This window comes from Centruroides sculpturatus, unplaced genomic scaffold, assembly GCF_000671375.1.
Source record: "Centruroides sculpturatus isolate CEXI.00-Female unplaced genomic scaffold, Cexi_2.0 scaffold200, whole genome shotgun sequence".
NCBI classification, from domain to species: Eukaryota; Metazoa; Arthropoda; class Arachnida; order Scorpiones; family Buthidae; genus Centruroides; species Centruroides sculpturatus.
In genome coordinates this window covers 99,894-171,982 of record NW_019384495.1, presented here as the reverse complement: position 1 = coordinate 171,982, position 72,089 = coordinate 99,894, and the positions used below count along the sequence as shown (strand labels likewise).

The 72,089-nt window shown below is 32.1% G+C and overlaps 2 protein-coding genes and 1 long non-coding RNA gene across 8 annotated transcripts in view; 1 reads left to right on the top strand and 2 right to left on the bottom strand.

The window, feature by feature from the left end:
* Nucleotides 1-389, top strand: part of LOC111621890 — a 1,432-nt gene extending 1,043 nt beyond the window's left edge. The window contains exon 2 of the long non-coding RNA XR_002756150.1: nucleotides 1-389. This exon is cut by the window's left edge and continues 164 nt beyond it. This is a non-coding gene — a long non-coding RNA (uncharacterized LOC111621890).
* Nucleotides 390-11,511: 11,122 nt separating this feature from the next.
* LOC111621889 (gastrula zinc finger protein XlCGF8.2DB-like) lies at nucleotides 11,512-17,287 on the bottom strand. Of its 6 annotated transcripts, XR_002756148.1 has the most exons (4): nucleotides 17,031-17,095; nucleotides 16,890-16,966; nucleotides 16,732-16,828; nucleotides 11,512-12,462 (listed from the first exon to the last, which is right to left on the bottom strand). XR_002756148.1 is itself a non-coding variant. In XM_023364144.1 (3 exons), exons 2-3 carry the CDS (start codon nucleotides 17,113-17,115, stop codon nucleotides 11,555-11,557), a joined length of 456 nt encoding a protein of 151 aa, XP_023219912.1. In that variant the 5' UTR covers nucleotides 17,235-17,287; the 3' UTR covers nucleotides 11,512-11,554. The 6 variants fall into 6 exon arrangements, 1 of the variants encoding a protein (XP_023219912.1); XR_002756145.1 differs by having other exon boundaries at nucleotides 11,512-11,925; nucleotides 12,133-12,462; nucleotides 16,732-17,105; XR_002756147.1 differs by having other exon boundaries at nucleotides 16,890-17,105.
* Nucleotides 17,288-21,710: 4,423 nt separating this feature from the next.
* LOC111621883 (nose resistant to fluoxetine protein 6-like) lies at nucleotides 21,711-45,048 on the bottom strand. The gene is made up of 13 exons (XM_023364139.1): nucleotides 45,013-45,048; nucleotides 44,828-44,885; nucleotides 43,284-43,534; nucleotides 41,102-41,159; nucleotides 39,557-39,807; nucleotides 39,331-39,454; nucleotides 37,828-37,915; nucleotides 28,178-28,272; nucleotides 27,792-27,965; nucleotides 23,894-23,987; nucleotides 23,665-23,751; nucleotides 23,443-23,605; nucleotides 21,711-21,945 (listed from the first exon to the last, which is right to left on the bottom strand). Exons 1-13 carry the CDS (start codon nucleotides 45,046-45,048, stop codon nucleotides 21,859-21,861), a joined length of 1,566 nt encoding a protein of 521 aa, XP_023219907.1. The 3' UTR covers nucleotides 21,711-21,858.
* Nucleotides 45,049-72,089: the final 27,041 nt, after the last annotated feature.

Sequence of the window (72,089 nt, the reverse complement as noted above, 5' to 3'; positions counted from 1 at the left end):
AATGAAGAGAAACAGAAATGAAATGAAGAAGATATTTTAAATAATTTTCAAATATGTTATTTTTTAAAATACTCTTCATATAAGTTGTTTTGAGATAAATGTATAAAGTACATTAATTTGTGATAGTATGTGTATACTGCTTGGAAATATTTGCAAATACTGGTGTAAGCAGTTTACGTATGATTTATTGTTTGATGTGGGGTGGTCCAGTTAGTTGTAAGGTATCAATTTTCGTTTAAAGAATGTTGCTAGAAAGAAAATTCTTTTTCTATCTGCACACACACTCTAACAATACTTTAAAATCAGCGATTAATTTTAGATATTTACATATTCGATTAGCAATGAAGTGAAGAGAGTTTCGGTTTTAATGCTCTTATGATATTTTACAGGTTTAAACAATCAGAAGTTAAGAAATGGGAAGTATCGGTGTGGCAGTTGCGAGAAAGAATACGTTTCGAAAAATGGGTTAAAATATCATCGAAGGATTTACACTGGAGAGAAACTCTTTGCCTGTGATCATTGCAAACAACGTTTTGCACGTAAAGGAGATCTGATTCGACATCTTCGAATTCACACGGGGGAGAAGCCATTTTCTTGCGACCATTGCAAACGAAGTTTTACGCAAAAACATCATCTGATAGGACATCTTCGTCTTCACACCGGAGAGAAACCATTCTCGTGTAATCATTGCTCAGAAAAATTTCGTTTTAAATGTTCTTTAAAGGATCATATTATTAAACATCATAATAGTAATGAATAATGACTATTATCGGAATGATTTTAGTACATTTCTTCGAAAAATATGTAATACTCGTATTTTAGATTTTATTGAACATGAAACAAGAAATTTTTAAAGTTTGATTTTCTTGGTTTTGTAACTTTCATTTTGTACATAAAACAGTTGATTTTATGTACCGAAAAAAAGATGGTTTGTAAAATTAATTTAAATTTTATTGATTAAAAAGTAATATGGTTATTTTTACTTGTTTAAGTACGAGTCATTTATTTAGGGCGATAACATTCAATTCTATTATTTACGGAGAGTTGGTTTATTGTTAGAATAAGTGTATTCAGAAACATGACAAGTAATCTTGTTCACACAAAGGTCAATTATTGTCACTCGCTTTATTGGCAGATTTGAAAGAGATTAGAATAAGTGAATTTTACCGTAAACTTCGTTTTTTTTAAATTAATAAACAGTAAACATGTTTAATAACGAAAACTTTTCATTTGAAAAATAGATATATCACACAAACAACCAACTTTTAAACGTTGTATACACATTAAAGTGAAATAGTTACGAGTTAAACATTGCGGGACATAACTTATTACGTGTCATTTTTGTTTGAGGTAAATTTTACATTATATTGCATTAAAGTGATTTTTCCTTACGAACAGTTTCAATTTCAGTGAAAATAAAAACTGATGGAAAGGAGTATACTTTCTAACAGTTTTAATAGTTATGTGAGATAAGCAGTGGGTCAGGGGTTAATATGATACTGACCACTTAATCTGCACAGGCTGGTAAAGCCCGATCTCGGAGTCGTTCGGATGGCTAGGAGGGCAATCGAGTGGGGAGTGCGTCGGTAAGTCGACAGGTTTTCTCGGATAGACAGGAGACAGGTTTAACAAATAACAAAATAAATGTTTATTCTATAACTAAAGTAATTTACAGGAGTATACAAGTTACTGATTATTGCCTAGATGCGGAAATACAAATATATCTATAATCGCTCTAACTATTCACTATGCCTCGTGAGAGAGTTTAAAAAGGCTCTAGAGTGAGAGAGTTATATTGGCGGTCAATTATACCTTAGGTTGGAGGACGATATGCGATAATCCTGGACTATGGAAGCTGGCTGTCTGTCACGGGCTTATATCTTCTACCGGCTTCTGCTTGGACAGGATCGGGACGGAAGACACTGTATTCAAACCTTCCAGATGATCGCTCGGAGAGAAGGTCGCACTGAAGGGACGATCGCCCCGAACTTCCCGCGATGATTTTTTTTATACGATCGTCGTTGACAGGCACTGAGCCAACAGGTCGTTCACTCGTTATGTTGACTAATTAACAAACGGACGATGTGTAAGATTCGCCATTCGATCTATTTCCGCTATAACGTGTGATATATTTTTTCCATTCTCTAATGTTAAACTCAAAAATTTACGCCCTGTAAATTCCCGGGCTCACACTTATGAAATGCGTCAATGTGATAATTCCTCGAAAATAACTGTCTAAACCGGGTTCATATTAAAAAATTGAGTTTGATCTTTTAATTTTTGTTTTTTGTTTTTTGTTTTTTTTTTCGTTTCTCTCTCAGGTCGTACGTACTTTTTAACAGCCAGGAATTTGGATCTAAAGGCTGTTTTCTTTCTGGATATCGCCAAATACTTTTAATGGCAGCTTCAGGAATTCGTCGAGTCATCGTTGAATTACCTTCTGCATCTGCTCCCGTATCGGTCGAATTCACTACTTTAATTTCTGCAGGACTATCGTTTCCAACTAATTCTTTCGAACTAATAGCGTTTTCTATGGAAACGGTCTGATTCGGAACTTTTTCTGTTAGAAAATTATTGAAATTTTGATCCGAACATTTTGCGCCCTGTGATTTTAACGAAATTCCTTTTTTTTTCGTGGCAAAATTATATTACTTTTCGCGTAACAGTTTTTTGCATGAATCTTTAATTTTACTTATTACCACAATTCGTTCTTCCTTCTTTTGTTTCGTTCCTGGAGTTTGGTTTCTCTAAGCCATTTGCACTTTTGAATTTGCATTTTCTGTGGGTGCTTCGATGATTTCCTAATCCGGCTTTTGTATCGTTTTTTCTCCATTTAAACACATTGCTAAAAGAGATAGTTCAGATGATTTTGAAACCACAGTATTTCTTGTCTGTACTTTATCGAAACGGTGTTCAGTGTCTTCAGAATGAATCCTCACTACTGCAATTGCTCCATGAATTTTTCTGATTGGATCCACAGTTTCCATTTTTACTGTTTTTTCCGAATAAATTCTAGTATTGTTTACGGGTTTGGTTGTAGTTTTGTCGGAAATAACAAAAAGAGATTTTATGTGTTTTAAATATGTTTGTATATCCATAATTGACTTGGATATCCCAAAGAATGAAAAAATTTCCGACGATTTTCATCCGAGAGAGTTATTTATATTTATTTTCATGAACTAAACCTCGGATTTCAGGTCATTCAGCTCTTCTTGAAATCTCCTCTGATTTTGTGTCAAGAAGCGAAATGTCGAAAATAGGTAGTACCAATAATTATTTCTGTTACCCATCTAAATGCAAGATAACTTGCAGATGTGTAAAAATATTCAAGCCTATCATATCCCCATGATAGACTTGAATATTTTTCTTTGTGGCTTCGGAAATTCTATAATAATTATTTTTATAAAATTTTCTTAAAGCTTATTCTACATTTGTTTAATCTACACGTTTATTTTCTTACGTAAACAAAAGTGTATTCGTATAAGCAGTATTTTATTTTTAATACGATGTAATATATTAATTTCGATTTGTAATTTTTAAAAATGATCTGTTTAGCAATCTTCCTCCTGTCTTTTTCAAACATTACAAATAATTAAAATTCTGAAAATTTTAATCAGGAATATTCTAAACGTAAGGTTGTAGCTAGGGATTGCAATTGCTGGATCCCTCATCCAGCAATACAGCTGGATCCAGCACATTTTTCGGCCTGTTGGATCCAGCACCAGGTGCTGGATCCAGCGCTGCGGATCCGCAAATACTCAATTAACTTTCTAAATAATGGCGCAAAAGTCTACGTTGTCGGCCTTGCCACTTTGCTACGTGTGCTATCACTCGGCGGCGAGAGCGACGTTGCCGATCAGTGCGGCATGTGCTACACCCCCTCTCTACACCGCACCGCCCGCCCTTTCACCTCTGCTGATCTAATTGCCAGTTGAATTACCGCTCTCGCTAAATAAAGTGTCTTTGCGCTAAATATAATAAGTAACTCCTATCCTAGCCCTGGTGCATAATTCTAATTTTCGGTCGGTTGTAACGTCAATGAAACACGTGACGGAACAATCGCAGTTTAAACTGGCCGAAGAATCTCTCTGCAGAAGAATCGAGTTTGATAACTGCTGACACAACCCTGAAATTTGTCTTAGACAAACTAAAAAGCCAGGACACAATCTTGAGTGCCAACCTTTCCGAGGCACTCCACAAAAGAATCAGAGAACGGCGTCTTACTGAGGTCAAGGGATGTTGATTTACATACAGAACCCAAAGAAGTATGACCAAAAAGTTAGAAAGCTTTATCTTTCACGTGCCGAAAAAAATGTAATGCGCCAGGAGATGAAAAATATGCTGAATCATGTAAATACATATGTAGTGGAACCAGCAGCAATGGCAGAGGATATTACGGAGGTGGAAAACAATGATCCAGATAACTCAGATTTCCTGAATTTCACATTGGAACAAAAATTAGAGATCCAACTAAAGCGTGAGAAAGAAAACTTCATGAAACGGAAAAAAAACTAGTACTGAGAAGGATTATAAGTTATTAAAAAAGGAAATGGCTGTTTATGAAAGTGAGGGAGTCAAAGGTGAAAACTTATCTTTGATATATCATTATTTGATGACACTGAAACCAACTAGCGTAGAGGCAGAAAAAGCCTTCTTCGCAGCGGGATATATATGCAGTTCATTAAGAAGTAGGTTGAGAGACAACACCATCAATATCATTTGTTTCTTGAAATCCTACTTTTAGAAAAGTCAAAAAAATAACAGAAGTGATTGATTTAATTTTTTTTAATCCTTTAAAATACTTTATTCAAGACAAGACTAATATTTTATAACTTCTACTCTAATTCTATTAAGTAAGACTTTTTAACTTTTATTCTAAAAGTGAAATTATTATTACAATTATAATCTAACTAAACATTTAAAGTTAATTATTTCTCTCAAGTGTTTAACCGAACCAAAGTTACTACCTAACTGTGTAAGAAGTTTTACTGATTTTTAGTGACTAGTCTAAATAATAAAAGTTTCTTAAGTATTTAAAAAAATGTTTTATTTCTTTAAAAAAAAAACCCATAAATTTCTGGATAGATAGATAGATAGACAGCACTTTATTGCACCAAAAAACATCCGCTCATCATTCCAGCTGGATCCAGCGCGGATCCAGCTGGAATGGTGTTGGTCCAGCAAAAATCCAGCTGGATTAAAAACACTGCTGGATTGCAATCCCAAGTTGTAGCCCATAATCATTGTTAGTATTTTAGTTTTTACATTAATTAATTAGCAAAATTATATTACAAGTACATTCGGAAGATGCCGATCTTGCCTTAGGAAATACCGATCTATTCGGTGGCGATATTATTGAAGATCTCGATGATGTAAGTAATTATAGAAATTGATAGAAAATTTTAAATTTAAAATAATTATTGTTGCTCGAAATTAAACATTTTCAGACGAGGAATGCAGTTCGACTTAATATTCATTTGTGGCCCGGAGGAATCATACCATACGTAATTGACGAAGAACTTCGCAATAAATTATTTTATGCATTTGAAAAATTTATAAATAATTTATTTTTTAATATTTAGTTTGAAAACTTTTAGGAAATTCTGAAAAATCTAGACGGCTAATAATGGCAGCCATGAAAACTTTCCGTTAGGTAACTTGTATTCGATTTAGAAAGAGAACCAATGAAGAAAATTACGTAGATATTTCACTTCAAAATATTCATTATATCCGCTGTAGTTGAGGCGGGAGCCCATGACTAAATACCAATGTTCAGTGATTGTGTTCACTCAGCGATTAAGAAAATCTCATCGACATATGCAATCAGCATCTCAAATACCTTTTCAACCTGTCTTTATTTTTGATATGTCACAGTTTCTAGTTCTGAACAGAGTACGCAATATTTAACACCTCTTTATATGTTTTAAAACCAAGATGCAGGATTGAAAGCTGCTGCTGAACGTAGACCATCATCGTTCGTTAATTTGTCAACAACTGTCCATCAGGATTGTCGTAGTCCACCAATTCATCTAATTTGCCATATCAAATCTTACAGGATTATACGAGAGCCAGAGTAGAGCCAGGATTCATATACGCAGGATGAATAAATTCTACTGGAAGTAATAGTACTCGTAGTTATCTACGAGTACCATCAGAAACAGTACAATTATTGTCATATGGATGTAAGCTAGAGAATCGTCGTATTGATCAAACATTTTGTTTGATTTTCAAAGTTTTAACAGTTTTATCTTCCGGACACGAGTTTCGTGCACGCTATGTAGTTAAATGGCTAAATATAAATCTCACGTATCCAATATGTAGGGGAGATGTTTCTGATACAGGATATCAAGAACATTAGCTATAAGATTTGAAAAAATGGAAAAAAATCAATGAAACTAGTTATTCGGCCATTGGAAAATTGGAATAGCAATAAAAGCTAGTATTATTTTATTTCAAGATTTACGAAAATAAATATACGGTAAAATAAAAGGTACATTTTTCATTAATAAAACTTTAATTATATATATATATATATGTTACCGCTAAAGCTCGAAATCCGTTAATGTGCGCATTACCTAGCTAATCTAGGTAATGCGCAGATTAACTAGGGTGATCCGTTAAAGCTGCGAAAATTATTCCATTTCTCAAATTACCTAGGTAATGTTCAGAGTATCTAGGTAATCTGCAAATTACCTACTAGGCACTCGGTAAAGTGAAAATAAGATTTTTGCTGGAACAACAGCAACGTTTCTGTACGCTTAAATTAACATAATGTTATTTATTTAATTTTCAATATCTAAAGAATCAAGTTAATACAATCAACAAATTAGTTGATTGAATCAATCATCAATCAATTAAAAAAACTTTAATACAAAAATCAAACGGTTTAAAATATTACTACAATTAGGGAAATGAATTTGCAAAACATATGATAAAATTGTACTTACTTATTAGTGCAATCTAAAGATTGGTGACACTTTGAATTACGTAGCAATTGGTTTTTGCGACAAGCACGCCTATTTGTGGTACATTTAGATTTGCAGTCACATTTTCTGAAACCCTGCCCAGTACCAAGGGATTGTTTTATTGCTGTTTGACGTAAAGATATTTCTACAGCAGGGACATCCATCTTCTTTCGTTAAAAATCTCTCTTTGCAAACACTGAATTCAGATTTTGCATACAATTGTTTTAAAATACCTGTTTTAGTATCAAGTTTATAAAAGCCATCCTCTGTTTTACTAAGAACCACAGCTAAAATTGAACGTGCATCAGTTTTTGCTCTGTCTTCTTCGGGTACTTTAATTCTCACAGCGAAACCTTCATCGACGTTTGGGTGCTTTGCATTAGAAACTGCTAACATTTTCTTTGCTTGCTTTTCTAAACATTTCTTGGCTTCATCACGCTGTATTTTCTGATCCATATTCTTTTTACAGATGATGCACAATACATTCTTACCATACCCTTCCTCTTTAGGATCTACTTCACCACAAACTGCGTGAACAAACATATTACACGATTTACACTTGTGAGCACTTGATGCTGCTTTTGAGCAAACAATACAGACTATGTCTTGTATAGTGCTCTTTACAGGCTCCGTACGAAACTGTGATGGCGATTCTGCTGAAGTTGAGAGTAACTCAGTGATGACTTCTTCAACTTGCAGAGGCGATTCCTTGGAGGTGCAGGGTAACTGAATATTCTTCGTGACTGCATCATCAATCAACGGTATAGAAGGCAGTTTAAGATTACTATCGGTAAATTCTTGTATTTCTATAGGTGATTCTGTAGAAGCGGGGGATAACGGAATGTCCTCTTGAGTAAGATTTGACTGTGATCTCATAATCACAGTCTCTTGTGAATCTTCTAATTTTTCAAGGTCTTCTTCAGTTTTTATCGAATGTCAAACAATTCTCCGGCATGGACAAACTTTTTCAAACCTTTCTCGCGCATCTGACAACGGCTCAATGAGTTTTTCACAGCCTCGTACAGTCAACACATCACACCTTTGAATTATTTGATAATCTCGAGATGATTCTTTCTTCTTGGAAACTTTTATTTGCTTTACATCTTCAATTATGGAATCATACTTTGGTTTGTTATTAAAACACTACGTATTATATTTTAAATCTTCGCTAAAGAGGTTTGCGAAGAATCTTTTCTTGATTTTACTCACCAATTCGGTGCTTGCTTGCATTCTAGGATTTAAATTTATCTACGTAAAAAGAAGGAGTGGGGAAAGGAAGTGAAAGAAACAAACTTTTGAACTTTAACGATACGGAAGCCGTTAATGTGCAGATTACCTAGATACTCTGCAAATTACCTAGGTAATTTGAGAAATTGAACAATTTTCGCAGCTTTAACGGATCACCCTAGTTAATCTGCAAATTAGCTAGGTAATGTACACATTAACGGATTTCGAGCTTTAGCGGTAACATATATATATATATATGAATATAATCTGAAAAAATAATTCATAGCATTTTCAATTATTGTCGTTAGATGTAAATAAATTTATTTTTTTCTAAAATTTAAAATTTTAACGACTTTGTTTTACTTTTTAAAATTTATTTTCACAATTCCACGAGTGCACAATTTTAATTAGCAATTTTGTCATAAAAATTGTATTGTAAAATATATATAACTACAGTATATATTTATTGATTAGCTAAAATCAATTTTGTACTTTATGACTTTTGTAGTAATGTAGCCCTGAAACTGATAATCGTGCATTCAGTACGAATCACTGAAAACCCGTTGTGTAAACCGTGTTTTTTACACGTTCTGTGTCTCTTGTAAAATTATAAATGAAGATCGATGACAATACGAAGCAATCGTATATAAGAGCCTTAAGCCTATAAAACTATAATTTCCATAATTTATCTCCACGTACATAAACCAAGCAGTGTTAAAGGATTCAAGAGAATCTTTTTTCTATTCCTCTATATGTTTTCAATACTTAATTAAATTACCATCGGCTATGTCATAATTGAAATCGAATACAACACTATTACATCGTCACGGTTATTAAATATCGGTCTACACTTAAAATACAATGCGTTTCATGTAGTAAACATAATTTTTCTATATTCATCAATCAACTATTAAAATGATAATAATCTATGTGCAGTAATTATAATTCTCTATACAACCAGGTATAGACAACTGAAAGGTAATTCGTTCTATTAATATTTATTTTATGCTGCAAATCTCTAGCCGTAAAAATGCAGTAAATTATGCTTAACTTGATATTAACAAGTTATTTGTTGCCATAAATCCATAATCGTACTTTAAGTATACACATAAAAACGTTGTCGCAATAAATAACCGCTTGTTACTTTTGCGATTCCTACGTGTATTGACTTCTTTTCATTCTTTCTTATAATAATAAATTCAACAGATATACGCAACTCTTCGCTTGCCCTTCGTTATTTCCAAACGAATGCAACCCAGAACTCACCACGAGGAGGTGGCTGCGTCAGATTTCCACCAAGAGTTGGAAAGAATGTAAGTGCATACGTAATTAACATCATTTATGGAGTTTCATTCGTTCTAACTCACATTTGAATAACATCTGTTTCAAACTAATTGAATAGTTTAATAATAATTAAACTCTGTACATTTATTAATCACAATCATTTGTACAGTACAATAAACTTACCATATAATTTCTATATAAACTAAGGCGTGCAAGATTATAACTATTGACAATGAAAGTCAGTAAAGATACATTATTATAGTAAAACATACGAACGAATATCGCATGAAATATAAAGCATTTCGAATGCTTCTCGGATCACATTCGAAATATAAATTAGAAATAGAAAACGATAATACTGAATAATTGTAACGATCGTTAACTCGATACAATTGCCCAAAAACTAGGAAAAGTCTGAGCAGTCTCCGACTCCCATGGTGTCTTCTCTCTAGAACTTATGTGAAATTTGAAGGGAAAGATAAAAGACTTCCACTCCGTTTTCGACTTCTTACCTGAAGGAGGAAAAAAACAAAGGTTTTTTTCTCTTCGGCCAACAATTGAGACATTTAACAATGCGTTTTAAGAATTAGTTACTTTCAACAAATACTTGACAGGCGTTACGTCATCACATTAATCGATTTCATTTATTTGGGTTTAAAAATCAAAATGATTTTTTTTTCTAATAAATAGAATTATTAGAATGAAATTTACAGATCTAAAGTCAATACATCCCTAGTAAAACTTTTCTCGTCAGTAAATATAACATTGGTGCAACATTGGAGTCAATGTTGATATTGGTAGGCAAATCCTATAAAATTCATTGAATCACTTTCGGTCAAAAACTCATCAGCGGCTTTTCCTCCGCGCAGATTCGATTCTGTTAATCTAACAAACATAGAAGTAATATAAATTTTTATAAACTATAGATTATAAGTAATTCAGTGGTACCTCGGGATACGAACGCCCCAGCATACGAAATTTTCAAGATACGACATGAAATTCGAACATATTTTTGCTCCATGATACGAACAAAAATTCACCATACGACGTTACATTAGTTCGCAGCGCTACTTTTTATTTACTTCTGTTCATTGGTCTCAGTCCGCGTGTTTGCTTCGTCGTGGAAGAATCTCGCTCAATAAAAGAAATCTTGAGGTATTATCAGAAAGTGACTGATTTTATTGAAAAGAAACATCCCGAAAAGGTTCACAGTGGCCATATTGCTGCTCGGAGTAATGACATTTGTCTAAGTCATTTTAGAAACATTTTAAAAAGTAGGCAAAGCCAAACCTCTTTAAATAGATATTTTACCAAGTGACCTCTATTCAGTGAAAGTGCTGATGGAAGTGAAGGAAAAAAAACAAAAAGCAGTCAATAAAAAATTTAATAAAATATATAAAACAGAAAAGTTAAAAAATTAGTGTTAATTTATTTTAAAGTTGTTAAATTATGTTATGTAATTTAAGTTTTAGTATCATTTCCCTTCTCCCGCCACCAGTTTACACCTCCATCGTCGTCTATCCTCAAAGGTAAAGCGCAAATATAACTACATTTTTTTTTTCTTCTATCAATTATTATTCTATTATGGTTATTTATACATTCACAACTACAAAACGCATTTTGCAGTGTTTTCCTTACTATAGTTATTTTTTTAATGTACTACTTAGCTTTAATTTGAGTGTGTTTTTTTTCTGTTGGAACGAATTATTTGGTTTTACATGTAATCGTATGGGAAAAAATGATTCACCTTACGACATTTTCATGATACGATCTCAGTTTCGGAACGGATTAATTTCGTATCCTGAGGTACCACTGTATTTATTTAAATTTCCATTTATTAAAGATAATTTTACAAAACATTTTGTAAAATTATTTTTACAAAAATATTAAATATTCACATCCACAAAAAGAAACGTTTTAAATACAATTCAAAAATTACAATGAAAATTCAACTTCAAAATTTATTGTTTTTATGTTTAATATGCGGGTTTACATTTTATTGAATATATTTTCAAAGAAATCTAACAACGCGATCATTTTCATACATTTTTATTTTTCAATTTCCTTCATAGAAAGTATCATTTATAATTCTTATGACGTTTAATAATATGATATTTTAAACTAGCTTGAACACGAAACTTTTTTGAGCAATAATTACACGAGAATGGCTTTTCTCCGGTGTGAAGACGAAGATGTCCAATCAGAGTTTCTTTTCGCGTAAAACTCCGTTTACAATAATCACAGGTAAAGGGTTTCTCTCCGGTATGAATCTTGACGTGTTTACTCAAATTGCTGGAATAGTTGAACTGACGATTACAGAATTGGCAAGACAGGAGCCCTTCACCAGTGTGAAACATTCGATGATATCTTAATCCTTTCTTCGAAACGAATTCTTTCTGGCAAATGCCACATCGATACTTCCAATTTATTGTTTCATTACCAGAGAAATCTGTAAAATATAAATAAAAATATCGAAACTCACGATGTATTATTTCAATCAAATATATAAAAATGTAAACTCGAGTGCACTATTTTATAAAGTATTGTTAAAACTTGTGTTTGCAGATAGAAAATAATTTGCATTTTTCTCACAAGTTTTCCTTAAACTAAACTTAACGGGATACAACCTATCGCGATTGCGTCACTACACACATACCAACTACTTTCCGGCGCTTACAATTATTACCAACGATCACAAATTATATAATTTATACATAGAAATATATTTTTCTGGAAACAATTTATACGAAGAATATTATTCAAAAATTATTGGAAAAAAATCTTAAAGTATCTTCATTCGATTTCCACTTTTCCTTTATTTGCAAAAAATGTTTTTTTCTGTATCGTTTTCTCGTATCATTTCTAGCCATTACTCTAATCTTCCGTGAACAGAAGCCGTACGAAATAATTCTTCGAATTGTCTTGCATTTTACAGGAAACAATTCGTCAGTTATTACACGGGTGTTTCTATTGGTCGGCTGTCGATCTGAAATAAAAAGGTTCTCTATGTCATAACATATGAGAAAAACGTAAATTATTTGTTTCTAAATAAAATTAGATAATTTAAAATTACAGCTTCAGCCTGCAATTCTGTAAGTAGGAACGAATTCCAGTCAATTTTAACAAAGAATACCATAAATTTGAAATAAATCGATAAAGTGACATTAAATACAACCTTCAAAGTAATTTATCGGCGACGTTTAGAAACAAGTAGATCGAGTGTTAATGTGTTTTAAAAAGAAGCTACTTCCCTTTCAGTTAAACGTTTTACCTCTTTCATTTCGGAATTAAAAGTTATATAAGCAAATGTTTCTTGTAAAATATGTATTTAAATATACCTTATGAGAAGAAGTAAAAATCTACTTACGTTTTCTTTAGACGAAGATAGAATTTTACTTACGGAGTCCCTATGGAGGCACTTTTGGACAGCACGAGTCTTACAGTAGTTATAGTGGAGATAGAAATCGTCTAAAATTATATCATCACGTATTATGGTTTCTATATTAGGTTTAAGCCACTATATATTTTAGGTAGCGTGTTATAGCCCCCAGAATTAAGTCGCGCCGTTAACACTATGGCGTTTAATTATTTAGTCGACGTGGCTATTCCAGCTTCGAGTAGCCCACTTCACTGTTCATGGAGTAGTTGATGTTATATAATTTTAAAATGTGTGGGGGCAAGCCCAAGCGCGCGACTGGATGCGGAACTCGCTATCGCTAACCTGGATGCCGTAGAATATGAAGAATAGGCAGTGTACTGACACACGTTAAAAACTGACCTTTGGAAGCGAATATCTCGCGAAGGGTCACACGTAGATGTATGGTTGCTTTGACTTTTTTGCTCGCACAAGGGGGTCTACAGTTCGGAAAATCGAAAAACTGACATTTGAGTGCCTTCGGCCCCAAGAAGTCTGAACATTGTAAGAGGAAGCTTGTCGACAAGAGTGTTACAAAACGAAAAAATACCTACAAAGTAAGTTGAATTTACGAAAAAATCGGCCAAACTATGTTCCTTACTGAAGAAGACGAAGAAAAGAAATTAGAAATATGTCAACGGCGAGTGAAATTTGTCTTACTTTGTGAGATTACAACGGTACAGGGTCAATACCCTACCTGCCTCCGACACGTCCAGTTGATAAAACTCGCAAACTTTGTCTTTTGGATGGCTTTTTATCGAGGGGCGAGATGAGAAAGTAGGCAGGTGTCCGTGGTTCGAAATGACAAGAGACAGGTTTAAGAAACACTAAAATGAAGGTTTACTATACGGCTAACACTAAAATACAGGAGGCAACACAGACTTAAATGCATATATCTCTCACATTTTTTCCCCTCTTCAACAGGAGCGAGAAGCAAAAACGAAAACCCGCTATGACTCATCTGATATAGAAAATCCCGTCAGTCTTCAAAGTGATCTTTCGACAGAAATTTTAAAATGCATCGAGAATGTAAAATTCCAATCAACATTTCAATCGGATCACGTTCCGAACAGTCAACTCTGGAATTCATCGAGGGGAAGGGATAGGACTTGAGATCAGCGAACATACCTAAAAGCCAGGGGCGGACTGGCCATGTGGAAAATTCCACATGGGCCGTATAGAATTTGGGCCGTTTTTTCTAAATATGTACAGTACTGTACATAACGTACCGTTTGGTTAAGTTTAATTTTAAAAAATTCATTTATTTTTTTGTTAAGTAAGGTAAATTTCAATTTTTAGGTATAATATAAGTATATGTGTAGGCCTGTATCATTTTACCCGGCCCTACCCGTATCCGAAGTTAAATTAGTTCGGCCGATCTAAGTCAAACACTACATTAGCTCGTTTCGGCCCAAACAGAAAGCATCCTAGGAGAAAAATAATCAAAACTACCTTATAAACAGAGAAAATTGGTCATTTGTTTACATTGCTAGAAACTGTTCACCACTCCTATTAATCTTAATTAATGCTAAAGTATAGAAATGCACGTTATTAGTTTTGTACCTAGCCACCAAAGCGATGATTGTAGTCATAACAAATTTAATGGCCACTTATATTATTTCCTTTATTTTAGGCAAGTAAAATATGTTATTCAATAATAATTTCTCTGTATTCCAAACGATTTAATTAAAAATAATCTATTTTGTAATGTGAGGCCGGGACCCCACCCCCTCCAATGGAAAACTGGTTGTCGAGCTAAAGCTAATAAATCGACGATTTATTTCGTAAACAGGAACGAGTGTAAGACGATTTAATTGTCGCATTTCCGGACCAAATTCACACGTCCTCGATCTACATCAGGGAAGGTGGGAGAGAAAGCAACCGGGGAGAGTTCGACTGTCATCTTACAGCGAGTTCAAAGCACATTAGACCAAAATTTAAGGGACCATCACTAAATATTCCTGAAAACTCATTTCAAAAATTAAGCAGTATTTTAATACAGTTTAATCCAGAATTTTTTTTTATCAATTAAAAGATTAGTTATCTTTTCCCGTGTTTGCGTTACAAACTGATTATATTTTCTACTTAGAAGAAGACTAAATCAAGTATAAATGATGTAAGAGACTTCTAAGAGATTTTGAAATCAGAAAATTGACAGAAAAATTTCAAATTAGCAATTTCAATTTTATTTTCAGAAAACTAGAGCTATGAAAATTCGATAGGTCAAAAATTACGACTATTTTTCAATCACTACGGTTTAAGCTACTCATTTTATTATTTCAGAATTGCAACATTTTAAATCGTCAAGGAATATTTTAAAGAAAAATGTCAATGAAACTTTCATGAAATTAAACGTAAATGAACATTCTACTGATAAAAAACTAGAAACTAATAAAGATGCGATTTTATCCTCTTACTGCATTGCTTGCAAAAATTGCTCTATTTGTTGCTATAATTTATTATTCAGATATAACATTTTAAGTGGCGCTTATTCTATACTTGGTCAAGCATACAAATAGCTGCTATCCATGTCTGTAACACAAGTGTCCGGTGAACAAAGCTTTTCTATGTTAAAATTAATTAAAAGCAGGCTAAGATACTTATAAGTATCTCGCAAGAAAATCTAGAAGCCTTCGTGTTAATGTCAGTAGAGAAGGATTTTTTAAACGAAATACATTCTGATGATGTCATTAATATTATTGCTCAACAAAGCAAACTTTTAAATAAAAAATTAATATTGTAGAATATAGACTTGTGCTTATTGTAATTTTTGTCAATGTTGTATTTTGAATATATTTAAATATAAATAGAAAAAAATACATTTTTTTTATTTGTGGGCTGGGCTGGTAATAAATTTTCCACACAAAAATTTTAGGGCCAGTCCGCCCCTGCTAAAAGCCCTGTAAAAATCCGCCGGCTCACAATTTGAATCCGGTGTATTTAGTTTCTGCGCCATCTTGTTTGTGAACCGAACACAAGATGGCAACCGAAAGTACACCATAAAAGCTCCGTAAGTAAAATTCTATCTTATATTCTATTTGTAAAATGATATGAGAAATTTCGTCTTTTGCTTGAGAAGTTATCCTCCTTCTTCCTCTCGTTCTCCAATATGATCCCGGACAAGATTTTCTTTCGTGTGAGGGCGAAACATTGCAGCCCTGCACACGAAAAAAAAAACCGAAAAGATGTTCTGCAAACTAAAATTCATCGATTAAAACAAGTAAAACTGTTAGAAGAGAGATCACTCCAGTGGCGTAGCGTAGTGTGGGCGGCAGGGGCGGCACTTTTTAGGGTACGGCAAAATTTTACAATAAGTAATAATAACAATATCTTGTAAAAATTTGAACCACTCTAATCTATATTTGCGTCGCGCCTACGATAGTGCTATCGTACGAACAGTCCGGGAATCGACTCACCGTCCGGGTGAACTCGAATTTCATCAAAGGATATCCTGCGCAACTGTTGGCCTTGTGTTTTTTTTTGCTTGTACGATTCATTCGTATTCATGTACATCTCCAATATCGAATACAGCTATTTTACACAGGTCGCTGCACTAGCACGGAATTCTTCATTGCTTCTTCTGTGACAAAACTGAATTTTAGTCTTTTAGATTGAGATACCTAAATAAGGGGTGACGAAATTTTCCTCTATCCCGGGCGGCTGACACCCACGGTACGAAACTGGTTCACTCTTTTGTCTCCAGTTCAATGCTCTTTACATTTTGTCAGAACGAAAAAAAAAAAAAAAACATGTCTTCTCTTTTCTATTATAATGTATAAATATGTCAAAATAATATCTATTAGGATAAGATTAAATTAAAATTTCTAGATGATACATTACCATTCACGGACGTTAATTACTCCATTGCGCTGATCATCGGCGATAGATTGTGGTCTCCAACAGACAGAAAAGTACAACCTTCCATATCGACTTTTCTCTGTAACCAAAGGAGAACGGAAGTACGTCACTAGTAATGAGCTAAGAGTTAAGTACTATACTTATTCATCGTCCATTTTCTCTTCCTTTTTTCCATTCGATCGAAGTAAGGATCAACACGTTTCCTCTCGTTCCTTCCCTGAAAAATTTTGCTTTCGAGAAAACAACTTTAAATCTATTGAATAGTTGCGATGAAAACATACTTTGCCCTTTGTGTACTTCTACGCTGCACTCGTTAAACTTCGATGCAACAACCGTGAATTTAAAAATTAGAATAAGTGTTGCCATCTAATATTTAAATTTCGAAAAGATATAAATTTTTATTTGACGAAATTTATAAAAGTAAAAATAATGAAAAGATCTGTCATCGCAATATTATTAATTGATTAAATAAATATTATAAATACTTTTAAAAGTGTTATAAATAAATGATTTTGAACTCAAAATCCGTAAACGATCAAACGAATGGCCGAAGATGAAATATGAATTGACCGAGAAGAACAATCTACATTTGAATCTGTTCTGCATTTATATAATTTATTAATTACGAATTATTCCATCCATCCGTCTGCAATTCTAAAGCGGGCAGGTCGATATGATTGGACCTGCTCAGGATGTTACGCAGCCCGCGCTTTGCTACGTTCAGTTTTATTTAAGGATACACTGGTAAACATTTATTATTCTACTCTTATATGGTTTTAACTTCCCAGCATTTTGCCTCGGCTTCAATTAAGTGGCATTCTCGAATGGGATCTCGAGATGGAGGGTGTTGTCCAAACACTCGCCTTTTTTTTCGGGAATGGGACACGAAGCGTCGTCGTACGGGACGTTGGCGGAATTTTTGTGTGGCTACCGATCTAGCAGGTTTATAAGTTTCTGTAATTCTTCTTTCAATTCATTACTGAAGAAATCCAAATCACGAGATTGCAAATTTTTCCATGCTCTGCAATATTGAAATTCTGCGTATTGAGACGAGTCCGATGGGGATATCACTTCCGTTTTACACCGTTTAATGAAAGGTTTTTCTGTACCCGACTTGATAAATTCGTTGTGTTACGTCTGCACGGTAAGTTCTTTCATTTAAAAAACGATAAAATTATTATAAACACCGATCATATTACCACACATTCGGGTATTAAATAATCTTAAACCGAATGCAATTTCTCGAATGTCAAAGATATCGGACCTCCCGTTTCAGAAATCGAACAATTCATAATTAATAAATTACAAAAATGGAAAAAGGATTTAAACGTGGATTTTCCGGTCACTTAGTTTACATTTTACCACTGTTTGTGACTATTGGGTTCAAAATAATTATTTATTATGGTTTCGACAGAACTCATTTTTAACATTATTTCAATGAAAGATTATTTTTGAATTTCAGACCCATAAATTTTGAAAAAAGAAAAAGAAATTAAAAATTTTTNATAATATATTTAAAATGTATATGACCAAAATAAAGAAAAGAACAAGCGAAATAGAAATACAAAAACAAGAAGAAGCAATTAAAATGTTTATTTTAAATAATTACCCAAAATGTATAATAAAAAATTGGTTAGAAAAATTAGAAATGACAAACAACCAATTAAAGTGAATAAAGACAATGAATTTATTAAAGTAAGATATGTTTCAAACTTATTTGAAAGAATTATAAAAGTAATTAAAAATAGAATCATCTTAATACCGGAAAAAATAAATTTAACTAAAAACCAATTATGTTAGAGAAAAGAAAAAAAATATGATATAACAGAGGAAAAAGGAATAGTATATTCATTTGATTGTAATTGTAACCCTAAGANAAAACAAGAAGAAGAAGAAGTAATTAAAATGTTTATTTTAAATAATTACCCAAAATGTGTAATAAAAAATGGTTAGAAAAATTAGATAATGACAAACAACCAAAATCAATAGATAAAGAGAAAAATTTTATTAAATTAACATATGTTCCAAAATTATTTGAAAGAATTAAAAAAGTAATTAAAAATAGAATCAACTTAATACCGGAAAAAATAAATTCAACTAAAAAACAATTATGTTACAGAAAAGAAGAAAAATATTATATAACAGAGGAAAAAGGAATAGTATATTCATTTGATTGTAATTGTAATCCAAGGAAAACATATATAGGAGAAACTAAAAGAAAATTAAAAATTAGATTAAGTGAACATATCAGAGCAATCAAAGGAAAATATGCAAATTCGGCAGTATCGGAACATTGTAATTCGAAAGGTTGTACAATAGATATAAATACGGTAAAAATTAGAAAAAAAAATAATTATAAAAGACAACTGTACGGGCATTTAAATATAATTAGGCAAACTAATAAAATGAATAATAACAGCGGTAGAGAGATTCACCAATCATGGTTAAGTATTACAAAAAGGAGGGAGGAGGAAGTGTAAAAGATGAAACAGGAAGGTATTGAAAACAAAATTAAGTAGATACGAACGAATTAAAAAAAGTAAGTGAATTGAAATAATAATTCAGATAATAATTACATTTATTGTTTTAAACTGATTTTAAAGTTAAAAATTAGGATATGTAAAATCGTATGGTTGTTGTTGATCGTAAGTGTAAGTGGAAATATAACGAAGATCGAAAAAACGAAAGTTGTAAGAGTTTTAAATATTTATTGTCGAGAAATGTCTGTGTTTTTAGTTGATTGTACTGTAAAATATTTTTATTATTGTTAATTATAGAAAGTGTCGTTTAATGGCCTGCTCAGGAGGGAGGAACAAGTCCGAAACACATGTTTGAGGTGTATGTGTTCAGGTGAACTAAAAAAAAAAAACATTATTTTTGAACTGTAAGACTAAGTATCTGCATCCATAATTCCGGTATAATAAGTCCTGTTAATATATAGAATGTAGTAGTATACAAAATATATTATAAATAGTGACGCTTATAATCCTTATAAAATAAGAAACTAATCGCACGGCTTCCTTTAGAATATTGTTGTAAATTGCGAAAGATCCTAACTGGTTTTTTTTTTAAATTTGGCACGATAGGAATATCCCACTCCGGATCAGCTATATGGACCAGAAAAATTTGAGCGGTTTATCTCTGTAACTCGTCACGAAGCTTCTTGCGAATAAGAGAGGAACGTGTTTGGGTACGAATAATGCTAGTAAATAATTCAAAGTATACTTAACACTATTCAAGTGCACTTAACACTATTTTTTCAATACATATGGTATTATTTCATAATGGTGTCAAATGGATTTTATTTGATGTGGTAGATTTCAGAGAGTGGAATCTTTAAAGTCGCTTGTAGTTTTGGGTTTTCAATTCTTAATTCGTGTAATTTTATATTTTGTTAATACTCGAAAAGTGAAATTTATCGAATTCGACTTGCAAGATTTGGCAGTTTACAAACACTACTAAACTGTCGGTCATAAATCGCAGATACATTAGGCTCGGCCATTAAACACGTCATTCATTTTCTATAAGTTTTACGTCTTCAGAATGGAGACATATTGAGCAGTATCTTTTGCAGCGTTATCGCCTTTGTATTTGCATGAATGTCGGGCTCAAATAGAATGTTTGTTGCTTTCAGCGCCAAGAGCTCAATAGTGGTAATATTTGATACTACTTTTTAAAGAATTGTTTTTAGCTCTACTAAATCTCGCATTAAAGTAAACATGGTTGCATTTAAAACCCTAAAGATTTGTCAAGATGGCGTTGGATAATAATACTTTATTCCTTTAGTATTAATGTAAGTTTAAGATATTATTATCGATATTTCGAATTTCTTTACAATATATTGAATATCGTTTTGCAGATGGCCTACATTTGGAAGACTCGCCATAATTGCATCAATGTTAACAGGGATTATCATGTATATAGCTGATGTAGTTTCGAACAGATATTACATNAATTTAATATCTAACATTAACACGCCAATAGAGTCTGGACACGAATATGAGTGTTGCAATTAATGACGTCATTTTAATAATTCAAAAAATTCTCCATGAAATTTACTTACAGAATCAAAACTTCATACGGAGACTATAATATTGCCGAGGCTCGCTCTTCTCACCGTGCCATTCATGGGTTAGAGGTTAGCGGCTTCGCCTATCGAGCGAAGTTTTCCGGTTTAAATCTCATCGATGCAGGTTCTATTTTTTTTTTTTTTTTGTGGGTACGTTCTTTCAGTCTGAGACCATATGTAAATACTAACAAATTACCATGTTTCTACCATGCCTCTGTAGGATATAACAGCCAGCTCTCAAGCTTCGAGGGGGGTCTTGTCTTGTACTGCAAGCTCCAGGAGTTGTACATTGCTTTAGTTAATAAATACCTTTGTGTTCCTAACGACTGATTGTGACAATCCATATAGTCAAATGGCTCCTACCAGTGGCTAATTCGTTGAAAGAGTTGTACGATATTTTTGTGTAATATTTCTCCAGAGATTGGTCTTCCGTAAAGCGCATGGGCCAATGTCTATAATCTGACTGCTTTACACCATTCAAATATTATCGCCGTGGAAACTGTTCCGTATTCGAAAATACGGCATTTTCATTGAGAATACGCTACACGAATTGATATTTAAATATACAAGAGCAATCTACTTTTTCATGCCTTCATATATTTTCAATAAAATACATAATGCGGTCATAATAAAATATTAATTTTAAGCAATTGAAAGTACTATAAGTTAAGATATGAAAATAAATTTTGTAGTATATTCAGGATTAATGTATGTGTTTCATCGCCTTACATTTCTGACGCTGTTATTTTTTTCACTTGAGTAATTTCGGGTTTGTCTCGTTTGTAATTGGTAAATAAGTACATTTTATATATGTGTACAGATGCATTCCACGTACCTAGGAGCGACCTGTTATATCACGGCTATATATAATGTTTAATTACGGACCAATAGAGATCACTGTATGTGAAAGAAACAATCTCAAAAAAAATTGAAACACTTCACTAAAGCTGATCTTATCGATTTAGCATTATATCAGGGAATCAAATTACACAAATATAAATACATTTTTATCTGTTTTATGAAAATAAATTGTGGAATTCTTACCTGTCAACAATATATAATAACAGTGACATTAAGATGGAAAGTTGCACCAACACACTCATGAACCATATTATGTCGATAAACACCTGAAATTTTTTTTATAAAATAGACGAATTAAAAACTGATAATATTTTATTCGATTTATCTACGAATGTATCATACACACAAATACAAGTAATATGTATAAATGCATTCACAGTCTTGCAGAAATAATAAAAGTTTACATTGATGTATTTTTATACTGTAAACCGCATTTATTAAAGCCATTTCTTTCAATTACTCTGCACTATTTTCACTATTTTTAAATTAAAATTTATTTAAATAAAATTTCCTTTTTAAACGTCCTTCATTACACTTTTTTACCTTTATAGAAAAATAATAATAATCTATGGAATAAGATAAAATGAATTTCAGATGTCATTTATTTTTCTGCACATTACAATTTAATATAATTAATAATAACTCGTAAATTCCACTATTAAACCAAGACTTTTTCTAAACGAATCTTTATGTAACCATTAAACTGACCAAAAATCTTGGTGGTTCAATAATACTGCTTTCTTTTTACATAATATCGTGATATCCTGATTTAATATCTTTTATGAGACGTCTAAACAGTGCTTATTTCATTAACGTGCAAAAAAACACGAACTGCAGAAGCAACAGAAACTTTTAATAGAGATAAGCTGGCTTTGACGGCCGGATTGCCGAGTGAACAAGGTGGCAGCCTACCGCTCTGGGGCCTACTTTAAGAGCGCTGTTAGTGCTCACAGAAAATCAAAAAAATACGCTGGTGTTGATCTGCACTGCAATTGATTATCGAAAAATTAATTTGTTAAAATGATTTCGTAAAGGACGTATTTATTTATAAAGNGTCTAAATAGTGCTTATTTCATTAACGTACAACAAAAACACAGGAATTGCAGAAGCAACAGCAACCTTTACTAGAGATAAGCTGGCTTTGATGGCCGGATGGCCGAGCGAACAAGGTGGCGGCCTAACGCTCTGGGTTCTACTTTAAGAGCCCCCTTAGTGCTCACAGGGCGGAAAGAGTTAAGAAGAAAAACAAAAAAGATACGCTGGTGTTGATCTGCACTGCAATTGATTATCGAAAAATTAATTTGTTAAAATGATTTCGTAAAGGACGTATTTATTTATAAAAACTTTTAAAAATGAAATATAAAAGTTAACTTTAAATGAAACAAATTAAAACGGAATTTTAGACATGTTTTGTGTAACCGAAAACCACATTTATAGGTCTACTGAAATTTTCCACTGATAAGAGTTGCAAAATTGATAGCGAGTTGTTTCTTTTAACAAACAATTGACATTACGAATAGTCAAATGGAAAACGTACTAAACAAAACGTAGTTATATAACAGTTTAAAGTGAAGAAAAGTTCACAGATCTTTCAAATTACCTTATATGTTAAACATTAAAAACATTTGTGTATGAACGATAAAGAGCAATAACGATATCAAATGCGTTGGTTCGTTCAAAACAGTTTGAGCGAATGCAAATTTTTACGTAATCAATGTCTAAAACTTAAATCAGAAACCAAACTTTAACTTATATATATTTACCGTCGATCCACCGATTAAGTAGATATGAATATGAGTGATATATTTCCACCATTCGTTTTCCATGTGTTTTGCCTGACTAATAATAATATCCCAATGAGGACCTTCTCCAAGAAGAGGCAGAAGAATTGCGAAGCCCAGAACGAAAAATATCGGAAGTGTATATCTGCAACACGAACAGAATATAATACAAGAAGCAGTGACAGTAAGAGTTAAATATTTTACCTGATAACTCGCTTGACTAAAAACATGATATAGTATTTCGCTGAGTTTCGTCCACTCTTTTGTCTCAGATACATTACCATAAACCCGCTGGTAAAAACATTATTCATTATTAATTTTAAAGCAAAAGTATTTTTGTAAAAAATCTATAAATGTTACTATTATTATTATGATAGAACTGTATCTTCGATAATCGTATTTATATGTAACATTTAAATTAAAATGATCTTACTTGCAGAAGAAGAATGATTCCATTATAGTGAAACCTTGGAGAATAATTTCATATAAAAGAAGATCCACATGCTTGAAGATATTTGTATATTTATCTTAATTGACGATCTACTGTAATAATAAATAATATAAAATTAGTATACCTTTCCAAATGTGACCTGCTTCTTCTTCCTTAATATATCTCCAATTAAAGCACCGAAACAATAAGTACCAAGATGAGAATAATATGGTTTAATGTAATTATAAGCAAGATATTTATAGGTTTCCCTAAAATAACGAATAAAAATATAAATATGCTTATAAAAATATAAATATGTTTATTTTACTAACAACCATCTATTATCAAATAAGAAATAAGTTAAAAGTTTATACTCAAAAGCTGCAGGTATTCCAATCATCATGTAATATCTGTTCGAAACAACATCAACTATATACATGATAATCCCTGTTAACATTGATGCAATTATGGCGAGTCTTCCAAATGTNAAACAATAGATAAATATAAAAAATATTTTGTATGAAATATGAGTTTTATTAATTGAATAAATAAAATATGTATTAACTAGCTGTACCTGCAGTTTCGCTTGCGCGGTTTTTGTAATTTGATAGAAATTTTATACAAAAACTAAGGAAATTGAACAGGATTAGGTAAACACCAGTGGATTTTTAGTCGATTGCTTCGTTACATTTCGGAGTTTCTCAAAATCGAATTAAAAAAGCATAAGTGTATAAAGGCATCATTCGATACTCGAATATATTCGTTTATCCTTTATAACGCTGAATAAATAATATTTTAGAAGTAACTTTAGTTAATTAAATAATCCACATATTTTCAAATAAAGCAATTTCAATTATTTTACTGAATCATCCTCCTCTCAGCAATCCAAAATGCTTATTCTGTAATGTAATCGAGTAAAATTTGCAAGATAAAATCATGAGTGATTTTATCTTGCAAATTTTTTAACACAAGATAGAATTCGTATGAAAAAGAATAATTTGTTTCTTCTTAAAAATACTTTTTTCTTTGTTATCAGAATTTTTTTCATTTAATTTTTAAACGTTCTTCTTCACTTTTTAACGTTTCGAGTCCATCTTGATTTACTTCTGATCAAACTTTCACCGAAAACGTCCTTAAATTTCATATTCTTTTGTTTATCGCAAATAGTGATTTCCATCCATGTCATACACAAAAAAAGATAACAGTAATTTGCTATTCATTGCTCTTATTTTTCCAAATTTTATCTGTTTCTTTTACATTTATCGTAGCTTTGGCCAATCTAATTATTAGTTTTCTGCATCAAGGATACGATCGATTATCTGCCAGAAATAATCAGTGTAAATTTTTATTTTCAATTATCATTAACTAAGTGGAGAACTTTCTCGGTAAGAAAATTTTCTCCTTTTATTCAGCTAGAAAAAGTGTTTTGGAAAGAGTAGCGAACACCTAGAAAAATAACTTACATTGTATATTTTCAAACGATTAATTTAAATTTATAACGTAATTCGTTATTAAATTTATATAAAAGATTGTAATTTTTTCGGGACATACCGTTACCAGTATTTGGTACGGTAGTTTTTCATGTGCTTCTGCTGCAACATACACGTCTTGTTTTTCAATATTAAATTTTAGTTTGTATCTTAGTTTCAGATGTGCAGTAAACAAATTAAAAAAAAAAAAGTTTCCACGTGGTTTTGCTTTCTTCGCTTGAACAAAGTTTTTATCCATGTTTTTACATTCTGTCGCTGAATTTAGCAAAGCGATTTCAGAAATGAACATAAGCGTATCACCAATACGGAAGCGTAACTTTACAGAAGATTTGGAGGTAGAAAATAGACAATTTGAACGAATAAAAAAAATCGTCAGAAAAATTATCCTTCTTGTCACACATACAATGTGTTATTGTACATATGATAAGAAGGTTTTCATGCTTTGCCGTTCGTCAACGAATGGCATGGCATTGTGCAGTATTACAGAATACGATTTCCCAAATTTCATAGAATAATTTCGCCTAATTATGGAGAAATTACTATATCGCTCCAGCGGACAGTTATTCTATTTTTTATTGCGAAATGTGTAAAGTTTCCTGTGACAGAAGATCGAGATGTTCTGTAAATATTTTTCGTTATATCGTACTGTAGTTGCCAAGTCAAATAAAATGAGATACAACCCGAAGGACCAATAATGAATACAGTGAGACTATAATATAGCGCTTTATGCCTTTATCATCTCAAGATTCGGATCAAACTATAGTAATTATACAAGAAGTTTTAATAAGATTAAAACGCTGTTTTTAATTAGTGAATAAAAATAAAGATCTGATTATATTTATCAGCATCTGTTAGAGATAAGTAAAAGTTCTTTTTATAAATATTTCCGACAATTGGAAAAGTCTAAACTAAAAGCATATGATATACAAAACATAAAAATTTGAACCTCAGATGCATGAATATTGCAAACGACACCTGGAACAGCCTGAAAAAGTTCATCCAAGAATAATATATAAGAGAGTGTGTGTGACAAAAGGGTAATTGCCCATATTGTAAATTCAGCAGTTTTCTACATTACTGTATACTTTAGATAACGCAGGAATAAATGTGCACACCCACCGACATCATGAGTATTACGAAGGTAGAAATCCGACCATCGCATTTGTACCTCAAATCGAATACTTTCTATTCCTACGAACGTATTACCAAAATTATCTTTAAAAACGGATAACCTAAAATTTCATCACTCTGACATCGTTACGTAAAACTTGACCAAGCAGTTTATAAATTACAAATTCTTAATACCGTACTCATCGCAGATTGATCCTTTAAAGGAAAACTTCACTGTTTTTAAAAGCACATCTTACAATCTCATACTAAAACTACAACTAATGAGTTGCCGCGTATTATCTATGCAACGAAGTCGATCACTGAACTCTATTGTTTTTACTGTCGATACTCTCGACGCATACCAATTTGACCCACTAGAGGGACCTACCCAATAACCAAAACAAAAGGTTTTATGACCCTTTGTCTTAACCTGTTCCTTTGTTAGAACTACTGTCTGTCGACACGTGCGGACGTTCGTCCTACTGCTATGTAAAGACTCTTGTACTATAATTCATAGATTAAAGGAAGATACCTTAACCAGTTTAATATGTTTTCATCTGAGTGTCTCTCCACTGATTCTGAATTAACCACATTTACCTGTTTGTCAAGGTAATTAATATAATGCGTTAGCGTTAGTATAACATTATCGAACACTAATTGGAAATATCTTATTTCCGACAAAGTAAACAAAAATCAGTTTATGTAATGTACGACTGCTTTTATGTAAGCGAAACACTAAATTTTCAAATTGGGACTAATAAAAAATAAAACACAGTTTGATGTAGCAGCTAGTAATATGATAATTTACCTCTTAACTTATTTTTACAAATTGAATAACGCCGCATCTATTCTGGTGAAAAAAATAACTATCATCGCGCACACACACACACAATAATTATTGTGTTCGTAACACAATAAAAAACAGGTTTAAGCTAGAAATATATTATTTCATAATACGATACACTGTCTGGTAAAAAACGTAATTGAAAGTGATAATATAATTACATTTTGCATATTAACTATGATAATGAACTAATTGAACAATATTTATTTATTTACTTAAACCAAACGATTCTATGGCCATTGATCTTTTTCAAAAGTCCAAAAAAACAAAAGATACATATACAATATAGATTATGAAATTAATAAAAAAAAACAGAAAAAATATTAAAAACAAAACTACACACAACTATAGAACAATAAAACAATTAAAATTGTGTACGGTGGCAAGCCTTTAGTAAACACTGGAATAAATATTTATAATTATTAAATATTTAATCTTACATTAAAAGAAACAATACCTCCAAATGTGGGGTAAAATAATCCTATTATGCATACATGTCCCAACACCACAATATTTACTAGAAGAAATTTTACACCGCACATCCACTTTGTACTTTCGTCAAGATTCGTCGAATATAATTTATGTAGAGATTTATAAGGAGAAGCTCCGAGAATATACTCAAAAAATCTACCTAAAAATAACAAACATTAATAAATTATTATTTAGGTGCAATTAACTGATAAAAAATATATTTATTTTAAAATTATTATAATGAACTATTCATACTATATTCGAAAATAAGAGCATTCGAGATCATTTTCCTTAATGTTAAGATAATAATAAAAGAAAAATTCTTATCCTTCAGTATGTTAAAAGTATGTTTTGATAATCTTAAAGACTTACCTTTACTCGCCTTCAAAGGAATAATGTGAAGTCTCATTAATATTTCTATTAACGTTGCCAATGCTACCCATGCAATAAATATGCCGAGAACAATTCTAAATTAAGGCAATTAATATTTTTACGTCAATTTACTTAAATATAATTTATATCATTTAACAATCACTTAAGAGCTATATTAAAATTGTATTATTTATAAATACTGTACCCTAAATACTTGCTTAAAGAGAACTTTTTACTTGTGAAGCTTCGGACTTTAGTTGAGGTTAGTTTATAGGAAGAGAGCTGTTGTGAGACGTAGCCCATGTAGGAAAATAAGGAAAGAAGAAAAGGAGGGAGTAAAAATTGAAAGTTGAAAGATTTGAAAAATGAGAAAAGGTAAGATAATTGACCCACATCGCAATGATTAAAATAATCTGACTCAAATATACAGTACAAAGTGCCATTTTGACTGATGGACAGTTATATATACAGAGATCGCATTGTTGATGCATATAGAACAATATATCACAGTAAAATTTAATAGCAGGGGGCATTGCGGCTTGGTGGCTTGTGACGACGTTGTTGACCTAGTAGTTCGTCGTTACGGGTTGTTGCTTGGGGAGAGTAGGCCACACTTCTCGGAAAATGTGCAGAGTGGTTTCAAGCTCCGAATCGCTATCAAAATTTGTTTCACAGAAGTTCTACATCTAAATCACCAAAAATCATTAAACAATTCCTACGGTATTTAAAGATAAAAAATGATGGGAACAGACAAACATTTAAGTCTTATCGGTATTGAAATTTAATGTCAAATCGAACGTTGACGTCTACCTTTTCGAAGTTATGAGCTGATACCGAATTTTCCTTGAAAACAACAACGAGTTAATTAATTTACATCTAATTTTGTACTTTATAAATATATATAGTGATTTAAAATTGATATTTATATATTTCAATAAAGTTGAATATTTTAATAATATTTATTTACTCTTTGTTTTAAATATGTTGTGTATATGTAAAAATCGTGTAAACATTTATAACCAAATCGGAGATTCTGTGTTGCGCCGAATTTGACAATAAGATCGATTATTTCAGGGAATCAACGACAGTCAAATATGTAGTAACGATTAATAATCTTAGGAAATCCATTACAGCAATATTAGAACAGTTGTAATGCGATCAAAACTGTATTGTAACACTTATCTTAGAATTTTGTTTTATCATCAATGATAATCTGTGTTGCACCCGTGTCGATAACAAATTGGTAAGAGGTGTACGATTTTCGACTTTCACGCATTTTGGCATAATTTAGCCGAGAGATTTTACAAACAAACATATTCGAATCTCTATTTCAGAAACAATTTGTTCGAAAACGAACATATTCGAATCTCTATTTCAGAAACAATATTAGTATGCTGCTCTTGTGAGGACCCGAACAGGGGTCGACTGAGAGGTCCGAATTATGGGTTCGATCGAAAATAAAGAGCTCCTTTTCAGACGATAAGGAAACGGATTAGGTGTCTCGATTGAACAATGCAATTGGATTTTTTCGGAAAATTAGTTAATCAATGGAAACGGAGAAATTCGAGGAAAACGCGACGGAAGAGAGGATCATATTCAGTCGCTATGTTAACCTCTCCCGCGCCCTCCATTAGGTTTCGAATTGTCACCAGGTGACAATGGGAGACCAATGGAGAGGCGACTGCTGTAAAAAAATCTATAAATTTGTGCGACTCAAGAGACGAAGGTTCTTGGTTCGTTGTTTTTGGTTCTTGGTGGTTGGATACGTAGTGTGTCGTCTCCTGGACGGACGTGCTCCTGATCTTAGAAAAAAGGACATTTTGGAACATCGTGGAAGCATCGTTCTCTGGGTGCTCCTAGCAATCGACAGATTCGTCGGATCATCCGCGAGAAGCCGCCGAAAGCCGTAATCAACGCCCCGGGGCCCACCGAGTGTTTCACCAACAGCGTCCATCCACTAGTGACGAAAACCGACTTTTACGAACTTTATTTCGAACTTTATCCGTGCGCTTTGGGGTGCTACCTCGTCTAACAAGTAATTTGTAAGGAAAATTTCTACGTTTAATAAACGGTTATATGGTAAACCTGTCTCAGGAAGTCAGTCAGCGCCCACACGACAGAAAGAACCGCTCGGCTGTCGAACACCTCACCCCTAATCGACTAACCTCACACTCTCACAAAATTACTCATATTTATTAATAGTGTTAAGTATAAAGTGTAATGTGACAAATGTTTCGTGAGGTTTTGTAAATATATTTTACGGTATCATACTGTGAGCCCGCGGGTTTACAGGGCGTAAATTTTTGAGTTTAACATATTTTTACCTTAGAGGATGAAAAATTTTTATCACACGTTATAACGGAAATAGATCGGATGTCGAATCTTACACATCGTCTGTTTGTTAATTAGTCAACGGGCGCGTGATAATTAGTCAGAGTAACGAGTGATCGACCTGTTGGCTCAGTGCCAACGACGATCGTATAAAAACGATCGTCACGGGAAGTTCCGGGCGATCGTGCCTTCAGTGCGACCGTCCTCCGAGCGATCATCTGGAAGGTCTGAATACAGTGTCTCCCGTCCCGACCCTGTCCAAGGAGAAGCCGGTAAAAGATATAAGCCTGCGACAGACAGCCAGCTTCCATAGTCCAGGAAGATCGTCGCATACCGTCTCTCAACATAAGATATAATTGACCGCCAATATAACTCTCTTAATCTAAAGCCTGTGTAAACTCTCTCTCGAAACATAGTGAATAGTTAGAGCGATTATAGATATATTTGTATTTCCGCATCTAGGCAATAATCAGAAACTTGTATACTGCTGTAAATTACTTTAGTTATAGAATAAACATTTATTTTCTTATTTGATAAATCTGTCTCCTGTCAATCCGAGGAAACCTGTCAACTTACCGACGCACTCCCCACTCGATTTGTTTTCCTAGCCATCCGAACGACTCCGAGATCGGGCTTTACCAGCCTGTGCAGATTAAGTGGTCAGTACCAGATTAACCCCTGACCCACGTCTTATCTTACAATACCATGCAGTTCCGACTCAAGTAAAAAAAAATATACAATTGAAGGAACAGACAGTAAATTATCACTTATTTTATTCAGAAATTACATACAATCTATAAAGAATATAGGAAAATTCACAATCTAAATATATAAAATAAGCTGTTACCCGCGACTTCGTCCGCGAAAATTTTGCAAGAAAATCCCATTTATATTGAGTATTTCAACAATCACAGTAATTGTTATATAACACCTACCGCCGAGAATGATGAGAATCGCCGAGAATGAAACGAACTATTTTTAATTTCATTTATTTTCTGAAACGTTTACAATCGTTCTATAATCAAATCAAAATACAATAACAAATTTAAATTTAAAACGTTTCGAATATTTTTAAAATCGAAATAGATAAAAATATTTATAACAATGTCTAAAATGTTATTAATTTAATACTCCTAACTACTCGATAAAGACTAAATTCTCTCCCTCTCCCCCCGCGGGGGAATTTTTAAAAATCCCTTCTTAGTGTGCGTTTTCATGAAATACCCTAACTGTGTACCAAATTTTACGTTTTTAGGTTCAGCGGTTTGCTCTAGGCGATGATGAATTAGTCAGTGATTTATTCAGTCAGGACAGAAAATTTTAAATGTATAGATTACTTGTCCTGACTGACTGTCTGATGCACTCACTGATTCCACATCGCCCAGAGCAAAACGCTGAACCTAAAGAGGTAAAATTTTGTACACAGATAGGGAACGTCAAGAAAAAGCACACTAAGAAGGGATTTTTCGAAATTCCCCAGCTGGGAAAGAAAAAAGCATTAAGTCTTAACCCGAAAGAACTGCTTCTACCGTACTATTTTAGATGCGATTTTCTGTTTTTAACCACGTTTAGTTTTCATTGAGTACTTAGGTGTATTAAATTTAAGACATTGTTATAAAAATTTTTATATATTTCGATTTTTTAACCAAATGTTCGAACTGTTTTAAATTTGTTACTACGTATTAATTCGATTATTGAACGATTGTAAACGTTCCAGAAAATTGATCAAAATAAAATTAGCTTGTTTGATTCTCAGTAATTTTCATTATTAGCAGTAGGTGTTAGATAACAATTACTATGGTTGTTAACATACTGAATATAAATGGGGTTTGCTTGCAAAATCCTCGCGGGCGAAGTCGCAAGTAACAGCTAGTAATGGTATAAAAGTAAACGGTAAGTAACTTAATCATGCAATCAGAAAATAATAATTTGTTTAAGAGAAAATCGGAAGAAATGCTAAAATAACAATGAAGGATAGACGATTAGACAGTGTGGACGAACAACCGATGGAAGGTTTGAAAGATGTGTGAAATCGGAAATTGTACAGTTAAAGAAGCTGTTATAGAAAGCGAAAATCAAAACCATCAATGGGAATGTAAAAAGAAATCTCACACAATGTTTGGAAAGTTACCTCGTTTGAATCGGAAAATTGATGATTTCAAACCCATCAATGTAACATTTAAAGATTTTATGATATGAAATTTCTCCTTAAAAGAAGAGAAAAAAGTATACCAAACTACACATATTTACAATGTGCTGGAAAAGAATGCGAAAGGCTTTTTAGACGAAAAATTGTCCAGTGGCCAAATTTAGGAAAAAAAGCAAATTTGTTCTTAATTAACACTATAGATAAACGAAAAATCAGCATGATAAAAACATCTACAGTAGAGCGTCGATTATCCGAAAGTCAATCATCCGAAAGAATTCCAGTGGGCAAATTTAAAATTTCGCCAGTGATGTGGCGCTGCAATCTTTGACTATATCTTGGGCTACTCAAATATTTTACGTTTTTGATACTAAAGTAACTTCTGAAGTATAATTTTTTATTCTGTTTATATTTTTCAATATATTTATTTTGTTTGTACAAAATGAAAAATAATTTTAAACGACACAATACTCTTCGTTAGACTTAACATCGACGAAAATTCAACGCGAAGCGACGCGCAACGGAGAAAAATGTCAAGATAAGATAAATTAATATATTTTTTCGTGCATAATCGGTTATCCGAAACGTCGATTCCGAACAATCCCAGTCCCCAATTGATTCGGATAATCGACGCTCTACTGTATTAAGACATTCAAGTCGAATAAAGGTATTGAGTGAATGATAGAAAAAAAGTTTAGAGGTCGACCTATAACAAAAAATTGAGTTATAGTAAAAAACAGAACACATTACTTAAATTAATTAAAATATCTATAACCATAAGGCAGATAGTAGGAAGGGCTTATCACGCCAATGATAATGGGCACAAACGCTCAAGAACGCTTAATTTCTGTAATGACAATGTTACACTTATAGACTAATTTGCCTAGATCAGAATTGATATTTGTGCATGGGCCTTCATCTATTAAAAGTTAAAATAGATAAAATCAACAGTGACATATGTTGTCACCACTTGTGCGGCAGATGTGTAAGATAACACACCTCCTTTGTAACCGCTCCCTGCATCTTGTAGAAATGTCTGAACCTGCAACTTTGTTGTTCTACTGTTTTTGGTATGTACATAATTTAAACTGACTCTATAATACTAGTTCATAACTGTTAACCAATATTTCGGCTAATTCATAACTATTTTTGTATCAGCACCCATGTTACCATGCAACGTTAGGAAAAAATTTTAATCCTGTCTACAATTATAATGCTCACTGCTCATACAGTCATGACGATGGTATTATCTTTATATTGTATAGTTTTAAGCATAGTTTTGAGTTTAATTTTTTTAAAGTTGATATTTTTTCTCACCTTGTATAATTTTAAGTATATTAAGACTTCTCGCTATTACCAACTGATGAGGGACTAATTTTCCATTGGAGAATAGTCCTAAATGCATTTTGGATTTTTACGGTTTTTTATACGTATGTAATCATCTTATTGTACCGCTTTTTGTTTTATTAAATTTTTACTTTGATTCTTGAGCGTTTGTGCCCATTATCATGAGTGTGATAAGCCCTTCCTATTATCTGCCTTATGGTTATAGATATTTTAATTAATTTAATTATACTTAGGGCTTAAAGCAATTTCTGTACTGACAGTAGAACACATTACATTATTCTGTTCACCAATTCTTTGAATTAAAAGAAAAAAGTAGTAACAGTTGATGATTTAATTATACTAAAATACAGTCGATTCCCCTATAACGTGCGTTCCTATAACGACAATTCCTATAACGTACCGAAAAAATTGTAGCAACATTCGTATAAAGCATCTCCTAAAACGTCTTCGCCGACTCGTTTCGCGACAAGAATGATAGAGTCTGGACCAATAGTGGATGAGCAGCCGAACTACTTTCCTCCGACCCTGCGCAACGCTACAGAGCGGCTAAATTGAGTTTGTATCGTCTGTACAGTATTATATATAAATTATATATAAATTAGGTATTGTACATATAATTATATATAAATTAGGTACTGTATATATAATTATATATTNGCCGTCCGTAGCGCCACGCTACGGAGAGATTTCTATTGTCTGGACAGTATTATATAAATTATATATAAATTAGGTACTGTACATATAATTATATATTAATTATATATATATTAGGTACTGTATATATAATTATATATTAACTTATTGTAACTTTATTATAATTAAATATATAATTTCCGCCGTCTAGCGTGGCGCCACGCTATGGAGATTTTAGGCAATAAGATGAGTTAATTATCGTCTGTACAGTATGTAAATTAGGTACTGTAAGTCTAAGAGCCTGTACACAGTAGGCGTTTTTCAACGCGCGTTAAACGCGCGTTTTAAAGAACCAAATATTCTATGTAGCCGTACACACTCAAACACGCGTTTATAGATTTTTGTTAAAACGCGCGTTTTTCGGGCGTTAGCCGAGCGCTTTGAGATATATGTGCTGCCATGTTACTGTACATTCGATCGCGCGTTTTGCGGGCGTCAGCCGAGCGCTTTGAGATATATGTGCTGCCATGTTACCCTGTTACTATGTTTTCTGCAATTTATATATGTAACCCAATGTCAATGTTTGTAATCTATGTTTTGTATCCATGTATCCTACTGTTTTGTTTGAATTATATGCGTTGCAGGACGCCCATGAAATTCATGGGCTTAGGCTGGCTACTTTCCTCTTTCCTATCTTACTATGCTTCACCTTCAGTCTTACCCCCCTCTCAACTAACTTTAATCTTTCTTCCTTTTCTAGTCTACCCAGGGCTATACCTACTGGTCAGGCCCTTTCTCTCTGTCTGTCTGCCATGTTACCGTACATGCGATCGCGCGTTATCCCGGCGCTTTACGGGCGCTTCTAGATTTACGCTGCCATTTTGCTGTATATTCGATCGCGCGCTTTGGGTAATATCTACTTTTATAATATGGAGTAAGTCGTCAAATGATTTTATAAACATTCTAAAAGAATTTAAAAACTTGAATTTATTTTCTCTTAGTTTTGGATACAATGTCGCAAACATTTCATGCCTCAGTCTATCTCATAATATTGGGTGCACCCAAAATTCTCTTTGCCTCTGCCGTCGTCTTTTATAGCGACGATAGAAGAGCCACACACAAGCAATCACTTCCACATCCATTTCTAAACCGAGCCAGTGCGCACGCTCCGCTAAACGCTTGTCGAACGCCGAGCTAACGCGCGTTTAACGCGCATTAAAAACGCCTAGTGTGTGCACAGCCTAATACAGCACTAATTTTATACATTTCTTGTGAAAAAAAAACGCTTCTTATTCAACGGCCATAAAAATTATTTATATTAATGATGTCTCCAAAGGTCAAGTTATTTTTCTGCGATAAATTATTTATCAGATATCGCGGCCGCCGTTTCATGTGCTATTCCGCAACAAAGACAAGCTTTGAACAACGGCGTAGTCAAATGGTGCACACTCGGTAAGTAATCCTATAATTTTTTTATAGCATAGTTTATACAGATTATTTCTAAAAAATTATACGTGTTTTAAAAATGCTGAGTGGAATTAGTCTAGAATCGGTTAATTTTATAGAAGAAAACCTTTCAAACAGCCTTAGTCCGTAAAGTTCCCACCTATCAAGCTGCGATTGGCTCATGTATTTAATCATTCCTACAACGTAAAATTCGATTAGCGTGGAACGTATCTAAGCGTTATAGGAGGTCTACTGTATTTAAAACACATAAATCAAGATAAACAATGCGCATTCAAATAGAAAAAAATGTTTTCTTTAATATCATGTAATGTACTTTAGAATAAAATGGATTCGATTCGCTATTTTCGTTCTTAAATTTATTTTTGTCGTAAAATTATTGATTTAAATGGCCTATACAGTAGACCCCCCTATAACGCTTAGATACGTTCCACGCTAATCGAATTTTACGTTGTAGGAATGATTAAATACATGAGCCAATCGCAGCCCGATAGGTGGGAACCTTACGGACTAAGGCTGTTCGAAAGGTTTTCTTCTATAAAATTAACTGATTCTAGACTAATTCCACTCAACATTTCCAAAACACGTATAAATTTTTGGGAATAATCCGTATAAACTATGCTATAAACAAAAAATTATAGGATTACTTACCGAGTGTGAACCGTTCGACTACGCCGTTGCTTAAAGCCGGTTTTCGTCGCGGAACAGCACATGAAACGGCGGCCGCGATTTCTAATAACGAATTTTTCGCAGAAAAATGACTATCCTTTGGAGACATCATTAATATAAATAATTTTTATGGCCGTTGAATAAGAAGTGTTTCTTTCACAAGAAATGTATAAAATTAGTGCTGTATTAGACTTACGGTACCTAATTTACATACTGTACAGACGATAATAAACTCAACTTACTAGCCTAAAATCTCCGTAGCGTGTTGCCAGGCGGCAGAAAGCATATATATAATTATAATAAAGTTACAATAAATTAAGTTAATATATAATTATATATACAGTACCTAATTTATATATAATTAATATATAATTATATGTACAGTACCTAATATATATATAATTTATATATAATACTGTACAGACGATAGCAAACTCGATTTAGCTACTCTGTAGCGTGGCGCAGGGTGGAGGAAAGTAGTTCGGCTACTCATCCACTATTGGTCCAGATTCTATCAATCTTGTCGCGAAACGACGTTATAGGAGGTACTTTATACGAATGTTGCTACAATTCTTTCGGTACGTTATAGGAATTGTCGTTATAGGAACGCGCGTTATAGGGGGGTCGACTGTAATCAATTTATTATCGCGTTTTTCACAAGAAATTTATCATTTATTTATATTTTCTATTGTATCGTTTATTTGCCTTAAGTAATTTGTAGCCATTTTCATAATTTTAATGTTTTTAATTTAATATAATCAGTTTAATAAAGCTTTACATCAACTAAAGCCGAAAAAAAATCAACCCGGCAAGCAGAAGTTGCGGGTTCGAGTCCCGCTTTGGGCCAATTCTTTTCTTTCAGTAATTCTTAAATTATTAATTATATTATAATTATTAAATGTGTAAAGAGATAGCGCCTAACTCTAATGCCAAATTGTCTAATAATTATTAGTATTATAGCCGTTTCTTGCCCGAAACTATTCGGCTTTGGTTGATGTAAAAATTTAAACGTATCGGGTGTAGTAAAAATGTTTCATTACTTCAATAAAAATATACTTACAACGATATCAATTGTCCGGTACTGTATTCAATGCGTTCATCTTTGATTTTGCAATATTCGACGTTAAAGTCTACCGCTGTCCCGAATACTGAAAAATAGTTCACTTTTTTTATATAGTACAATTGACTCTTGTTAATTCGATCTCGTTATCGTAAACTCTTTATGATTACTTTTTTTCTTTACCATAACGTAAAGAAAAAAAATTATTTTTAATTACCACTCAGTAATCAGAACATTTTAACAATTGTTTTTTCTGAATTTCGTATTTATATCGACGTTAAAGTACACAGTGTATATAAGCATATATATGCATTAATTTTACAAAGTTATCATGAATTATTATGCTTTCTTAAACTGATTTTGTTTTATTTAGGCAGAATATAATAGACACAATGGTTTAAGATTTCACGAGCAGTTGGATAATGCATGTTTGGATTTACAAAAGTATTTGATATAATTGTTTCTGTGAAAGACCGAAATTAGAGAATGTCGATATTCTTCGATGAATGTCGACACGTACAAACTACGTCGGTGAAAGAACAAATATTTAGTTATAATATTATACATTCGAACAATCGCCAGTGTATTCGTATGTCGAAAAGCATAGATAAGCTTTCGTGGAGAAACGACGTGGATAACCGACACCCGAGAAACCGATGTCGACAGAGAGGCTACAGTCTGTCGCCAAACTCTTTGTGAGTAGACAGAGGTAAGGAAAGATCGTATTTCTTTCCCCGGAAACGGTTTGGTGGAAACTGTCCACTTTGTCACTGGATGGCGTTTTTGTTCTTTTGATTCCGTGAGGTGGGAATCGGTTTGTCAGGTCGAGTGGTGGAGGATGAGTGGCGTCGTCGGTAAGGCGTCAGCGATATCCGAATAAAAGACACCGTTAACAGATCAGTTCGAAATCACGTAATAACATAATCAGTTCGTAATTTGTAAAGAAAAGTTACTTTCCATACATGAGATTTCTTTTCAAGAAATGTCGCAATGCGAGGTAGCTCAGCTCCTCTCTCATTGCAGAAAAGTGTTCCACGAAAAAATGTTGTTTTAAATCAAGAGACAATTCTGCAATTCAAAGTGCCAGAACAGTTTAAGTTGTTGCAATAAATAAGCTTGAATAACGATAGTCGCATAATTTATGTGTAAGTTTATTATTGTATTATTTTGTTTAATGATTTACAATGTACTGTTCGTTTACGGTTCAACAGTTTATTTTCATGCGCTGTTACTTAAGCATTCTCCTATTTTGACATATTAAAAAGTTGCAATTTTGTCTTAACGTAATAAAAATACTTTTATTTAACATTCACCATCAGCGCATTCCGAATGTCGACATTTGCCGATGTAAGTGAAAAATAATGATATTTAGCAAATATTTCATACATACACGAAACGACTATGTGAATACTGACATTCACAAAAAAATATCGACATTCTCCACATATCGGTCATTCACAATAACATTCACAATTCATAATTACAAAATATCAAACGACTTACTCCAATTCCCGATGTTTTTTAAGTCTTCATTACTACATGTACTCGGAATGCACACATCTAATCGTCTTTTTATTCTTGTATAGGATAACTCTGTTTTCAATAAGTCGTCAAACTTCATTGGTTTCTAAAAAATTCATTAATTCGTCGTATAAATAAATTTAACTGACAAATTACACTAAACTGTATTAATGCGTCGCAAAATTTTTTTTTAAAGTTTAATACTTACATGAAACTCTTTTGCTAGTTTAATCAATGAATTATTTTCGAACTTATGAATGTACTTTGCAATACGTTTAAGTGATTCTTGCATTCCAATTGTCAGGGCACAGTATTTGCCTCGAATCTGTTTGTTTCCTTTATCGGTAATTTCTTTTTTATTTTGTGGAATTTCAATGTCCAAACACTGGTCATAATCTCCCGATATCCATTGTCTAATTTCTAACATTCCTGCCGGTAATTTTCCAAAAGAATCAATCACTGAAAATAGCAAATACATACAATAAAAGTTATCTTTATATGTTACATGTCTGAACAAGTAAATCGAAACAAAAGAATTATAGCTTTTCGTAAAGACTCACAACACAGAAAGCCTTCGATACATGCGATTAATGCCTTCTTCAAAATCAGTGTTTTTCAACTTTCTTCAATACGCAACTATTGATTTTGATTAATTGAGAAATTTTCTAATAATTGGTTTATGTTCAGTATATTTATCCTGTTGATGTAAAAATTCTTTAATAACTTTTCAAGGTAAACCAGTCTTTCTTTGTAATTCATTTATACCACAGTAACCAGTTTCAGGATTATAATAAACTTCCGTGATCCAACTCATAAAAAAACAGATTTTTTAGTACCACAAACGGCACACGTTCCTTTTGCTACAGGTTTATTATTTTTTGTTCTTGTTCTATAATATTATTTGTTTTTATTTTTTTTTTACACTTTGAACAATAGATACTATTTATATTGGGAGAAATTCCAAGGTTGAATCTCTTTTTTTGCACTAATGATTGGTTTTATAACTGCTTTTGCTTTTTTTCTCCGAGAGGATAAAAAGCACTCGATGGGTGATCAATAAGATCTAATTCATTTAGCATTTTTTGATCTGATATATGTCTATCAGCTGTATTTTTTGATTTTCTATAAGCAATATCATGTTTTTTACGAACTTTATTTACTCTATTTATTCCAGGATCACCTTTTTCTAATCTTTTTTGCAATTTTGTAAATGTCATATTACTCCCTAAGTTTCCCTGGGGCAGTGTTTTTCGACCTTCTTGAATACGCGACCCCTTTACCAGTTAAAAAAATTCTGGCGACTCCCACAGGGCTATAATAAAACTATATCAGTAATTTTAAAAATTACGTATTTAATTTTCTTTCTGTTGAGACTAAATATTGATCGAAAAACCAATTGTACTTTAAAATAAAAACGCAAAGTCTTCTAAGTGAAATTGTAGTTTTATTTATTGTAGTGAAGGACCTACCAAGACTTGTCTTTTTCTTTTACCTTCGACCCCTCGTGTAAAGCTTTGCGACCCCCGTGGGCGTCGCGACCCACATGTTGAAAAACACTGCCCTAGGGTATGGACTGTATCTTAATGGATCATTAGAGTTGATCAGACTCTTTAACACTACCCCCGTTCAGTCTCTGAGACGGTTCCTTATTAGTCTGATTCCTTAAATAAATTTTATAATATATTGCTAACTTAGTAACTCCCCTGCGGATTACACAATCTCAAACGGTTTTACCGTTGGAGCCGGTCATTACCCTGGTTCTCTCTATATGTTTCCAAATAGAGATGGTAGTTGGAGCTGTAAGGGACTTCCTGCAACAAGAAATGTATTGCTAATCTTTTTTCAAGATTAACAGTGGCCCAATTGACCACAATATTGATATCCACGTATACGCATTTCAGGTAGATTCAAAAGTGAATCCACCTGAAATGCATATACCTGGATATCAATATTGTAAGCACCCAACACTACCATCACCTCTTTTATTCATTTATTTATTCAAAAATTTATATCTATTCAGTTGTACTTTCTTTATATATTTCTCTAACGGAAAATATTTCATATTTTTAATTAACTGTTCTTATCTCAAATACATGTTAGATTCTGATATGCTCTAGCTTTGAATAGATTAAATTACTGTTTATAAAATTTAAATACTTGCTTGTATTCCTCCTTTCTTTCCAATAGTTTTAACGATTTATCTGTAACTTCAATTATTCTGGCTTTCAAGCTTAATACTGCCAACGGAACTATAACAAACGCGGATAGACCTGAAGCACTAAATATAAATTTTCTAACTGTTAATTATTCACTGATTATATGATAATCATTATAACTTTTTCTGTAAATATATATTTTCTTTTCTAAGTATTTTTCCATTTATAAAGGAGTAAAATTACGTCGATAATTTATCTTTGGGTTTTTGAGATTCAGCATAAAGAAATCGTATGGTTTTTGAGTAGCGTTACTATATAAATTTTTACAAAATGATCCATATATTTCTCTAATTATATGTGTAATTTCTCTGTCTTGAATCTTGAAGAAAATAATATAATTACACTGTAATTATATTATTTTCTTTATTTACACTTTCTTCTCATGCTAATTGACGTTGAATAGTAGTATTAAGATACATAAATAATTGAAGCATTTTTCTTCCTCCCTCTGATAAAAAAATCTACAGTTTTTGATTGATCTTTTTCGGTAATACAAACATAAAAAATAATCAGATTTTTTATCGATGCATCTAAACTATCGACATCAATCATATGTGAGACCCGAAAGGCCCTGGGTAACATTTAATAATTTTTATTAATAATATTAAATTATCGACACCAAATATTACTTCATTTTTTGTGAAAACTAGTGTTTTGGATGTGGGAAAAACCCAGATAACAGATGCTACTTCCTTTCACAGAAGAGAACATCCTCTGACTTCCCCTTATCGGGTTAAAAATCTCACTCAGATGGGAAATGGTTACCCCTCATTCATCCCCCTTTTCGTCCGTTCTCATGAAAGAGTTACTGGCCGATGATTGGTCGAAATTCAGGAGATATAAGGGAATTTAGTCCGAATTCGGGGAGTTCGACGGGAAGTTCTTCGACAGATCCGAAGCGTCAAAACTCCACACAGTTCTCCTCTTGATGACCAACGCTCTTAAACGAGTCCCATAGACTAAGTTCCGAGTCTGAACTTAGTGAAGATACTTTTATATTTGTGCACGTATTGATTTCCTGTACGAAGAAGTAAATGAACTCTATCTACAAGGTGTCTCTTANCTTGTGCAATTCAAAGTGCCATAACAGTTTAAGTTGTTGCAATAAATAAGCTTGAATAACGATAGTCGCATAATTTATGTGTAAGTTTATTATTGTATTATTTTGTTTAATGATTTACAATGTACTGTTCGTTTACGGTTCAACAGTTTATTTTCATGCGCTGTTACTTAAGCATTCTCCTATTTTGACATATTAAAAAGTTGCAATTTTGTCTTAACGTAATAAAAATACTTTTATTTAACATTCACCATCAGCGCATTCCGAATGTCGACATTTGCCGATGTAAGTGAAAAATAATGATATTTAGCAAATATTTCGTACATACACGAAACGACTATGTGAATACTGACATTCACAAAAAAATATCGACATTCTCCACATATCGGTCATTCACAATAACATTCACAATTCATAATTACAAAATATCAAACGACTTACTCCAATTCCCAACGTTTTTTAAGTCTTCATTGTACTCGGAATGCACACATCCAATCGTCTTTTTATTCTTGTATAGGCTAACTGTGTTTTCAATAAGTCGTCAAACTTCATTGGTTTCTAAAAAATTCATTAATTCGTCGTATAAATAAATTTAACTGACAAATTACACTAAACTGTATTAATGCGTCGCAAATTTTTTTTTAAAGTTTAATACTTACATGAAACTCTTTTGCTAGTTTAATCAATGAATTATTTTCGAACTTATGAATCGACTTTGCAATACGTTTCAGTGATTCTTGCATTCCAATTGTCAGGGCACAGTATTTGCCTCGAATCTGTTTGTTTCCTTTATCGGTAATTTCTCTTTTATTTTGTGGAATTTCAATGTCCAAACACTGGTCATAATCTCCCGATATCCATTGTCTTATTTCTAACATTCCTGCCGGTAATTTTCCAAAAGAATCAATCACTGAAAATAGCAAATACATACAATAAAAGTTATCTTTATGTGTTACATGTCTGAACAAGTAAATCGAAACAAAAGAATTATAGCTTTTCGTAAAGACTCACAACACAGAAAGCCTTCGATACATGCGATTAATGCCTTCTTCAAAATCAGTGTTTTTCAACTTTCTTCAATACGCAACTATCGATTTTTATTAATTGAGAAATTTTCTAATAATTGGTTTATGTTCAGTATATTTATCCTGTTGATGTAAAAATTTTTTAATAACTTTTCTAGGTAAACCAGTCTTTCTTTGTAATTCATTTATACCACAGTAACCAGTTTCAGGATTATAATAAACTTCCGTGATCCAACTCATAAAAAAACAGATTTTTTAGTACCACAAACGGCACACGTTCCTTTTGCTACAGGTTTATTATTTTTTGTTCTTGGTCTATAATATTATTTGTTTTTATTTTTTTTTTACACTTTGAACAATAGATACTATTTATATTGGGAGAAATTCCAAGGTTGAATCTCTTTTTTGCACTAATGATTGGTTTTATAACTGCTTTTGCTTCTTTTCTCCGAGAGGATAAAAAGCACTCGATGGGTGATCAATAAGATCTAATTCATTTAGCATTTTTTGATCTGATATATGTCTATCAGCTGTATTTTTTGATTTTCTATAAGCAATATCATGTTTTTTACGAACTTTATTTACTCTATTTATTCCAGGATCACCTTTTTCTAATCTTTTTTGCAATTTTGTAAATGTCATATTACTCCCTAAGTTTCCCTGGGGCAGTGTTTTTCGACCTTCTTGAATACGCGACCCCTTTACCAGTTAAAAAAATTCTGGCGACTCCCACAGGGCTATAATAAAACTATATCAGTAATTTTAAAAATTACGTATTTAATTTTCTTTCTGTTGAGACTAAATATTGATCGAAAAACCAATTGTACTTTAAAATAAAAACGCAAAGTCTTCTAAGTGAAATTGTAGTTTTATTTATTGTAGTGAAGGACCTACCAAGACTTGTCTTTTTCTTTTACCTTCGACCCCTCGTGTAAAGCTTTGCGACCCCCGTGGGCGTCGCGACCCACATGTTGAAAAACACTGCCCTAGGGTATGGACTGTATCTTAATGGATCATTAGAGTTGATCAGACTCTTTAACACTACCCCCGTTCAGTCTCTGAGACGGTTCCTTATTAGTCTGATTCCTTAAATAAATTTTATAATATATTGCTAACTTAGTAACTCCCCTGCGGATTACACAATCTCAAACGGTTTTACCGTTGGAGCCGGTCATTACCCGGGTTCTCTCTATATGTTTCCAAATAGAGATGGTAGTTGGAGCTGTAAGGGACTTCCTGCAACAAGAAATGTATTGCTAATCTTTTTTCAAGATTAACAGTGGCCCAATTGACCACAATATTGATATCCACGTATACGCATTTCAGGTAGATTCAAAAGTGAATCCACCTGAAATGCATATACCTGGATATCAATATTGTAAGCACCCAACACTACCATCACCTCTTTTATTCATTTATTTATTCAAAAATTTATATCTATTCAGTTGTACTTTCTTTATATATTTCTCTAACGGAAAATATTTCATATTTTTAATTAACTGTTCTTATCTCAAATACATGTTAGATTCTGATATGCTCTAGCTTTGAATAGATTAAATAACTGTTTATAAAATTTAAATACTTGCTTGTATTCCTCCTTTCTTTCCAATAGTTTTAACGATTTATCTGTAACTTCAATTATTCTGGCTTTCAAGCTTAATACTGCTAACGGAACTATAACAAACGCGGATAGACCTGAAGCACTAAATATAAATTTTCTAACTGTTAATTATTCACTGATTATATGATAATCATTATAACTTTTTCTGTAAATATATATTTTCTTTTCTAAGTATTTTTCCATTTATAAAGGAGTAAAATTACGTCGATAATTTATCTTTGGGTTTTTGAGATTCAGCATAAAGAAATCGTATGGTTTTTGAGTAGCGTTACTATATAAATTTTTACAAAATGATCCATATATTTCTCTAATTATATGTGTAATTTCTCTGTCTTGAATCTTGAAGAAAATAATATAATTACACTGTAATTATATTATTTTCTTTATTTACACTTTCTTCTCATGCTAATTGACGTTGAATAGTAGTATTAAGATACATAAATAATTGAAGCATTTTTCTTCCTCCCTCTGATAAAAAAATCTACAGTTTTTGATTGATCTTTTTCGGTAATACAAACATAAAAAATAATCAGATTTTTTATCGATGCATCTAAACTATCGACATCAATCATATGTGAGACCCGAAAGGCCCTGGGTAACATTTAATAATTTTTATTAATAATATTAAATTATCGACACCAAATATTACTTCATTTTTTGTGAAAACTAGTGTTTTGGATGTGGGAAAAACCCAGATAACAGATGCTACTTCCTTTCACAGAAGAGAACATCCTCTGACTTCCCCTTATCGGGTTAAAAATCTCACTCAGATGGGAAATGGTTACCCCTCATTCATCCCCCTTTTCGTCCGTTCTCATGAAAGAGTTACTGGCCGATGATTGGTCGAAATTCAGGAGATATAAGGGAATTTAGACCGAATTCGGGGAGTTCGACGGGAAGTTCTTCGACAGATCCGAAGCGTCAAAACTCCACACAGTTCTCCTCTTGATGACCAACGCCCTTAAACGAGTCCCATAGACTAAGTTCCGAGTCTGAACTTAGTGAAGATACTTTTATATTTGTGCACGTATTGATTTCCTGTACGAAGAAGTAAATGAACTCTATCTACAAGGTGTCTCTTACCTACAGAGATGAAGACGAACGACGACAACTAAACAGGTCGTATGTTTTAGAATGATTTTGTGAGCTCTCTCTCTCGATCGCGCATCAGCATAGAATAAGTCTTTGCCTATATCTTGTCGCTTAATTGTCGTTCATCGATTATTTGTATTCGTTTTGTTTTTGAATTATTAAATTTACTCTTGTTAAATTTACTTAAATGTCTCTTTAATTGATTCCGAATCAGATCGCAAACGCGTGTTTGTCCGCGCAACGATAAATTGACAAACTGGTGTCAAGGAATCCTGACAAGGATCTGAACTTCACCGATTCAGATCTACTAGCGATTATCGCCCTCCTATATAAAACTTTTAAGATCGGATCTTACGATTCGAAACTTTAGAAGACTATTCTCACGGAATAGGCCGAGTAAGTGGCACCCTTTAGTAGGTACCCCCGGCTAATCTCACAAGTGGTCGCAGGAGTGGGGTTTTCGAACTAAAAAACACCCGTAATAGAATCTCACAAGTGGTGTCACGGGAGTGGAGTTTAGAATCTTTAGAATCCGTAGTATACTCGCACACTGGTGTAGCAGGAGTTTTGAACTTAAAAATAGAATCTCACCAGTGGTGTCCCAGCCGTAGGGTTTTCGAAACTACAAAAAAAAACCCCTAATAGACTCTCACAAGTGGTGTAGATCTGATTCGAAGAGAGAGACAACTAGTTGATAATTTGAAATAAGATAATTTTTAAGTTACTCATAAGATAGATATAAGTTAGGATGGAAAGACATAGGGAAGAACTTCCGCGAGCTACGTTAGCTGGTAATCTAATAACGTTAGGCGGATTAGGGGGAATGATCCCGTTGCTACCGGTCTTCTCAGGAGACGCAAAAGGTCCAAAAGTATCCGAATTTTTCGATACGTTAGCGGATGTGACTAGAGTAGCAGCATGGTCGAAGGCACAGATGCTGGCTGTAGCTAAATTAAAATTGACAGGCATTGCCCGGGAATTCGTGCGGAAGGACCGGCGAGTAAAGGACATAGAGAATTATGAGGAATTTAAGAAAATAATGATAGAGCGTTTTGAGAAGGTCCCATACACTTATAGAATCCAGAGGTTCTATGCATGTGTCCAGGCCAGAGATGAGGACGTACAAACGTTCGCCGTACGACTCCAGGCTTTAGCCGAGGAGGTTGAGATTGAACATGAAGGCGCGAACGATGCCGAGATAGAGGTGATCAAGAGGGTTAAGGAAAAGGAATTGGACGAGAGGTTAAGGGTTCAATTTCTGCATGGAGTCGATATAAAAATTAGACAACGGGTTATGTCTAAAAATCCGGAGGCCTTACAAGTAGCTATACGTGAAGAGGAAATTGAGTTACTCACTAAGGGAGGAAACACCCATATCAGAATTATAACAGAACCATGTAGAAGAGAAAACCTAGATACAGACGATGATTTAGCGGGAATAGAACCTAATGCCGAAAAACAATTAGAAAAAATGGCTGCGGCTATAAGCACACTGCGAAATCAATTTAATACTTTTATAAAACAATCGCAAGAGGAGAAAAATAGGAATAGAGAACGAAGCGCACAATACTCTTGACCTAAAGAGAGAAATTTTAACGGAAATCGGCGACCAAACCCTAACTTCCGTCGGGAGACGTATAGAAATAATTCCCGTTTTGATTTAGATAATATGAATAGGGACGAGCCTAATAGAAATCCTCGATATGAAAATACGTGGAGAGGTGTAGTAAAATTTGTGGGTAATCAGAGAAACCCACACAAATATGATAAGAAAGGCAAAAATAGCAAGGGAGGATCGAACAGTCTCATAAAAAAAGATCCTTACATATTAATATATGTTAATAATGTCCCTGTAAAAATGAGAATAGATAGAAATTTAGAAACGACCGTCATAGATAAGGAATTAGTAAAGCGATTAGAGGGAAGAGCCTTTGTAATCCGTGGAGAAAAGAACAAATTAGATATTCGTCCCGGAAAAACGATTCAGACATCAGGTGTTGTCATACCCTTATTCAAACTTCGAGGTCATAAATTCACAAATACTTGCAAGATAGTGCATTCTGAAATTACAGCGCCTGGCATGGGAATAATCGGACGTGACATATTACAGCAGGAGCAAATAGAAATAGATAATCATAATGGAGTGATTATACTGCCTAACGACAAGGAGGTACATTATTGCTACTCAAGTCCTCCAAACGGAAGTAGTTACCGAGGTAAAACGCAGAAATTCAGACAAAATCAAATGAATAGAAATCGTAAGGAAGTCGACTTGAAGTATTCAGAAGCTAGTGTATTACGCAGTGTGCGGGTGTCACCTCACTGCCGACCCCATAAACAAGAGGCACACATAACTAATCGAACAACTAAAAAGATACAAGGTATAATGAAAAGGAAGACAAATAAAAAGNATATAAATTAGGTACTGTACATATAATTATATATTAATTATATATAAATTAGGTACTGTATATATAATTATATATTAACTTAATTTATCGTAACTTTATTATAATTAAATATATATTTTTCGCTGTCTAGCGTCACGCTACAACGAGTTAGGCGACCTATCATCTGTCCAGTACAGTAATTTTATACATTTCTTGTGAAAGAAACATTTCTTATTTAACGGCCATAAAAATTATTTATATTAAAGATGTCTCCAAAGGTCAACGAAATTTCCGCAGAAAAACAATATCAGAAATCGCGGCAGCGGTTTGATGCGCTGTTCCGCGAAAAAACCAAGCTTTAGAAACGGGCGTAGTCGAACGGTACACACTCGGTAAGCAATCCTACAATTTTTTTGTTTATAACGTAGTTTATACGGATTATTTTCAAAAAAATATACGTATTTTGGAAATGTTGAATCGAATTAGTCTAGAATCGATTAATTTTATAAAAGAAAACCTTTCAAACAGCCGTAGTCCGTAAACTACGATTCCTACAAAATTGATTTATAAAGAACGGAACGTATCTACCGTCTTATAGGGGATCTACTGTACTACTCTATTCCAGAAATAAGAATTGATAAAGATGTGGCAGTAGTACACAATGTGGTAGTTAATATTGCATGTGCTAGGTAATGTGATAGTTAACATAATTCCTCTGGAATATGTCTTGCTTGATATATTGATATCTGTAAGTTCTTTTTATAATTTAATTGGATAGAACTTAAGATTATGTGCAATAAAAATTCTAATAGGATAAATACATATTGCAATAAATCCAGAGTACAATAAGTTACAATAATTTGGTATTTTAAAAGGAAGTTAAATTGAAAAAAATATATTTTTTTATATTATGCGAACCTAACTAGTGGGTTTGTGTGATGATTTAATAAATAATTCTAATTTTTTGTATATTTATCTCATAGTATATTAATATGTCAAAGGAAAGTAAACTGTAATTTAATATTTGAAAATTATATACTATATATTATCCGTTTTACTTCAATGAATGTAGCTTATTTAAAAATTTTTATGTTTTGTTAAGGTAATGCTGTTGAGTAGTGTACCTCAGAATGACAGAAAGTTCAGAGAGGTTATAATTAGTTTAATATTAGTTATTTTTCATTAACATATGTCATTTTCTGGAGCTTTTTTACAGAAAAACTGGTTCATGTTAGCCACTTTTAAATTGTTGTTTAAAAATTTCTGTGAAGAAAACTTTCTTCCTATCGTAAACATAAATTTTTATAAATATATTTGCAATAAATTCACTAAATCCAATAATAAATCGGAATTAGTAAATTGAGTTCAGTTCTTGCAACCTATTCTGAAAAATGTTGTATATGAACAGTGGTTTTTATGGCAGTTCAATTGTCGTTAATTCATGAGTAGGTTATTGTATACGGCGCTACACGGATTTATAAAAAAAGTTTTAAATACAGTCAAACTTTATTTTTCATAAACCGATTTAAAAAAAAAAAAAAAACATATTTGAGATTTTAAATGTAATAATTTTACTTTAATAGCATAAACAGAAATTTTAATTTATATATAAAAATTAAATAAATTTTGGTCAGTCAGTCAGGACAAGTAATCTAAATATATAAAATTACTTGTCCTGATTGACTGACTCACTGACTCACTTTTCAACATCGTCCAGAACAAACCGCTGAACCTAAAGAGGTGAAATTTGGTAAACAGTTAGGGTACGTCATAAAAACGCACACTGAAAAGGAATTTTTTAAAATTTCCCTGTGAGGAAGAGGGGGAGAGAATTAAGACTTAACCGGAAAAATGGCTTCTACTGTACTATTTTAAATGCGATTTTTTGTTTACAACTACGTTTAGTTTTCATAGAGTAATTAGGTGTATTATATTGATAACATTTCAGACATTGTTATAAATATTTTTACATATTTCGATTTTAAAAATGTTCGGTTCGAACATTTTTAAATTCGAATTTGTTATTGAATATTGGTTTGATTATAGAACGATTGTAAACGTTTCAGAAAATTGATCGAATTGAAAACAGTTCGCTTGATTCTCGGCAATTGTCATCATTCTCAGCAGTAGGTGTTATATAGCAATTACTATGGTTGTTGAAATACTGAATATAAATGGGGTTTGCTTGCAAAATTCGCGCGAGCGAATCCGCGGGTAACAGCTAGTATTATTATAAAAACACAAACAAAAAAAATTTCGTTAATATACATATTCTAAACTTTTAGATAAACGTAATTTTACAAATAAGTAAAATTACATCTATCTAAAATTACAAAATTTGTGTGAATTTCAGAATCTATTCCAAGCAAATTCATTCAGAAAGAATACATTCTGCACGTCATAGAAGAGAATTCCGTTTTTTCACCTGAAGTGACTTTCTTCTATAATTCTGAAGATCGGCGTTTTGCATTTACTGAAAGAATTAAAAAGTCAACTTTCATACAAGTAAAAAAAAGTTACATTAAAATTGTAAGTTATTCATATTATTTATTTATTTAAACTGATTAAACATTTTATACGTCAAATTTTTATTGAATAATTATTACTAGTCTGCAGTTTATAATATCTCTTGACTTTTCAATATTTGAAAAATAGAATTGTTACTTTATTATATTCTTAATTTTTCGATCTGTTCCCGGTGACAAAGCCATTGATCTTTACTTTTTCGCTGGCCAGGTAGCTATTTCAGAGGTTTAGTTACTATCACACATATAAATGAGGACAGTTTTTTTAAAAATTTCTCTGGGAGCATTTTTCCTAGCAGATCGCTCAAATCTAGCACTATCATATTTCTTTGAAGTAAAAGTCCACTGTTTTATTTAAATGTATTAATGAAAACTCAAATTTCTCTAATTTTGACTATAATTTTATGTGAAATTAGGAATACAATGCAATAATAAAAATATCTAGAAGTGCATACTTAAAAACAAATTTTGTTGTCGCTTGTGCACACTAAATTTTGGTATCCTCAGGACAATAAGTTTATATTTTACGTTTATCCGGATTTTAGAATTAATTAGATATATTCACTGCAACACATGAGCAATTTGCCAAAGAGAGAAACTACACTGGTGGACTTTCCACAAGAATTACTTTTTTTATAAGTAGGAGTTTCTTTAAAAATTGCAAAAATTTTAAACAAGAAATCTATTGGCAATAACCAACTAACTTTGTTTAATGATTTTATTTACTCGCCCTCAGTAAGCTTTTTCTTTTTCATACGCGTAGAGTCTTGTAAACTGTTGTTCACTCGTTCGATCATTCACAACTGTCACAAATCTTACTAAAAGTTTGAATCTAACAGTGTTTTTAAACATGCTTAATATTTGCACTATAAATAATTATTTATTTCGACAGTATTTATTCACTGGTATGACATTTTTTTACGATTATTGCACGATAGAAACATAGTAATCTACTTGCTGTCAACTATTTGATTTGATAAATTACTTAATTTCCAACTAGCTGCAATGAATATCTTGATTTAGCCAACTACATGAGTATTAAAGTTTGTGTTATATCAGTTTCAGATATCGAATCCGATCACCCTGCTTACTTTCCTCATATATTTTAACTATTATTTTCAAATTTAAATTAATTTCTGTGTTTATTCGAGAACGTGTGATCTAAAAATATTTTTCATTTTCGAAATCAGACGTTTTAGATGATTTTTTACTTATAGTTCATATTCGATTCAAACATTTTAATCAATCTATTTTTACATTTTTCGGTAGAGAAAAATAGATTTATCTTATAGCATATATCAAGCTCTGTTTATAAAAGTTAAATACTGCATGCATTAATTAGCAAGTACGCTTACCTCGGAACAATTACAGCGAATATACTGTAGTTATTTATTATCTGGCCAACTATCCAGTTTTTTTTTTCTTTTGTTTCATGCATATATTATATGACATTTGAAAACCTATTTCATTGTTTTAGCCTCTTTTGATTGATGGTACGTTATATAAGGTTTAGATCGGCATCGAGTGACAACGTTATGAATTAATTAATAAAGGAATGTAACGCAACTAATTAATAAATAATCTAATCTTTGATGCTTACCACCTTTAACTTGCGGCGATAAAAACAAACAATAAAACCAACATGGCGGACTACGGCAACAACAGCGCCGCCATTAATTTAAACAAAATGAGACTTTACATTCGGCCCCGCTCAATGAGAAATTTAAGAACAAGGTACAAATTTAGAATTGAAGCTAACACGTAAGGTCTAAAAGTTATTGTTCAAGTCTTTTGGGAGGGTGACGGTTGCGACGTCTGTTATGTCTACTTGATCCTTGGTCATTTTGGTCAATTACCGTTGAGCGATCATCTACCTGATTTTGAACTTCCACTTCCGATACTTTTTCCTCGGAGCTTACGTCTTCTTCGAGAACTGGTGCATCTCGCTTGTAATATGGACGAAGATGTTGCACATGAACGAGTTTCTGAAACTTTCTTTGTGCTGTGAGCGATGTGGTCTCGTAGCATACGGCCTCGACTGGACGAACAATCTCGAATGGTCCCTTGAACATTGGCGAGAGTTTATGATCGTGTTGTTTCGGCCAGTCGTATAAGACGAGATCTACAGGCTTAAACGAATGGGGTTGGCGATGTAGATCAAATCTCCTTTTGTTATCTAAGTGTGTTTCGTACACATTGTTGGCGGCTTCGGCCCTGGCTAAGGTTAAAACGTCTAACTAATCTTCACGAGGAGTATCGTCAATAAAACTTGCAATGTGAAGTTCACGGGGAAGACGGGGTTCATATCCATGTAGCAAATAAAATGGGGATTTCTTTGTGGAGTTTTGTTTTGTATTTATGGCCAGTAAGGCGTTTGGCAATGGTATATCTCATTTCTCGGGATATTTGTCGACTAATTTCTTCAGAGTTGATACTATGAATCCATTAGCACGTTCAACAACACTATTTGCTTGGGGCGATAGGGGTGGCTTCGTAGATAGTGTGATTTCATATTTTTGCAGGAACCGCTGAGTGTGGCTTGCGGTAAAGGCAGTTCCTCTGTCTGATAAATACATGCTGGGTAAACCATATCGCAGTATAATGTTGTGATATAAAGCATCAGTAACTGTGTGAGCATCAGGAGAAGCAGATGGGGTTGCAATCACGTAACGTGTGGCGTGGTCAATGTTGGTGTTTCCCACGTTACTTTGCGGTAGGCAAATTATGTGATCAGCGGATACGATCTCCCATGGTGTTGTACGTCCATACCTACAACACCATGCAGTTGTTGCAATAATCCATATGCATTAGCAGTACGGCGGTTTACAATTTGACACTTGTGGCAAGTTTGAACATATTGTTTGCATTCCTTACTCATATTTGGCCACCAGTAGCGTTGTTGTAAATTGTGAAGAGTTTTTCTTGCATCCATATGTCCGACATCATCATGGCAGGCTATTAAAGTTTGTTCTCGCATACTCCGCGGTATGACAACGGCAGGTTTTGATCCATTATTTTTTAAACGTACAAGAGTGTTGTTATCTATGTTGTAATTCCAAATGATAGCCTTTGTTCTTTTACTGGGCTTTCCTTCATTTAGCAGGCGATGGATATACTGACAAAACTCGTCCTTCCGCTGTTTTTCACAAATTTGGGATTCGTAACTTGCCGTAACGGTTAAGCGAACAGCTGGAATTTGATATCGCGAAAGATGATCGGCGATGGCGTTTTTTTTTCCAGAACGATGCATAGTTGTAAATTCAAATTGTGCTAAATCTATCAGATAGCGAGAAAATTTACGATTGACTGCAGATTTTGAAATAACGTATGCAATTGTATAGTTGTCAGTGATGAGTGACCAACAAGGTAAAGTCGAAATTTTTCCGTTAGTGCCCAGTGTACAGCTGTACACTCTAACTCATTGCTATGATAACGTGTTTCTGCATCTTATAGTGTGCGTGATGAGTATTCAATAACACGGCGTTTGCCATCTTGGTCTTGAGATAAACATGCACCATGTCCAGAATATGATGAGTCTGTTTCGACAAAAGTAGGCAATCCTTGTTTGAAATAAGCTAGAACAGGAGTAGTGGTAATAGCAGTTTTTAAAGTCTCGAATGCGCGTTGTTGGTCATCTGATAAAGAAATGGGAATACTACTGGTTTCTTTTTGAAGTCCCTTTAGTATAGTCGTCAATTGTTTTGCAATAACAGTATAATTGCGGATATGTTTTCTAAACTGATTGGCAAAGCCAAGAAAACTTCTAACTTCATGAATCGATTTTAGAATTACGTAACGTTCAACTGCTGCTGTGCGTCCTGGATCAGGGCGTTCACCACGTTAAGAAAAAATTCTACCAAAAAGAGAGATTTCTGACGCTGCAAATTGAGATTTCTCTGGTGTCAACTTAAAGCCAGCACTGCGTGTTGCTTCGAGGATTTTATAAAGCACTTTTAGGTGGTAGCTGAAATCATTATGCGATGTTGAAATGTCGTCAATATATGTATTTACATTAAACTGCGCTAAATGGTCATAAGCTAATTTAATAGCTCTCGTCATCGTTGATGGTCCATTGGTAACTCTAAATCACATGCGAAGAAATTCAAAATGTCCGTCGGGAGTAACAAAACCAGTTTTGTAAATATCATCTTCTTTTATACGAATTGTGTTAAATGCAGACTTAACATCCATGTTTGAATTGTAGAGTATACCTACTGTGCGTTTAATAACATCTTCCATTCGGTCGATCGGGTGAGGGTCGATCCTGGTGAGACTGTTAATCGTGCGTGAAAAATCTACAACAATTCTTCTTGAGGTACTTTCATGAAAGGGCTGTTACGCAATGAAAGCAGGTGCTGCGTAAGACGATTGGGAAGAGCGACAAATTCCTTGTTTTATCTATTTTTGAATCTGAGCCTTCATAAACTGACGATCGGGCTCCGTGAGGCGGTACGGTCGACACTTAAGGGGTTTGTCGTCTTGTAAATCTACTGTGAATTCCACGTATGGACATAATCCAATGTTGCCATCTTCGGAATAGAAGACGTCGGCAAATGTTCCAATAACGGCGTCGAGTTGAATTTGCTGTTCCTTTGATAGTCCTGTGGATTCTAGAATTTATTGCGTTTGGGGACTAGAACAATTTGGCACTACTGTTGGTAAAGTAACATCATCTAATGGCGGTAATGAAATATCATTTGAAGAAATAAAGCTGATACTGTTTTTAGACGCGTGAATACATTCGTACAGATGAAGTGCAGATGGTGTAGAGATACATAATGAGCCGTTATGATCGTAAGTGCATCTGGCTTGAACTTGTTGTTGTCAGTCGAATCTTATGATTAACGAAAATGGAAGTTGTTTGCAAATTCCAATTTTTGGCATTAGATGATCAATGTTTCCAATCTTGATATTTGAGGATATCCAGCCTATGGGCTTTATTTCGTGATCAACAACTTGGAATTCACCATCGGTCAAAGGATGAATGACACAATCAGGTGGAACGCACGATTGTTGAATAACTGTGATATCTGCGCATGGATCACAGAGTGCTTGAACTTCGGTTTGATTGTTAATGGTAGCAGGTATTAAGGCACGTTTTTTTATATCGGTATTAATGCAGTTTATAGAGTTAGACTCATTCGCTCTTTTTGGCTCTGGTCGTGTTGCTGAATTTCGTTTAGTATTGCGACTAAATCTGTAAAATTTGGCCGGTAATGCCATGTGGTGATAAATTATTGGAATTAGTTGTGTTTTCGATATGCTGAAAAGAATCGTTCGTTTGACAGTTCTGAATTTCTTGAAAACGACTCGGTGGTTTTTTGGGCGAGCAATTGGTGAACCTTTTTGAGGAGGCGGTAAACTGCACATGAACGATGCGTGACCTCTGGTTCCACATTTCCAACAGGTGATATCGCAAAGATCATCCGTTTCAGGGTTATACTTACGAAGCTGTTCATTATACGCATTAAAAGATATTGGTGTAATTTTTGGTGATGGGCGTCATCCGTAAGTTTGGCGTGATTTATATTCGTGCTGCATGCTTCGAATTGCATCAAGTGCCATTGCTCTGTCAATTAACTCTTCGACAGTATTAGAGTTCTGTGTAGCTAAGGCAATCTGCCATTTTTCTTCAGTGATGTCACTAATGATCATTGAAATTCCATCTGGCTGTGGGATAGTAAAAAAAGCTTTTTCCAAGAGAGCGTCTTTGGCATATATGTAATCAGCCAAGCTTTCGTTCTTTTTCATTTTTTAGTCAGCTTGATAAGCTAAAAATTCTTGCATGGTAATACGTCTTTTAAATCTTGATGTAAGGGCAACTTTCCATTCTATCCAATTATTGTAAGGGTTACCTTGAGTTAATTGCCAATTTCTAGCAGATCCAGCGAGGCGTGAGATAGTATTAGTCAATATGAATTCATCAGTCCAGTTTGCTAATGTTGAAATTCTTTCAACCTCTTTTAGCCACTCGAGCGCATTATCAATCATATCACCACGAAATACTAAAATGGAATTTGCCGTGTCATTAGTTGATGTGATTTGAATAGTACTTGGCGAATTTATTTGTCTCTCGATCAACTGTTTTTCGGATTCTATTAGCGTGGTCAGGACTGCGGCAATATTAGGATTCAGTTGCGAAATAGGTGCAGGAATTTGTGGCATGTCGTTGCGATTATTTAGGGTTTCGACTTGTTTTTGTAACATTTGGATTTGCTTTAATAATTCTGCGCTGTCAGGAATTATTTCAGCGTCGTCATCTTTGTCACTCGATCGCGTCGTAAGAGTAGCTAGTTCGTCTAAATTTCCCCGCTGTTTACTTTTTATATTATCATCCACGATGCGAGAAATTGAACAGTCTTTGCTTCCAACAAGAGAAAGATTCCGCAAACGTAAATCGGCTTTCAACTGGGCGACAGTAAAGTGTTTTATATCTTCTGACGTTAAAGAGTTCAACTCGTCGTTTATGGTTGCCATAGTTCTGAAGTGAAGTTTTCAACTTTCACCGAAAATGCGAATTTATAACAAATGCTCGTGTCGATAGGCAAACGATCTTGGCGAGATCTATATAGCGTTCTTGGCTAAAAACGACTGAAGAATATCAGGCCTACGTAATGGCGACGGGTGAAAAGAAGTTCTAAAAGTTTAATATTAACACTTTGTTTTAAAGAAATGTTCTTTCCACTGTCGACTGCTCCATATAAGGTTGTTGTTGACTCCATATAAGGCTGTTGTTGACAATTTCAGTTTCCTGCAGACCCTAATATCGCTTCGTTTTTAATCAGTAAGCATTCGTACAAAATGCATACCCACTAGGAAAACAATACATGAGATTTCGTAGTGTTTAAAAAAATTGCACGATAGTGTATTTTTGTATTATGTATTTAAAAGTTTTTGTATGATATGTATTTAAAAGTTATCGTTAGATGTATTTAAAAGTTATTATGTTATTATATAGTAAATATGTATTTAAAAGTTATCGTTAGATGTCTCTTCACAAAAGAAGAGACATCTAACGATAACTTTTGAACTTTTTTTTCTTTACAAATTATTTCTGCATTCTATGCACAGTCTGTATATAAATTCTGCTGTAAATCCGGTCATCATTACAGGTCTAATGTACTTTGAATAGGAGAATTTTAACTATATCTACCTCTGTAGATGTAAAATTATTTGATTTTCTGGGCAACAAAATACAGTGATTTTGTGGTCATCATCGGTTCAGCCGAACCAACAATACAGGCAAATGGACTGTTGGATCGCTCGACATAGCTGAAGCACACTATTCTCTTTAAATTTTTCGATCTCTCTGATTTATTTATTTATTTCCCACTTTGGTAGGTAGGTTATTGTATTAATGAAAAGTAAAATGCTTTATAAGAAGTTAAACTCACTTTTGTTAATGACGTTAAGTAATCTTTTTTATTGTTATTATTAGATTAATTATATTTTATAACCTATTTATTTTTTATAATAAATTGTTATTATTATTAAATGTTTCAGTGCAAAAATCGTAAAATGACTTCTTGTAATATGTACAATAGGAGAAAAATAATTGAAAAGAAATCGTTAATACCAGACATAATAAACATTAATTTTGGTCCCGTAAGTATAAATATATTTTACGTATAATTGTTCTTATCTTTTTGCAATTTAAAATAAGGTAACATAGTGTATATATGTTGTAGTATTTCAAATGCAATATGAATTTGATTGTATGTTTAAAATTCACTTTATTTCAGTCTGATAATATCTGTGTGTTAATGTGCATGATATTTTAAATGATATTACGCACATCCTCGATTTTTTTGCATAACTCATTAATATTTTTTACCCATTATTATTATTTTTATTTGTATTTAACAATGAGAGATTAGCCGGGGTCAAGGGGGCGATCACGAATGACCACTTACTCGGCAACGGGTTAGTGAGACCTGATCTTGTTGTCTGTTGGATGGTTCCAATATAAATTTTCGGCGGGATGGCAAGATGTAGCCGACGTCAGGATGCTGACACCAGTTTTGGTACAGCTAAACGCGTCCTAACCCACAAATTTTAACCAAAAGTTAAATAGGAGGATCTAAAATTATCGAGTGGGAAGGTCGAGAAAACGTCGATAACTGAACAAGGTGAGCCGTGATCGATGTTTTCCTTTCTTATATAAAGATTTGGGTCGTCGTCTTCTATGCGAAATTTCGCTTTAGGCTGTTCCGGATATGACGAAACCGAAGTATTCTCTTTCGTTCGTTGAGTTGGTATTGAGGTCGCTGTTCTGGGGATAACTGCTGGGAACTGGGTGGTTGTCGCCGAACAAAATACAAAAATAAAATTATGTGAACGAATTTTACAGCTTTTGATGAGTTTAGCAAACCTCCAAAAAAAAGATACATTTGATGCCTTTTAATATATAATAAAGTAAAATTAATGTATATTTATAATTAATGTTTCGCAACATCCCGTTATTTTACTGCATCAAATAGCATAATTCTGCAGCAGCTTAATACATTATACTAATAATACATTTGGCAAGTTTGAAACTGTGAAAAGGGTTTAGCACATTGCTGCAATATGATATTATGATTATTACGAATTACGAGCTTTTACATGGAAATAGAAATAAATTACGAGATCTACTCGCATTGGCGAAAATTATATAAAAAATGCTCGAACAATAGGACGTTGTGAAAAAGCTGTGAAGTCGTTTTACTGTATTTAATGCACAAGACAGAATAATATATAGATTTATATTGCACCATCTACATCTAGTCATCATCAAACAAATAAATTGTTTTTTTGCAGCAAAGAGAAATTCGCTTATAAAGAAAGAAGGAAAAAAATTATTGCAGCAACATTAATTACCTATCTGAAGACTTCAATTAAGTGCTCTTCGCTGATGAAATCACTTCTTTGTTTACTCGGATGCTCTACGATTGCTTCGTGTCAGATGATAGCAAGCATAAGGCAAAAATGTCTGTAAATGTAATATACTAAATATTGAATTATTTACGGTGTTATCATGGTGCAGTAACAGAAAAAATAAAAGAATTATATTTTTTTTTTACGATGATGAATACAGGTAAATTTGACGAACATAACGGCATTGATATCAGCAGAAATTTCTTCTTATAATTATTTTATGACAATAAGCAACGTGATACGAAAGAACTTGGTTTTTTGTATCACGTTGTTTATTGTCATAAAATAAGTAAGACTCAGAACAATTAAAAATTTTATAAATACGTTTATTTTTTTTAGTTGAATTTTGGTATTTGTACTGTCAGGTCAGAACATGCATCTGCTAAAAATCAGAAATTCTAATTGTTTGCTCTTCATATACCGGTCATTTTTTGCTTTGTATGTAGAAAGCGAATAATCATCTTTACAAAAATTATAGATATTTTTCTGTTGGAACAGTAACTCTGTATTTTCAAGTAGTTTTTTTTTCTTTTTTATTTACTTCCCGAACTATCATTTTTAATCCGGCACCACGTTTGTCGATCTGCACATAAGTACTTCAACAGATAAATAATTATATATTTTTGTTTGTTTGTCTGTTAATTGAATGCAAAACACAAAGATGACAAACCCATATACCTCTACACATGAGTGATATCGGCTCTGATTCTATGTTATTCGGTTTTTCGATAAACTTCTGTTACTTGATCTTTGTTTAAATCATGTAGACTTATCAATACTTAATAAGATTTTATTTATACTTTATATATATAAACATTATATAGAAAAGAATTGTAATAGGGGAAACCGAAACTATTTGTCACAGTTTTTAGTCATTTTTAGATTTAGGGTCTATAATATTAATATATTTAAGTAAAAATGTATTCAACAGCATATGGTTTTATTTAGTTTATAATAAATATATGAACATTCAATCATTTTTTGTCATAGTTATTTTAGAAACTGTGTTACTCTGTGACATCATATTCTTACACAGGGTACACTGTCTCAAGATATATGTAGTGTAAGTTCTCACATTTCCTGAGTTTATTTTGGCTGTTAAATATGCGTAATATTAAATTTACTTGTGTCAATTTTATATAAAAAATAGATTACTAATTTTTAATTTTTTTATTTTGCAAAAGACAAGTAATACGAATCTTTACGTATTTTCTTCAGAGTCACAGATGTGACAAACATAATATGGTTTACATCCGTACGTATCTCGTAAGACCAAACTCCTATCACAAACCAAACAAAAACCTTTTTCTTCTGATGAGTCTGTCTTGGTGGCAAGTTGCCCCTTATGAACATAACAAATCGGTTCTTAGTTCTAATCTCTAAGTATCGAAAAACAATGCAACGAATATAATTCGAATTTTGCAATGATGTAGGCGAGAAGAAAATGAACCTACACCTAGATGACGTAAACGATTCAGTATTGATTATATTGGCGAGATTTGCATTGTGACAATATGCCCCTTGTGACAACTATCTCTGGTCTCGTCTATTCTAGAGTAATGTATTCATACAGGAACCTGTCACTTACTGTAAAAATGTACTTTCTTTGATATTTTGTATGTCATAAATGCATTTCAGGCGATGTTTTTCATCAGTCTGACAAAGAATGTACAGTACACAAAATATGTAATCAACAATCACTAATACAGTATAATTACAGTAGATGAATTCATATCTAACAAAAGCAATAAATTGTTTCAGAATATAAATAAAAAATAATCATATCAGTTCAAAAGGAATATAAACGATTATGGAGACTAGTAAAAATATTACAAATTTCAACTTCACACAATTAGCATGATTTGTACAATTATTGCCATTTCTTTAGAATATTAAACTCTATTTTTACTTTTCTGGCTCAAAAAACGACCTGTCAAGAGTTTTAGTTTCGGACTCAGTGAACCATGAAATATCGAGAAATGCGAAAAATTCTGGTTTTTTCTGTATGTATGAAAATATTAGTGTGTTTAAATGGCACGACATTATTTACACTATTAGAGGGGGGGTTCGTGTGTTAAGTAGGGTCGAAGTGACTAACGATTTTACAGGTTATACGTATTTATAATTATTCATAAAACTTATTCCTCTCCTAATATCAAGCAGTTTGCTATTTTGAAATACAGTAGAGCCTCGAAAACTCGGCTTAATGTGGACCGAAGGGTGGCCGAGTTTGTGAAAATGCCGGGTTATCAAGAATGGGGTTAAAAAAATAAGGACGAATGTTTCCTCAGAAACTACTGTACTGTACTTGTATGTATTGTTTACTTGAGAATACAACAGAGAATAAACTGCCCAAATACCCTTAAACAACGGAAAAGTACGTCTTTTATGAAGGCATAGAGCCTTTACTACATGAAAAGGAAAATTAATGAATACACTGTGTACAGTAATTTACCTGATAAGACGGACCTCAGAAAAACACTTTATGAGGCATAAAGCTGTCTATAATGAAAATTAATTAACTAAAAATTTTTTTGCCCTGCCAGGGTGTGGCCGAGTTATCCGGAGTGCCGGTTTATCGAGTGCCGAGTTTTCGAGGCTCTACTGTAATTAATTATATAAAAGATTTTTTAAAATAAATTTTCATATTAGCTGAAACCACATCCAGTTTTATATGTTGTTACTGACAATCTTAAAAAATTTTTGGGTAAAGTTTCTAATATTGTATGTTGTCGTTTTTCTACTGACACATAATACTTGTGGATTGAAAAATATAATTTTTTATCTGAATACGATTTAATCCGATATAAACGAATAAATAAATAAACAAGTAAGATATTAACATGTTATGAAGTATCTCAAGTGACACAGATTGACATTTCGTATGTTTAAATTTAAGAGGAACAGATGTTATTTTTTAAAGGTCGGGTAAATATGTGTATTATTATAATTGCTTTAACATTATTAGTTCTTATTTCATAAATGTTCGTCACAATACAATTAGTAGCAGTTCGCTCATATTCACACAATGAAGAAAATTATTAAACAATTTATTAATACACATAAAAAATTAATATTATAAATGCAAAGTAATCATTCACACACGTTGTATGTGAGAGATTTTACGCATTCTGTTTACAGTTTTAGTTCCAAAAAATTTTTAATATTTCAGTAGCTATCTATTAAAAACATTTCTAATTACACAGAAATGATCTGCTTTAGAAACATTTTTACAAAGAGTTTCTAGATATTTTTAGGAAATTATTTCTTATAACGAAGAAAAAGAATTATAAAACATTTAAAATGAAATTTAAACTATAGATTTACAAACAATAATATTTAGAATTAAATAATAATAATAACTTATTTTATAGAAACGTTTCTTCGACGAAGAGGTAAATGCATATATTCGGAGATATATTCACCTATTAGCATATGGTCTTCATTCTAAGTATGTTTTCTTTCATAGCATAAAAAAATCGAAATTACATTAATTGAAATTAATTTCATAGTATACGAAATTAGTTGTCTGAATTTCATTTTGTTTTTATTTCTTTCAGGTTAAAAAACAGAGTTTCTCTGCGCAATGTAAGAAATCTATATTCAGCATTTATACGCTCTTTATACGTATTTCAATAATTTAATTTTATTCATCAGGCAGACATCGCCATTACTGTTAAAAATATCAGAAGAACTTACCTCTCTTATTCTTCCATAAGACATAGTCCGACTACATTTGCAATACGTGCTGCACGACCTGTAGATAAAGCGTTTATCTTGGTAAAACCTTTCGATGTAATGGTAATGTTTCAAAAATTATTATTTACTCTATATACTTAAACACATATCTTTCACTATACGAATCGAAGTTTACATGGCGTACGAAATAATAAATATTTGATAACTTATCAAATTCACTGAACAGTAGCATAAAACGATGCAACACTTTATTCATCTGCGAATAAAAATATGCTTATAAAAAAATATTTTAAATTTATTTAACATATAAATATGAAAACCTTTTCTATCAACGTGATATATAGTTGAAAAAAAGTAAAAAAAAAAAAAAACTACGCGGCCAGAGCTTTGGCGATGCAAAACGTCGAATCCAAATGTTCAGTGGTGTCATCTATTTGGCAGCTGCTGGACTATAACAAATTTATCTTTTCTGTATCAAAATAAAACGTATTTGTAATGTAATGTTTAATGAAACAATAAAACATTCAATTTCTTTACCACAGCAAAGGTGCCTATGATTTAGCTTTTTATAATTTAAAAACCTTATAAAATAATATACCCTAAAACTTGTCAACAACGGCCATTGAAAGAAACATGAAATTTCGTATTAAGTGCTTTTTGTTTGGAAGTTATTTAATATACAGAAAAACACTCCTGAATATTAACGACTACAATTTACAGATGATCTTTATTGCATGTTTGGCTGTAAAAACATTAATATTTAAAAAAATACAAAATGATTATGAAAATTTTGTATTTCAGATTTGGATTCTTATTCCTTTTTCTTTCCTTATAATTTTGTTTACTTCGTATGGAATAATTAAAATAGAGAATGAGTATAGAAGCGTAGAAATGCCAAAATTTTCCACCTTATTTTGGATTATATTGAGAAACTTTCTTCGACAAGGTGAGTATATTATACTCTGCACGACGTCGATTTTCATAGACAAAATATATAACAATAATGATGTGTAAGAAAAAGTCGTGAAATGATATTTTGTAAGTAATAAATTGTGATGTCATTACTTTAAATAATAGTTGATTAAAATTAGTGTCATAAGTATGTTTACATTTGTTCGTTTGTAGTTTTTGTTTACTTTCGTAAATTTTTAAAGAGAAATTAAGAAAATAATTGGCTTGTGTCGGTATTTACATAAGAAAATTTTATTTTAATGAATTTCACATTTTTATAGTTTTTCACGCTCAATTGCTGCAACCATAAACGTGTGATCCTTAAAAAAATATTGTATAATAATTTAATAAAAAATCGATAATATCCTAAACTAAAACATTATTTCCTACTATTATTTCCGTTCATTACATTTTTCTTTTCCAGACACAGAAATAAATCATTATGTTTCTATTACGTTTCGTATCCTGATTGGCTGTTGGATTCTGATTGCATTTGTCCTGACATCGGCATACGTCGGCACTTTGCCATCGTTCATGGTTAATCCTGGAACCGAAACCATTCCTCATACATTTAAAGAATTGGCCCAATTAGTCAAAGAAAGAAAATACAATATCACTTTTTTCAAGTTTAGTCAAGAATATTTTTTCTTCCGTAAATTTTATAACGTACGTATCATTTCATTAAAAATAATTTTAGTTTTAAATTTAGAACACAAAAGTATTCCAAAGAATCGTTTAATATGATATTAAGTGTGAATTTAAGATTAAAGTTCACGAAAAAACAGGATTGTATAATTACATAAATTATATAGTATCAATTGTTAATATTACAGAGCTGGTAACGTGACTACATTTTTTCTAAGATAATAAAGTTTCGAAATGTTCGTTCTTTTCGGAATTGTTATTCACGTTATTGTAATAAAAATCAAAGAAAGATTAACCTTATTATTTTCCTTAAACGGACTACATACGTCGTTGTAAGTAAAAAGAGTCAAAATCAAAATAATTCCTTAGTTTTTTAGAATGTGCCTTTGTTGTTTACAAAATCAGATAGCAATTAGTAATTTTTCGGAATTTTAGATAAATATTAAAAAAAATTCAAGTGGTTAAATTAAGGGTAATTGATCGTAAGTGTGAGTCGCATTTAATGCGTATTACTAATGGATAAAGAATTAACATATTTCTGCATAATGTCATTAAACATCGTAGAAAAATGGCCAGGCACATATAAAATTGTATCTTTTAATTTAACCTGAAACACATAATGTTGTTTATATTTTTGTATTTTTGATGAAGTTAACTCACAAGTGAAATTTTATATCTTGAAAATAATTATAATTAAATTTGTTTATACATAAATTCTAGAGCATTATGAGTTTGCAACTGCGAGTTCAATCCTCTATTTAAATTTTAATCTTGTCTGTAGTTATTAATGTACACGAATTTCATCTAATCATAGGCGCACTACAAAGGAAAAGTAATTGAGAATGACATCATCAAAATTCTTTGTGGAAATTATCGACCTAATTTCAAGCGGGCTAGACGACCAGTTGAAAAAGTACTTAATGGAACTCATGCCATGCTAATAAACAGACAAAAATTTGAATTGAAAATGAGCAAACGACAAAAGAAAAAAGTTTTCATATCAGAAGACATACTTTTTACGCACTTTCAGTTCATACAAATAAATTTAGTCAAAGTGAATTATGCTGAGGAAATCTGTAAAACGTAAGTATTAAGAATGTGTTTCTATCACTTACAATTTTCCACTGGATAATTCCACTGAACATTAGTAGTCACGGTCTTTCTATGGAAAGAATCAACGTCAGACAACGCGTCATTTCAGCTAAACCAACTAGTATACTTCCTTATAAGGTCAGCACTTTATTTTAATTCAAACACAAATTATTTATCGTACTTATACAAACACTAGGCAAATCACAGAATTAAATTTTATTCAGTTGATACGTGTTTCTTTTGTTAATACACGTTTTCTTTCTTGCCCCTGTTCAGCCAACTAAAATAAAAATTCACAAGTTAGAACAGTATAACAAAACAAACATATAAGGTTATGTGATTTCAAAAACATACATTTTTAATGAGTTTAAACAATTTTAAATTTTCTCCATACACTTAAAATCACGTTTAAATTGATTTAACAATTAAAATTTACATATTAGTTTTTCGAACAAACGTATTTCGCTGACCATTCTTCTTCCTCTTATTCTTTTCAGTTAAGCTTGCCCACTGCTACTATACAGTCGCATGACGAGTAGGCCACCTTATGACAACATTTTTTAAAAATTTGAAAAAAAATTTTTTTTTTTAAATTACACTTCTACCTAAAAAATCTGTTTTAAAAAATCTTCTTAAAAATATTCCTACTTTTATAAGATATTGAGTTAGTTTTCGTTTTTTTTAATACTTAGGTTTTATTTATACATTTATTACTTTTGATAATTTCTACGCTTTTTCGAACTTTCTATGATATGTTTTTTTTTGTGGAGTATTTGTACTTTATCTATTTTACAATCGTTCAAGGTGCAATGATCATGAAAAGCAGAATTTAATCTATTATATTTTAGATCTGCTATATGTTCTTTTAACATGGTGTTTATCTTTCTTTTAGTTTCTCCTATATAATATTTATTATCCCTACAAGTGCGATGAATTTTATATACTACATACTTATTTTCAGTTCGTGGTTGTTGTTTTTTCTCAGTGTTGAGCTGTTTAAGCCTTGTATACATTTTTTGGTATGACAGTGCTAACTTGAAGTTAATATTACTTATTTCATTATCAATTTGTTCGTGTAGTCCTTTGATGTATGGAAACCCGATATACTTTATGTTATTTGATTTTTTATTGGTTTGTTGCTTTTTAAAATCATTTATTTTAAGTTCCCATTTTTTAACAGTCTGTGGGTAACCCGCCAAAAAAAATTTTTTTTTAATTCAGCTAAATCTGCAAATATGTGTATTTCTTGACTTGTTCTCTTTTTTATTTTAGAATATTCCGTCATACTAAAAAATAAATATTTTTTATTATTTTAGAATATTATTAGAATATTATTTTAAATATATTAGAATATTAGCACCGTCATACCAAAAAATGTATACAAGGCTTAAACAGCTCAACACTGAAAAAAACAACAACCACCAACTGAAAATAAGTATGTAGTATATAAAATTCATCGCACTTGTAGGGATAATAAATATTATATAGGAGAAACTAAAAGAAAAATAAACACCAGATTAAAAGAACATATAGCAGATCTAAAATATAATAGATTAAATTCTGCTTTTTATGATAATTGCACCTTGAACGATTGTAAAATAGATAAAGATAAAGTACAAATACTCCACAAAGAAAAAGAAACATATCATAGAAAGTTCAAAAAAAGCGTAGAAATTATCAAAAGTAATAAATATATATATAAAAACCTAAGTATTAAAAGAAACGAAACCTGGCTCAACATTTTATAAAATTTGAAATATTTTTTAAAAAGATTTTATGAAACAGATTTTTTAGGTAAAAGTGTAGTTTTTGGGAAATTTTTTTTTAATTTTAAAAAATGTTGTCACAAGGTGGCATACTCGTCATGTGACTGTGTAATAGACAGTGGGCAAGCTTAACTGAAAAGAATAAGAAAAAGAAAAAAGGTCAACGAAATACATTTGTTCGAAAGACTAGTATGTAAATTTTAATTGTTAAATCAATTTAAACGTGATTTTAAGTGTATGGAGAAAATTATAAAATTGTTTAAACTCATGAAAAATGTATGTTTTTAAAATAACATAACCTTATATATTCGTTTTGTTTTACCTTTGTAACTTGTAAACTTTTATTATAGTTGGCTGAAGAGGGACAAGAAATGCTCGAAACGTGTATTAACAAAAGAAACACGAATCAACTGAATAAAATTTAATTTTGTGATTTGCTTAGTGTCTATATAAATACGATAAATAATTTGTGTTTGAACTCGAATATATTACTGACACGGTTTCAAAAATACCAGTCAGCGCTTTAGTTTAATGTATGTAGAATTTATTTTATTTTTTTTCATAAGATGTCAGAACAACTTTTCCGTTGAGTTGGTTATTTATAGAATGCAATAAATAAAAATAGTCATAAATTTAGTATTTACTATATTTAACTCACTGGTGTTGCAAAACCAGAACGTGAAGCTTTTATAGTACTGTTTCGAATGGCGTTAACAAATGAGAAAAAAACCGAAAGAAAGCGGAACTAACATGCCACATCTAAGCAATTAATATCTGCTACTCATTAGTTAATACACAAGATGTACTGTATTTCTAATTCGTATATAAATTACGAGATTATAACCCAAATTATCTGCATTCTTCCTGAGTATATGCCAGAAATTGCTACCAGAATGTTCAACATATGCGAATTTTTGCAAATGTTCAAGTCTTATGTATAATGGCGTACACATAATTTTTATAACTTTTATATGAAATTATAAAATATTTAATACACAGAAATATTGAAGGTTTACTTTATTAAGATTTTATGATTTTTAAAATTAAATTTACTTTCTAACTTTAAGCTTGCAGAAGTTTCATTTGCCATCTAACCATGATTTAGTTTATAATGTCATATAAAAATAATTAATGATATTGATATTATATATTGTATTTAATAGATCAAAAAACAACACAATATCACATTGCTTCGCTAACATCATACAGACTTTTATGTGAGAAAAAACTAAAAGACACTGTTATATTTTCATAGTAAGATAAATTTATACCATGTTCAACAAATATAAACCTTAAATTATAACATGGCAATAAAACCGACAAAATTCATAACTTATATTAGATTTTTTCACTTTATATGGGCTATTGTTTGGCTATCATACACATACAATAAACTTGCAAATTTTCTTACAAGCATTCCAATGATTAGATATAAAGGAACGTTCAACTACTAGTGTTCAGTAGTTTTATGTACTCAATCGCTTAATATTAGTAGAATTCGTGAAACGGAGCACGCTCCAAGATATATAATATCCATTTTTCATTAATTTTACATAAAATTTATGTAATTTATTTTTTTAAAATTTTAGTTTTTGACGCAATTTTTTCGTCGTAAATAACAAAAAAAAACTATTGTTTAAGTGTTTAAAGATGAGAAATAATAATTGAATGTGCAATACTTTATAATTTTAATTCTTGAATTTGTGTAATCTCAAAAATTTGCCAGGAACTTTTTTATTTAATGTTTTCATTAAATAATTTATGTAACTGAATAGTACAACAAATTTAAGAGTTTAATAGGCAAAATATATTTTGAATAATTTAAGTAATTCAATTATTTCTAATATGTTGCATAATTGAAGTAATGTTCTCTGTACATAAAATAGTGTAATACAGAAAAGTAACAGTATGTATTTATATTTAACAGGATAAATCGTATTCAAGAAAGTGGATTATCTGAGAAAATTGACAGAGACATTTTTTATGAAAAAAGAAGAAACGACTTCTACGATGATAAGACAATCGATAATAATAATGAACAACATCTGGAAATAAATGATATTAAGGGTCTACTCTATTTATTAGTTACTGGATATTTGATCTCTTCTGTTGTATTTCTTACAGAAATTCTAGACAACAAGATAAAAAAGTTTAGAAGAAGAAAATGCAGAGTGAAGCCATTCAATATTGTTAATTAATTTTTAATTATATTTTAAAATTAAGGCAGTAATTCTGTGTTCGTTAAAGTAGTTTTTGTTTTTATTAACTTTTTTATTATACTCTTTTGTTTTGAGCAACAATGCACATAAAATGTGATAAAACAAAGTTTAAACAATTGATAATTAAATTTTGGTTTCGTTTGTACCAAAATTAATAATCAAGAGCCAAAAAGTTACAGCTTGATGCTAAACTGCAGAAGCCTTTAGTAAAAAATATAAATATACAAAAATACGCTGTTTCATAGTAAACGTTGTAACACAATTGTAATTAATTTATGTCATATGACTGTTGAAATTCACAAAGTGTTCAAGTTTTGTTTTTCGATCGTTCACATTACAGATTCGACTTGATTTCTTTTTGACCCAACAAACACCCACGTGTTATTGAAATTGCTACTATAGTTTGAATAACATATTGAACCTATTAACAGGTTTGGTTTCTTCCATTCTCATTTGTAATTCGCGCATGTAACATGAAAGAAGCTGCATAAAATTTCTGTCGTTTATGTAATCAGAACAGTTTAAGTTAGGGATTTTGAAAACCGCTTTATTAAACTATTTTTTAGTACTGCTTGCATTTAAGTAGCCGAAGACGAATCTATAATAAAAAAAAGTGATTCGTAATTTCGGTTGACATATAATGCACCCCAATATATCTACAGATAACGCAAATTATTTGAAACAAGGCTATGTAGCATGTCTATAAGACACGTTAAATATCCTATATAATTTTATAATATATAATAATAAAAAGGTAATATAATAATAAAAATTAATGAAATTACTCAGAAAATTATTACTGTAAAAATGCTAACGAAAACATGTACTGTACAATGTACTAATTCAGCGAATTCTTAAACATATTTCGAAACATGCGGGATAACTGAAAGTGAATATGAAATTTACCTGAAAATAACGAGTGACGCAACTTCTTGGCCTTTAGTATGCACGTGAGTTGGCAGATGGAGTTGGCAGTTGCAAAAACTGTAAATTCATTTTAATATTAAAAAAAATAAAATGATACATTGAAATAGAATACACAAAAATGAAATCGTAATAAACGAAAACACAGGGGACATGGGTAATTTTTTTATGAAAAGGATAACCCATAATAGATCACATTGAAATAGATTGTATGCCAGATAAGCAAGGGTGTTAATTTGAAAAGTTATTACATATTTTTGTGCATTACATGCTACAATAAAAAAGAATATTATGAATAGTTCAAAATATACTACAGACGTATTAATTTATAACACGATATGCAATATTATTTTAGTTGCACTTCCTAATGCGAGTATGTTAATTGTAGAAGTTAAAATGCGCAGCTCGTATTATATGATCATCAAATTAATTGTAACGCCAATGTAAACGAACAATAATTTGACACCTTACACAGTAGTTTTCATAGTAACCTATAGTGCATCACTTCAAAATATTTTCTAACAGATATTACAGTAATTATTAAAAAATGTATCTAAGCATAAATTTTAATTAACAAATGTATCAAGTTTATGCATTTGC

Coding starts and splice junctions, on each gene's coding strand:
- LOC111621889 (XM_023364144.1), bottom strand. CDS start 17,115: ATGGCAACACTTATTCTAATTTTTAAATTCACGGTTGTTGCATCGAAG. Junction 11,926..17,030: donor AGAAGTACACAAAGGGCAAA/GTATGTTTTCAT, acceptor TATATTTTACAG/ATTTCTCTGGTAATGAAACA.
- LOC111621883 (XM_023364139.1), bottom strand. CDS start 45,048: ATGGTAGTGTTGGGTGCTTACAATATTGATATCCAG. Junction 39,808..41,101: donor AACATATAGAGAGAACCAGG/GTAATGACCGGC, acceptor TGCTATTTTCAG/TGATTGATTCTTTTGGAAAA. Junction 27,966..28,177: donor TCCTTTGAAGGCGAGTAAAG/GTAAGTCTTTAA, acceptor TGTTATTTTTAG/GTAGATTTTTTGAGTATATT.